Source organism: Triticum urartu, chromosome 7A (assembly GCF_056163025.1).
Source record: "Triticum urartu cultivar PI428250 chromosome 7A, HENAU_Tu73, whole genome shotgun sequence".
In the NCBI taxonomy this organism is placed as follows: domain Eukaryota; kingdom Viridiplantae; phylum Streptophyta; class Magnoliopsida; order Poales; family Poaceae; genus Triticum; species Triticum urartu.
Window position 1 is genome coordinate 166007145 of NC_141879.1, and position 72089 is coordinate 166079233.

The window sequence follows — 72089 nt, forward strand, 5'->3', positions numbered from 1 at the left end:
ATCGAATTACCACGATAGTTTATGGGTTAGGCATTAGAGACAACCATATTCACTTTAAATAGGGCACCACGTAATTCCGATGAGATGACACCATATGAACTATGGTTTAGAGAAACCTAAGCTGTCATTTCTTAAAAGGTTGGGGTTGCAACGCTTATGTGAAAAAGTTTCAGGCCGATAAGCTCGAACCCAAAGCGGATAAATGCATCTTCATAGGACACCCAAAAACCAGTTGGGTATACCTCCTGTCTCAGATCCGAAAGCAATAAGGGATTGTTTCTAGAATTGGGTCCTTTCTTGAGGAAAAGTTTCTCTCGAAAGAATTGAGTGGGAGGATGGTGGAGACTTGATGAGGTTATTGAACCGTCTCTTCAACTAGTGTGTGGCAGGGCACAGGAGTTGTTCCTGTGGCACCTACACCAATTGAAGTGGAAGCTTATGATAGTGATCATGAAACTTCAGATCAAGTCACTACCAAACCTCGTGGGATGACAAGGATGTGTACTACTTCAGAGTGGTACGTAATCCTGTCTTGGAAGTCATGTTGCTAGACAACAATGAACCTACGAGCTATGGAGAAGCGATGGTGGGCCCGGATTCCGATAAATGGCTCGAGGCCATAAAATCCGAGAGAGGATCCATGTATGAAAACAAAGTGTAGACTTTGGCAGAACGGCTCGATGGTCGTAAGGCTGTTGAGTACAGATGGATTTTTTAAAAGGAAGACGGACAATGATGGCAAGTATCACCATTAAGAAAGCTCGACTTGTCGTTAAGATGTTTCCCGACAAGTTCAAGGAGTTGACTACGATGAGACTTTCTCACTCGTAGCTGCTAAGAGTCTGTTGGAATTATACTAGCAATTACTGCATTATTTGTGAAATCTTGCAGATAGGATGCCAAAAACCATTGTTTCCTCGACAATTTTTTGGGGAAAGGTTGTATGTGATACAACCGGAAGGTTTTGTTAATCCTGAAAGATGCTAATAAGTATGCAAAGCTCCAGCAATCCTTCTAAGGACTGGAGTAAGCATCTCGGAGTTGGAATGTATGCTTTGATAAGATGATCAAAGTTTTGGGTGTATACAAAGTTTATGAGAAACTTGTATTTCCAAAGAAGTGAGTGGGAGCACTATAGAATTTCTGATAAATATATGTTGACATATTGTTGATCAGAAATGACGTAGAATTTCTGGAAAGCATAGAGGGTTATTTGGAAAGTGTTTCTCAATGGAAAGCCTGGATTAAGCTACTTGAACATTGAGCATCAAGATCTATAAGGATAGATCAAAACGCTTAATGGTACTTTCAAATGAGCACATACCTTGACATGGTCTTGAAGGTGTTCAAGATGGATCAGTCAAAGAAGGAGTTCTTGCCTGAGTTGTAAGGTATGAAGTTAAGACTTAAAGCTCGACCACAACAGAAGAAAGAGAAAGGACGAATGTCGTCCCCTATGCTTTTGTCATAGGCTCTATACGGTATGCCATGCTGAGTACCGCACCTGATGTGTGCCTTGCCACATATCTGGCAAGAGGGTACAAAGGTAATCTAGGAGTAAATCACCAGATAGCGGTCTAAATTATCCTTAGAGGAATAAGGATATGTTTCTCGGTTATGGAGGTGATAAAGAATTCAACGTAAAGAGTTACGTCGATGCAAGCTTAACACCTATCCGGATAGCTCTGAGTAGAGATACCGGATACGTATAATGGAGCAACAATTTAGAATAGCTCCAAGTAGAACAGTTATTTGAAATGGCTCCAAATATAGCGTAGTAGCTGCATCTGCAAGATGACATAGAGATTTGCGAAGTACATACGGATCTGAAAGATTCAGACCCGTTGACTATAACATCTCTCACAAGCATAACATGTTGAAACCCAGAACTCATCGAGTGTTAATCACATGGTAATGTGAACTAGATTATTGACTCTAGTAAACTCTTTGGGTGTTAGTCACATGGGGATGTGACCTTGAGTGTTAATCACATATCGATGTGAACTGGATTATTGACTCTAGTGCAAGTGGGAGACTGTTGGAAATATGCCCTAGAGGCAATAATAAATTAGTTATTATTATATTTCCTTGTTCATGATAATCGTTTATTATCCATGCTAGAATTGTATTGATAGGAAACTCAGATACATGTGTGGATACATAGACAACACCATGTCCCTAGTAAGCCTCTAGTTGACTAGCTCGTTGATCAATAGATGGTTACGGTTTCCTGACCATGGACATTGGATGTCATTGATAACGGGATCACATCATTAGGAGAATGATGTGATGGACAAAGACCCAATCCTAAGCCTAGCACAAGATCATGTAGTTCGTATGCTAAAGCTTTTCTAATGTCAAGTATCATTTCCTTAGACCATGAGATTGTGCAACTCCTGGATACCGTAGGAGTGCTTTGGGTGTGCCAAACGTCACAACGTAACTGGGTGGCTATAAAGGTACACTACAGGTATCTCCGAAAGTGTCTGTTGGGTTGGCACGAATCGAGACTGGGATTTGTCACTCCGTGTAAACGGAGAGGTATCTCTGGGCCCACTCGGCAGGACATCATCATAATGTGCACAATGTGATCAAGGAGTTGATCACGGGATGATGTGTTACAGAACGAGTAAAAGAGACTTGCCGATAACGAGATTGAACAAGGTATCGGGATACCGACGATCGAATCTCGGGCAAGTATCGTACCGCTAGACAAAGGGAATTGTATACGGGATTGATTAAGTCCTTGACATCGTGGTTCATCCGATGAGATCATCGTGGAACATGTGGGAGCCAACATGGGTATCCATATCCCGCTGTTGGTTATTGACCGGAGAGTCATCTCGGTCATGTCTGCATGTCTCCCGAACCCGTAGGGTCTACACACTTAAGGTTCGGTGACGCTAGGGTTATAGAGATATTAGTATGCGGTAACCCGAAAGTTTTTCGGAGTCCCAGATGAGATCCCGGACGTCACAAGGAGTTCCGGAATGGTCCGGAGGTAAAGATTTATATATGGGAAGTCTTGTTTTGGTTGCCGGAAAAGTTTCGCGCATTATCGGTATTGTACCGGGAGTGCCGAAAGGGGTCCGGGGGTCCACCTGCCTCGGGGGGCCACATGGGCTGTAGGGGGTGCGCCTTGGCCTATATGGGCCAAGGGCACCAGCCCCAAGAGGCCCATGCGCCAAGAGATAAAGGAAAGAAAGAATCCTAAAGGGGGAAGGCACCTCCGAGGTGCCTTGGGGAGGATGGACTCCTCCCTGGCCGCACCCTTCCTTGGAGGAAGGGCCAAGGCTGCGCCCCCCCCCCCTTTCCCTTGGCCCTATATATAGTGGGGGGAAGGGAGGGCAGCCGCACCTAAGCCCTGGCGCCTCCCTCTCCCTCCCATGACACATCTCCCTCCTCCCGCAGCGCTTGGCGAAGCCCTGTTGGAATCCCGCTACTTCCACCACCACGCCGTCGTGCTGCTGGATCTCCATCAACCTCTCCTCCCCCTTGCTGGATCACGAAGGAGGAGACGTCGCTGCTCCGTACGTGTGTTGAACGCGGAGGTGCCGTCCGTTCGGCGCTAGGATATCGGTGATTTGGATCACGACGAGTACGACTCCATCAACCCCGTTCTCTTGAACGCTTCCGCGCGCGATCTACAAGGGTATGTAGATCCACTCCTCCCTCGTTGCTAGATGACTCCATAGATAGATCTGGGTGACACGTAGGAAAATTTTGAATTTATGCTACGTTCCCCAACAGCGGGATTCTTCCAAGCCGAAGAGGGAAGCTCAACGGAGAAGCTGTTCTGGTCGCAATACCTTGTGCCAGAACATCCGGTGCCCTTTAGTGACCAGCTAAAACAACTGGTCGACCTGCATAGGGTGGCCGAACTAGCCATGAAAGATTTAATAATCCGGCTATGGCCTGTAGAAGCTATACCCGGTAGCTACTTCGGACTCGTGAAGCGGCTGGTCGATGCCTGCCCTCGGCTTGACGCCATCAAGCGGTCGGTCTGCATAGAAGGTGCGCGGATGGCCTTCGCCCGTGTCAAGATACAATGGGTGAAGATGGACGTTGTCAAGCTCGCGACCGAAGGACCGCCCGCAAGCAAGGAGCACTGCATGCCCGAGCCGTATTTTGAAGATGTTCTGAAGGGATCCTGCATTGTGGTGGAGCAATGTGCTAAGGACATTATTTTTGAATGAATACATTCATGTTATCCCATCCTGTATGATGAAAACAAGGTTGATATGTAATATAATGCTTTGCTGTTTATTATTTAAAATTTTACCTCCTGTGCGGCCGTTTTATCAAGTCTGAGAGTTGGCCAGTCATCGGCTTCAACCCCCACGTAGGTAGTACGGGGATGTTCGGGATGAATCTAAACACTCTTTATCCAAGAATTTGGTCCTTGAAGGAGGTGTTTAGCGTGACGAACCAGGCAATCAGACTATGTGGCTTTATCACCCTCACTTAGCCATAGGAGTTTGACAATAAAAATTTAGGCGCAGCCCCTAGTATCCGAACTAGTGTGTTGTAAACACCTGATCGGATAGGAACCGATTCATCGCATAATGCGGAAAAAATCGCTAAAGATTTGAAACCTCCGAAGAGCTGACCAGCTCACGCCGCATCATGACAGTCAGTTTTCGGCTTTCTCTACTGAGGTGCTCATCCGGATAAACCAGGGCACAATCACAGTAGTTCTCCCTTTACTACTCTAGCCGATATAGCGGAACGTAAGGTAGTAAGCACAGGAGCCGGGCAACCCAACTATTGACCAAAGACATGATTCGGAGCCAATGCATATAATGCTAAATTTGGGGTGCCGAACTATACTGTAAAAAGTTTTCGGACTTTGTTGCCGTATTATGGGGCGCAATGAAGCCCCTGGCGGATTAAAGCGTACCAAAGTGTACGGGTGCGATTTGATAAGATTATCAAAAGATCAAGCTAGTGCCGCAGAAGTTGGGCTGCAAATTGTTTCCATTATAGTTTGATTGATACGTCTAAGCGTATTTGTACAAGTAGTGCAATAAGCAACAGGGCTATTTAATATGCCACAACCAAGGGAGAGCTGCGTGCGGGTCCTGAAAATAGGTGGAGCGATCGTTAAAGAGACCACCTAGAAATTCCCTTATATGTCAGTGCTTTTTGCCGTCTTGGTGTATCTATCCTTTCGAAAGGACATGTGATTAGGCCGTTGGGAAGGGCCTGTAGAAAAGAAACCTGAAAAGGGGGAAAAGGAAAAGGAAAGAAAAAGCGAAAGTATGTGTGTCTAGGGGAGGTCGAGCTGTATTATGGATCACAATCTAGTTATGCCTTCGTCTATGCCCATGGTATTTTGAGTGCGTAGTTATGTATGCGTAGCATGAACGCCACCACTTGGTAGGGTCTGGGGCGGAGGCCTAATTGCTAGTCGAGCTCTTGACGAGCTGGGTTGTCTTGCTGCGGAATAGTCCGGACTCGTTTGACAGTGTCCGGGAGCTCGGTCACCGAATTGAGGTTCTTCTTGAAGAGGCCGCTTTGTACTTCTGCTGCTAAAGCAGTGGTGTGCTCCTCGGTACGGAGGGAGCGTTCCGTGTTTCTATTGACTGTTATGATGCCGCATGGTCCGGGCATCTTGAGCTTGAGATAAGGATAGTGTGGCACCGCGTTGAATCGAGCAAATGCGGTTCGTCCCAGCAGTGCGTGATAGCCATTGTGGAAAGGGACGATATCGAAGATCAACTCTTCGCTTCGGAAGTTGTCCGGGGATCCAAAGATAACCTCTAGTGCGATTGAGCCCGTACAGCGGGGCTATGCACCCGGTATGACTCCTTTAAAGGTAGTCTTTGTGGGCTTGATCCTTGAGGGATTAATGCCCATTTTGCGCATTGTATCCTGATAGAGCAGGTTCAGGCTGCTGCCACCATCCATGAGGACTCGCGTGAGATGGAATCCATCAGTGATTAGGTCAAGGACCACTGCGGCTGACCCGCCATGACGGATACTGGTCGGATGGTCCCTGCGACCGAAAGTGATCGGGCAGGAAGACCATGGGTTGAACTTTGGGGCGACTGGCTCCATCGCATAAACGTCCCTGAGCGCGCGTTTGCGCTCCCTCTTGGGGATATGGGTAGCGTATATCATGTTCACTATTTTAACTTGGGGGGGGGGGGCTTCTTCTATCCCCCTGTGTTCGGCGGACGGGACTCCTCGTCATCGTCCTCGCTTTGTGACCCCTTCTCCTTGTTCTTGGCATTTAATTTGCCGACCTGTTTAAAAACCCAACAGTCCCTATTGGTATGATTGGCTGGTTTGTCTAGGGTGCCATGGATCTGGCATGGACGATCGAGTATGCGGTCCAAGCTGGATGGGCCCGGATTGTTTCTTTTATATGGCTTGTCCCGCTGACTGGACTTGGAGCCACTGAATCCGGCGTTGACCGCCGCGTCATCGGTATTGTCACCATTGCTTCGACGCTTGTGCCTGTTGCGTCGGGGCTTCCCGTTGTTGTTTTTGGTCTCAGAGGTGCCAGCCTCGCTTGCAGTATTTTTGCTATGGGATAGCCAACTATCCTCGCCCGCGCAAAAACGGGTCATGAGTGTCGTGAGGGCTGCCATGGACTTCGGCTTTTCTTAGCCGAGGTGACGGGCGAGCCATTCATCGCGGATGCTTTGCTTAAAGGCTGCTAGGCCTTCGGCATCTGGACAGTCGACGATTTGGTTCTTTTTAGTTAGGAACATGGTCCAGAATTTCCTGGCCGACTCTCCGGGCTGTTGAACTATGTGACTTAAGTCATCAGCATCCGGACCATATTGTGACGTAGCTTGGATGGAGTCCGTCTGCGACATTCGGACCGGGCGTGATTAGGCTTGTCACATCCGAATAGATAGCCGTCATCGTGTGCCGGGGCACGTCCCCGCGATCCGTTGATCAATCTGGTATGTCCTACTCTACTGTCCAAGTCTTGCCGAAGGTCGTATGTATATGCCCGAGCTGTTTTATCCCTTCCTTTACAGCGAGGTAGTACGGGTTGGTGTTCGGCTTGGGTTGCTGCTTTGTCCCGACCACGTGGTGGTCGGTCAGCCGCATTGTGCATTGATGGTACGGGCTCCAACGCCTCGTCATCGAATTGAGGTAGTAATTTGCGCTTCGGGTAACTTTTGAGTGGTCACTCGAGGCCGTATTCCTCGGCTGCCAAGACGTTAGTCCATCTATCATTGAGTAGATCTTGAACAGCTTGAAGCTGTTGCTGCTTCTTTTCCAGGCTCCTTGCAGTGTCTATTAGCCAGCGCTTAAAGCACTCCTGCTCGAGAGGTTCCTCAGGCACGATAAAATCCTCATTGCAGAGGCTCACCTCATCCTCGGAGAGTGGAATATAATTACTGTCCTCCGAGTCTTCGTGCAGGGCCTGTTCATCAGGGCTGACTCGCCCATCTTTCCATTCATCCTGTTCAGAAGTTGACTCAACGGGATCTTCATTGTCTCCGGCATCGTCTAGAGTATTGTTTTCTCCTGTGCCGGTTTTGCTGTCTTTTTCACGGCGTGACTTAGAGCGGCGCCGCTGTCGTCGGCGCTTTGGCTGTATCTCAGGAGGTTTATCTTCCACTGGGTCTTCTTTGTCATCGTTGTTAACTTCTTTGGGTGTGTCCACCATGTATACGTCGTAGGAGGAGGTGGCCGTCCAGCGCCCGGTAAATGGTGGGTTTTGGGCCTGCTCCTCTTCGGCATCGTCGTCCATACCGTCGATGTCTACGGAGTCGTAGTCGAGCATGTCAGTTAGATCTTCGACGATGGCTATTAACTAGGAGGTGGGTGGGAAGCGAAATTCCCCGTCATCAGCCCCCAGTTCAAACCGGATATAATTCGGCTGTGAGTCCCCTGCTAAAGAGAGGGTTTTTAATGAGTTTAGCACATCGCCTAAAGGTGAGTGCCGGAGGATGTCTGCGAAACTGAATTCGACGATCGGCGCCTGGTAGGGCTTGGCGGACGCGATGCACGTAGTTCGGAACCAGTGGTCGGAGATGAATCTGGGGGTCCGGTGACGCTGACCCCGCTCGAGGTTGGATCAGTGTGCGGCTCCAACACCGCTGAGTCTGCGGCTTCCGTGGCGGGGTTAAGCTTCCCCTTCGGATGGCGCAAGCTGCTCCAGATCTAGGGCCAGAGCGTTTACAGGCGCGATCTCCTAGGTATGGTCCAATGACAGATTTAGGTCATGTTCATCGTGGTGGTAGGGAGCGGCTGCCATGGGCTCAAATCCGTCAAAGATCAAGTCTCCGTGGATATCAGCGACGTAGTTCAAGCTTCCAAACCTGACCTGACGGCCAGGGGCATAGCTGTCAATTTGCTCTAGATGGCCAAGCAAGTTGGCCCGCAGTGCGAAGTCATCGAATACGAAGATCTAGCCAGGAAGAAAGACATCCCCCCGGGCAGCATTGTTGTAGATGATAGATGGAGCCATCGAACCTTCTGATGACGACACAACGGAACTCTCAATGAAAGCACCAATGTCGGTGTCAAAACCGGCGGATCTCGGGTAGGGGGTCCCGAACTGTGCGTCTAGGGTCGATGGTAACAGGAGACAGGGGACACGATGTTTACCCAGGTTCGGGCCCTCTCTATGGAGGTAATACCCTACTTCCTGCTTGATTGATCTTGATGAATATGAGTATTACAAGAGTTGATCTACCATGAGATCGTAATGGCTAAAACCCTAGAAGTCTAGCCTATATGATTATGATTGTCTCTATCTCTACGAACTAAATCCTCCGGTTTATATAGACACCGGAGGGGACTAGGGTTTATACAAAGTCGGTTACAGAGAAAAGAATCTTCATATCCGAACGTCAAACTTGCCATCCACGCCAAGGAGAGTCCCATCCGGACACGGGTGAGAGTCTTCGGTCTTGTATCTTTATAGCCCATCAGTCCGGCCCATGTCCAACAGGACGGACGCGCGAGGGCCCCTTAGTCCATGACTCCCTCACCCTGCACTACTCTCTCGGCATCGAGGTGATCCGCCGAGCTGATGGTTTCTTTCTGCATCGGCAGAAGTACGCCCACGAGCTCCTTGAGTGTGCCGGTATGCTTAACTGGAAGCCGGCGCCCACCCCCGTCGACACGAAGGCGAAGGTCTTTGCTCTGGAGGGGTCTCTCGCGTCTGATGGAGCGTTTTATCGCTCTAGCATCGGTGCTTTACAGTACTTGACGATGACTCGCCCCGACCTGCAGTACGCTGTTCAGCAGGCGTGCCTCCATATGCATGCCCCACGTGACTCTCACTGGACTCTGGTGAAGCGTATTCTCCATTACATACGCGACACCATGTCCTTGGGACTAATCCTGACGGCCTCCGCCTCCCTCGACCTCGTGGCCTACTCGAACGCTGACATGGCTGGTTGCCCCGACACGCGATGCTCTACATCAGGCTACTGCGTCTACCTTGGGCCCTCGTTGATCTCTTGGTCATCGAAGCGGCAGCCCATGGTCTCCCGCTCCAGTGCCGAGGCAGAGTATCGCGCGTGGCTAATGTCATGGTCGAGTGCTCTTGGATACGTCAGTTGCTCCAGGAGTTGCTTTGTGATGTTCACAAAATCACAAGGCCACTCTTGTCTACTGTGATAACGTCAATGCGGTCTACCTCTCCGCCAACCCGGTACACCATCGACGGACGAAGCATATTGAACTCGATATTCACTTCGTGCACGAGCAGGTTGCCCTTGGCCATGTTCGGGCTCTCCATGTGCCGACGACGCAACAGTTTGCTGATGTGATGATTAAGGGATTGCCTACTCCCGTCTTCGAGGAGTTTCGGTCCAGTCTATGTGTTTCCGACGACGCTTCGACTACCAGGGGGAGGGGGGTGTTGAGTATATATTTTGTATTGCACGTGTATTGGAGTTGTGGCCCACCTCCTAGTCTTGTATAGTTGAGGTAGAGGCATTCTCTTGTATTATATATGCGTGCACCAGCACCCCAATCAATACATCGTATTGCAAATCATCTGTCCACACCATTGGACTAGGAAAAGTGTGCAAGAAGTGCTTCATCCCCCACTTTTATTGTGTTAGTGTTAGCGAAACCAATTAGCAATGCACGACGGCCAAACACAATCGAATTTGCACGAGCTCATTGTAAAATCCGATATTATATTAGCTGATCGACCTGGCCAGCTCGTGATTAATTGGCCAAGAGTGGCACTTAGTACTTACTATCACGAACTACATTAAGAAGGGCTTTATTGCTAACTCAAAGGCGTGGAGATATTCAGCAGAGCACTGCCAAAGTACTAGCAATAGCAATACATCATCAGCGAGGCGGTCACCGTCACAGTGAGCGGCCACCTAAGGCACCTTAGCTGCAGGGCGCGAGCGGGCGGCCGCAGAGGCACTTGTTGGGCGCGAAGTGCTTGGGGCCGAACCTGTGCGTGTACCGGCCCTGCGGGATCGGCCCGCACAGACTGTTGTAGCTCACGTCGAACGCCAGCCACTTCCTCGCCGCCGCGGCCGCCGGGATGCCGCCGTACATCATGTTGTGGTCGACGGCCAGTATGTCCAGCGCCGCCGGCAGCTCGACGCGGCCGAGGTCGAACGCGAACCGGTTGCGCGACAGCCGCACCGAGTTCACCCGCTTCCCGGCGCCGAACAGCGCCGACGCGTCGCCGGTGAGCTGGTTGTCGGCGAGGTCCACGCTGCCGAACTCCGCGCCCGCGAAGGCGGCCGGGAGCGGGCCTGCCAGGCGGTTGCCGACGACGGAGAGGTCGTGCACGGTGGCCGTCGGCGGGATGGGGCCGTCGAGCAGATTGCCGTCGAGGCGGAGGAAGGTGAGGTCCGGGAGGGCGCGCGGGCCCAGGAACGCCGGGATGCGGCCGTAGAGGCGGTTGTAGGCCAGGTTGACGGTCTGCAGGGCGGTGAGGTTGGCGATGGCGGCCGGGACCGGCGCCGAGATGTTGAGCGCGAAGACCGTGAGCTCGGTGACCCGGCCGGTGGCGGCGTCGCAGGAGATGCCCGGCCAGGCGCAGCAGGGCGCGGTGGAGTTCCAGCCGGAGAGGTCCGGGTGGTTGCCCAGGGCGGACTTGACGGCCAGGAGGACCGCCTTGTCGCAGAGGGCGCCGTCGGCCGCTGCCGCCGCCGCGAGGACAAGGACGGCGACGAGGAGCGGCATGGTGTGGCGGCACGGACTCGTGAGCTGCATGTTGGTTCGCCGGCCGCTTTGTGTTGCGTGGGAGGAAACTGGGAGTGTGTTGTGGTCCACAACTTGTGGAGGCTGAGAACCAAGGAGTCGAGCACGAGCTAGCTGTACATTGCTGACTGAGACCTGATGTGGAGCGCAGTGCCATGGAACACATGCGTATGTCGTGCGCTCTGTTGGTCGGTATGGTACCACACGTTCGGCATCCCTACCCTACGTACTGTACCAAGCATGTGGAATATCTGCCCTCGTCAATGATATCCGCCCTGCTTCATCACGGCAACGCAACACTACAGCGTGTAACACGGAGAGAACAAAAATCCCCTTCCCTGTAGGGAGGGAGGGAGAGGGGGTATGGACCCCCATCAAAGAACTATCAGAACTACAGTTACTACTACCAATCTAGTGTGTGTGTCTAGTTCCATGGTGCACTCTGTTGGTGTGACCCTGATCTCCATTATCGATCATACTAACTGCAAGGCCAGGCATGTTCATACCCGCCGCTAAACATTGAGTTCACATGCTAAAAATCAAATAATATCAGATTCAGTACCAAAAGGCTAACTCAATCCTAGCTTACACACCATTCAATCAGAGCATTACTGCAAGAAACTTTTAACGAACCATTGCACTGCACACATTGACACATATACACATATAAACTTCGCCCTAGCGCCTACGAGCGAAGGAGAGAAAAAGATGCATGTAGGTGTCAGCCTATGTGTCTGTTTCTATTACATGCAGGATGCAGCCTATGTGACCATCACGATCAAATGAAATGCAGGGTGTTATTCCTTGAAATTATTTTACTGTATCTACCTGTACATTTTTTTAACGAAATCAAATCTTGAATGTGCAGCACAAAATGTGAGCGCTCCTACATGTAACGTCACTACCCAGCTATTGCACATACATATCCATGATGCGCCGTGTTATACATGATGCTAAACGAAATGGAAAACAAAGTGGAGCATCTGATCTTCCAATGGAAGATGTAAATATCAGCACAGACCGATAGCATTAGCAATGAGTGACCAGCGTCAGAATTAGAGCCTATGAATAAGCAACAGGAGCACAGAGAGTTTGAACAAAACAGGGACATCTAATACAGTAATACCACAGAACTCCAATGCATCAGAAATTCAGAATTTGATTGTTTGCAGGGTGAAAGTGCTGTCCAATGCAGCAGAGGTTCTAAGTTCTACTCCTAGATGAACAGTTGAACTGGCAAAACATAATCAAGGAGTAACTGGCAAGGCCATGCTGGATGAACAGTTGAACGCTCACTGCAAACATGCAAAATATCTACCCTCCCCCAGTTCCTACCACTTTGCGGGCAAAACATAATCCAGAATCAGACATGAAAGTACAACAGAATAGGCCATACATGTAAACCGCATAGTGCTAGTACTAACAATCATCAGGATGCAAACTTAACCAACTGAACTCTCCAGAACGTAATGTTTTCAATTCTAATAGACTAGCTAGTACTGAAATGAAATGACTTTGTAATCATAATCTACAGAGTTGACTGGTGGTAAGGCTGTTTGAATTTTACACGAATTTGATGCACGATTGGATTAATTTTGGCATCACAAATTAAGTTAATCATCACGACAGATTACTAATTCAGAATCTCTACTTGCATGCAACTACTTAAATTAAAGCCAAGTGTTGGTGTCAAAACAACAGAAACATCCAACACAGCTCCAACTTGACAAGAATATGCATGAAAGGGTAAACATAGATGCATGGTTAACTACCAGATCATATCCATTGAGCGAAAGCGATCAACAAAACATTGCTCACTTGATGATTCAAAGCTTAAAACACTTTTAGTGAACACTTCCCAAATGCCGAGTAACTAGATGTTCATTCAGTACCTTGTCAAAACGAACATAGTACTCCATGCTAATATGCTATCAAGTAAAATTCAATGCATGTAACAATCATCGGGATGCAAACTTAATCAATTGAACTCGCCTGAACTGAATGTGTTCAATTTCAAATAGACTAGTACTGGAATGAAATCAACTTGTACGATAGTAGATCATAATCTGCATTTGACTGGTGGTAAACGCTCTCACTCTGAAAGAAAGCTGAAATAAATCTGACCAGAGTTTTACATGAATTTGATGCAAGATTGGATACTAATTTTGGCATCACAAATCAAGTTAATCATTCTGATAGATTACTAATTCAGAATTCTCTACCTGGATGCAACTACTTAAAGTAAAGCCAAGTGTTGATGCCAAAACAACAGAAACATTCAACACAACTCCAACTTGACAAGAATATGCATGAAAGGGTAACATATATAGATGCATGGTTAACTACCAGATCATATCCATTGAGCAAAAGCGATCAACAAAACATTGCTCACTTGATGATTCAACGCTTAAAACACTTTCAGTGAACACTTGCCAAATGCCGAGTAACTAGATGTTCATTCAGTACCTTGTCGAAGCGAACATAATACTCCATGCTAATATGCTATCAAGTAAAATTCAATGCATGTAACAATCGTCAGGATGCAAACTTAATCAACTGAACTCTTCGGAACTTAATGTTTTCAGTTTCTAATGGACTAGTATTGGAATGAAATCGACTTGTACTGGATTATAATCTACAATTGACTGATGGTAAATGCTCTCACTGTGAAAGAGAGCTGAAATAAATCTAACCAGAGGTTTACATGAATTTGATGCAAGATTGGATCCTAACTTTGGTATATTACAAATGAAGTTAGTCATCACGATAGATCACTAATTAAGAATTCTCTACCTGCATGCAACTACTTAAGTTAAAGCCAAGTGTTGATGCGAAAACACCGGTGCTAACTGCAAACAAGCAAAATATCTACTACCACTTTGCCGACAAATCATAATCCAGAACCAGACATGAAAGTCCAACAGAATAGGCCATATATGCAGACTGCAGAATACTAGTACTAACAATCACCAGGATGCAAACTTAATCAATTGAACTCTCCGGAACTTAATGTTTTCAATTTGTAATAGACTAGTACTGGAATGAACTCGACTTGTACTAGATCATAATCTACACTTGACTGGAGGTAAACACTCTCAGTCTGAAAGAGAGCTGAAATAAATCTGACCAGAATTTTACATGAATTTAGTGCAAGATTGGATCCTAATTTAGGCATCACAAATGAAGTTAATCATCACAATAGATTACTAATTCAGAATACTTTACCTGCATGCAATGCAAGTACTTAAATTAAAGCCAAGTGTTGATGCCAAAAAAAAAAACAGCTCCAACCTAACAGGAATATGCATGAAAGGGTAAACATAGATGGTTAACTACCAGATCATATCCATTGAACAAAAGCGACCAACAAAACATTGCTCATTTGATGATTCAAAGTTTAAAACACTTTCAGGGAACACTTGCCCAATGCCGAGTAACTAGATGTCCATTCAGTTCAGTACCTTGTCGAAACGAACATAACAATCCATGCTAATATGCTAGTATCAAGTAGAATTCAATGCACGTAAACTGGACAATGTCGCAAGATGATCAGATAATAGCAAGACTGGATCCTAATTTTGGCATCACAAATGGAGCTAATCACTACAATAGATCACTAATTCCGAATACTTGATCTGCATGCAATGCAACTACTTAAATTAAAGCCAAGTGTTGATGCCAAAACAACAAAAACATTCAACACAGCTCCAACCTGACAATAATATGCATAATGCATGAAAGATGGTTACTACCAGATCATATCCATTGAGCGAAAGTGATCAACAAAACATTTCTCACAGGTACAAGCCAAATGATCAACGTACTGATGATTCAAAGCTTAAAACGCAGAGTAACTAGATGTTCATTCAGTACCTTGTCGAAACGACATAACACTCTGTCCATGCTAATATGCTACTAGTATCAGGTAAAATTCGATGCACGTAAACTGGACAATGTCGCAAGATGATGAGATAATAGCATGATGTGAAGTTCTAAGCCGCGACTGGCAGGTAAAACAGAGGCATGCATCAGGGGACAATCTTGTCAACCTTCATCTTGTTGATCCAGGTATTGAAGGACCTCAACGTGTTCCGGAACCCGAAGAATCCATACTCCTTGCTCTTGTTCATGGTGTCGATGTTCTCCCGCTCCACGTTGACCATGGCGTCGACGCAGAACCAGTTGGTGATGTCGTTGAGCTCGGTCTCCACGAGCCCGTTGTCGTTGACGATCTCCGCCCACACGCCCTCCTTCCCGGCCATGGCCTCCTCCAGCATGAAGCGCTGGTCCTCCCCCTCGTATCCCGTCCACGCCACACCGAACTGGTTGGCGAGGATCGGCCATAGCTGCTGCCACTTGAAGAGGTCCCCGTTGCTGCAGTTGAAGGGTTCGTTCTTGCCATTGGGCTCCATGGCCGCCCAGAGTGCGTGCTCGGCGACGAGCTCCGCGTCGGAGGCGTCGCTGAAGCCCTCCCAGGCGACGCGGGATCCTGGCCAGCGCAGCACGAGGCCCTCCTTGCCGCAGATGGCAGCGTAGACGCAGAGGCTGGCGAGGACGTTTCTTGCGCTCCGCGGGGAGAAGCCGAAGATGGTGGTGGGGCGGTGCACGGACCAGGTGACGCGGTTGTTGCTGGCGAGCCCGTCGAGGAGGACGTCCTCCAGGTCGGGGTAGTCGAGGCGCGGGAGGTCCTCGGAGTAGGGGCGGAGCGCGAGGGGCACGTGGGTGAGGGGCTCGAACGGGTCGACGTAGTGCTTGCGGCCGGTCTGGAGGCAGACGTGGAGCAGGCCGGGGCAGTTGGGGACGAGCGCGGAGAGGACGTTGCGGAGCATGGCGCCGTTGGCCTCGCGGCCCTCCCCGTGCGTCGGGCGGGGGTCCCAGGCGACGTAGAAGAGGTGGGTGACGTCGGTGAGGGGCGCGAGGGTGTCGGCGACGGCGGCGGCGTCGGCGAGGTCGAGGTGGTGGTGGAAGACGTCGGGCGGGAGGGGCGCGGACCACGGCGGGAGCGGGCGGCGGGAGAGCGCGTAGACCTTCCACGGGCCCCCCGGCGTGTCGCGGAGCGGGAGGATGTCGAGGAGCGCGGCGCCGACGATGCCGGTGGAGCCGACGACGAGGGCCACGTTGTTCTGGGGCGCCTCCGCGGCGGCGCGGGCGCGGCTGCTGGCCCGGCGCTTCTTGAAGGCGCCGAACGCCCCCGCCCACCACCACCTCATCATGGTGGCGCTGGCGCTGGCGCGGCGCTGGGATGGGCCGGCGCGGTGGATCGAGGAAGGTGAGTCGGCGAGAGGAGAGGGGAGGAGCGGAGCAGGTGGGGAGCTTGGGTTCTGGGTTTTGCGTCTTGGTCTTTGTTTGCTAAAGCTGCTTTACTTTATGGCTGGCGAGCCCCTCTCTCTCTCTCTCTCTCTCTCTCTCTCTCTCGAACTCCTTCATTCTTTCTCTCTCTTTTTTTGACGGGAAAATGGAAATTCCATTAAACTTCAAGCACAGCAATATCACTGGCTTGCAGTTTTACAATGCAATTGGAGGCAGAGGCCTCCCAAAAGGAGTCATCAGACCCAGAATGAACGCTCAGCTTGACAAGCTTATGGGCTACAGAGTTACAAGTGCGTCGACTAAAAGAAAAAGCATATGAATCAAAGTTTAGAATGCATACGCTTCTAGCTTCCTTCACCAACACACCAATGGTTGCCTTGTCATATTCGTTGCTCTTCAAAGCTTGTATAAGAGTTGAGGAATCAGACTCGAAGATGATTCGATTTGCCCCAATCCTAATCGCCCTATCAATGGCAGCAAGGCAGGCTACAGATTCAGATTGCAAAGCACATTTCAGGTTCACAGGCTTGCCCGCACCAGCAGCGATGAATTCGCTAGCCTGATCACGGACCACATAGCCCCAGCCTCCTGCACATGTATTTTCATCAAAGGCACCGTCGAAATTAACCTTCACATAATGCATTGGAGGCTTGCTCCATTTGTGAATGCCCGGTGGCTTAAGAGGCTTGTTTAGCTTTCGCAAGCCCAGGGACTCAATCAGCATCTTCTCCACCCGGTGACAAACCGCTTGAGGCTTTGGAGTCACCTCACCAGCATTGGCCTTGTTGCGAACATTCCACCATTCCTACATAAAGGTCACGACCTTCAGCTGCGTGTCTTCATCACACCTTCACAGCTCCTGAAGCATGGAGTGGGCTGAATTGCAGAGCATGAGTTTTTCTCTGGTCTCTCCCAAAGCCAAAATGTTCCAGCATCCTTTAGCTTTCTTGCACTTCAGGAAGGTGTGCCCTCCATCTTCATTTAACCTATGGCAAACAGGGCATCTAGTGTTCAAGTCCACGCCCAGCTTTTGAATTTTCATGCGGTTAGCCAGACTATTGTGGGCAAGGCCCCACACAAACATCTTTACTTTGCTGGTGGCCTTCAGGGACCAGACATGCTTCCAATCAAATTTGACAGTGCTGTTAGCAAAATTTTCCTTAGAGCTTGCAGCATCTCTTCCCAGCCTTCTATCGCGCAGCATAACCCCAATCTTATAAGCAGATTTGACAAAGAAGATGCCACGTTGATCAAAGTGCTAAGCAAAATTATCCTCCATCCCTTCGCAGATGCTAATGGAGAGAATGGCCTTTGCGTCTTCTTCCTGAAAGAGATCACGGACCAACGCCTCGTCCCAGCCCCCGGTGATTGGATTGAGCAAATCTGCTACAACAGTGATTGGGGAGCGCCCAGGGAGAGATCTAGGCCTCCTTGTATCGCCCTCGGGGATCCAAGGATCCTCCCACACCTTGATGTTAGTCCCATCCCCCACTCTCCAGATAATCCCTTCCTTTAATAAGTCCACCCCTTTTAGGATGCTGCGCCAAGAGTACGATATGCCAGGGGCGGGAACAACGTCCAGAAGCTTCCCGTCAGGAAAATATTTAGCCCGCAGCACCCTCCCGCATAGAGACTCGGGGTCTCCAGCATAATTATTTCTCTCTCTTTAAACACACTCCTCTATTTTGAATTCCTTTCTCTCTCTCTCTCTCAAAACAGAGAGCAGTTTTCTGTCAAGAGAACTTTGTCGTTTCTCAAAGGCCCATAGGCCCAATCAACAACCTGCCTCAAAGGCCATCGTGGCAACTTGTTTCAAAGCCTTTCGGCCCAACCTGCGAGGGGTAGCTCAGTGGCCGAACCACTTTCACGCGCCCTGTTTTATCTTCTCTCCTGCAAACCTTTTCCATTTAGGCCAGTGATGAACTACAACATGAGCCGGTGCGTATGGGCACTGCCTGACGGTGACCTTGTTGATCAAATGACTGCAAACGATGAACATTTTGGATCAGTAAAGCTTAGCAGCATTGTCTAACAAAAATAGTCTAGTGCTAGAGAGTGACAGGCGTCCGCATCGGCCACCTCCCTCTTGAAATCTAGATTGTCTGGCCATTGCAACATAATTCTCACCTACACAATAACTTCTGTACGTTGACAACATCGGCGTGGCATTTTTTTTGGTCTGTGGAATCGTGAAGAAAAAAGTGTTATATCATTTGGAACACCCAATGTAATTTTTTTATTGTATGTACAAAAATCCCCAATGGTTGAGTAACTTCTCAAAGGTTTCGCGCCGGCCTTACAATGGAGTAACCGCCTGATAGATGTTGAGTCTGATTGTTTGGAGGTGTTTCTGTGGTGGTAAACAATGATAACAACAGATCGAGATATGTTTTTCTTATAAATAAATTAAAGAGAAGCATGAAGGAACATAGTTCTTGTATTGCACACATCAGACATACCAAAATAGGGCTAGTCATTATATGGCTAACTTTGCTAGATTGCATGGTCGAATTACTGTTTGGCTTGGTTCCAGTCCAGAGGACGTCTTCAGTATCACCTGGAGTGGTTGTAATACCTAATTTTTGAGTAACACAAGAATATTTCCCCACCAAAAAAATCCCAATAGCTATGGCAGAAATCGTTGATGAACCACATTGCGCACTGCAGTATAGAGAGCAAAGTTAGCAGCATTAGAAGAATGGTTGCAGCATGAATGCAACTTTTCAGGCATGCATTCAGAGTCATCGCAACATGTCACCCATGCTTTCGCTGCAAAACACAAATGCCATTCCGACGACCCCAGACCCATCCCCCTTTGTGGATCATCTGCCAAGGGGTTAGCACGATGACTTCGGATTTGAGCCCCACCCTACATGTCATGGCAGTGCAATGAGCTCGCGTGGGTTCTCCAACCACGACAATGGAGAAGGGTTGGGGAGAGGGGAAGCAAGGAGCAACAACGTGATGGGGCAACTGATGTTGTGTGGTCGCCTGAAGAGAAGAGCATGCAACATGCATGTGCGAAAAGGGAAGCATGCTCATGTGCGTATGATCATTTGGAGTCTAGCAGGAAGAATACATTATAACAAGAGAAACTAGACAGATTCTTGAGTTGATGGCCAATTTTAACTCCTAAAATTCACATGCAACTCTAGAAATTATTAGGTCAGAAGAAAACTTGCATGATAGTTGAGGGAGTCCTGGATTAGGGGGTGTCCGGATGGCCGGACTATACCTTCAGCTGGACTCCTGGACTATGAAGATACAAGATTGAAGACTTCGTCCCGTGTCCGGAAGGGACTTTCCTTGGCGTGGAAGGCAAGCTTGGCGATACGGATATGTAGATCTCCTACCATTGTAACCGACTTTGTGTAACCCTAACCCTCTCCGGTGTCTATATAAACCGGAGGGTTTTAGTCCGTAGGACAACATACAGAACAACAATCATACCATAGGCTAGCTTCTAGGGTTTAGCCTCTCCGATCTCGTGGTAGATCTACTCTTGTACTACCCATATCATCAATATTAATCAAGCAGGACGTAGGGTTTTACCTCCATCAAGAGGGCCCGAACCTGGGTAAAACTTCGTGTCCCTTGCCTCCTGTTACCATCCGGCCTAGATGCACAGTTCGGGACCCCCTACCCGAGATCCGCCGATTTTGACACCGACATTGGTGGTTTCATTGGGAGTTCCTCTGTGTCGTCGCCGTCAGGCTTGATGGCTCCTACGATCATCAATAGTGATGCAGTCCAGGGTGAGACCTTCCTCCCCAGACAGATCTTCGTCTTCGTCGGCTTCGCACTGCGGGCCAATTCACTTGGCCATCTGGAGCAGATCAAAAGCTATGCCCCTGGCCGTCAGGTCAGATTTGGAAGTTTAAACTACACGGCTGACATCCGCGGGGACTTGATCTTCGACGGATTCGAGCCACTGCCGAGCGTGCCGCACTGTCACGACGAGCATGATCTAGGTCTGCCGCCGAACAGTGCCCTGGAGGCCGCACCCGCATCGGCTTCGACCCTTAATTCGGAGCCAACTGCGCCGATCGAGGATGGGTGGTTGGACGCCGCCTCGGGGGCTGCGATCCCAACAGCGATCGAGCCGAACACCAGCCCCGCACTCCGCGAGACTCGTGACTCCAAGGAGCTGGACTCCTCTCCGGACTCCGAACCTTCCACGCCCCTGCCGATCGAATCCGATTGGGTGCCGATCATGGAGTTTACTGCCGCGGACATCTTTCAGCACTCGCCTTTCGGCGATATTTTGAAGACACTAAAGTCTCTCTCTTTATCAGGAGAGCCCTGGCCGGATTACGGTCAGCAAGGTTGGGATGCGGACGATGAAGAAATTCAAAGCCCACCCACCACCCACTTTGTAGCCACTGTCGACGATTTAACCGACATGCTCGACTTCGACTCCGAAGACATCGACGGTATGGACGCCGATGAAGGAGACGATGAAGAACCAGCGCCTATTGGGCCCTGGAAAGCCACCTCGTCATATGACATATACATGGTGGACACCCCAAAAGAAGGAGATGGCGATGGAACAACGGAGGATGACCCCTCCAAGAAACAGCATAAGCGCCGGCGTCAGCGGCGCCGCTCAAAATCCCGCCAAAGGAAATACGGTGATTCCAGCACGGGAGATAATAGTACTCCGGAGAGTGCCGAAGAAAACCCCCTCCAGCAAGATTCAGCACAGGAGGATGGAGAAATCAGCCCTCATGAGAGAGCGGCAGACAGAGAGGTCGAGGACGATAACTATATGCCTCCCTCCGAAGACAAGGCAAGCCTCGACGACGACGAATTCGTCGTGCCAGAGGATCCCGTCGAGTAAGAGCGTTTTCAACGCAGGCTTATGGCCACGGCAAGAAGCCTCAAGAAAAAACAGCAACACCTTAGAGCTGATCAAGATTTGCTAGTTGACAGATGGACTGAAGTCCTTGCGGCCGAAGAGCATAAACTCAAACGCCCCTCCAAGAGCTAACCAAAGCACAGGTTGCTACCCCGATTAGAGGAGGAAGCACTTAAACCTACATCACCAGCACTTGATACGGCCGACCGACCACCTCATGGCCGCGACAGAGAGGCCTCTCGGCCCTCCACTCAAGCCGCACCCTGTACCAAGGCACGGGAAAATGCGCCTGACCTGCGAGATATGTTGGAGCACAAGGCAAGGCAAACAAGATCGATCTACGGATCACGTGGGCGCCCCACGACTCGAGACGGTAACCGTCACGCCGGACACAAATCTGGCAGGGCCGAACACAGTAGACAAAGCTCATCGGAGCTACGTCGTGATATAGCCCAGTACAGAGGTGCCGCACACCCACTATGCTTCACAGACGAAGTAATGGATCATCAAATCCCCGAGGGTTTCAAACCCGTAAACATCGAATCATATGATGGCACAACAGATCCTGCGGTATGGATCGAGGATTATCTCCTTCATATCCACATGGCCCGCGGTGATGATCTCCACGCCATCAAATACCTCCCACTCAAGCTTAAAGGACCAGCTCGGCATTGGCTTAACAGCTTGCCAACAGGATCAATCAGTTGTTGGGAGGACCTGGAAGCCACATTCCTCGACAATTTTCAGGGCACTTATGTGCGACCACCAGACGCCGATGACCTAAGTCACGTAATTCAGCAGCCAGAGGAATCGGCCAGGCAATTCTGGACACGGTTCCTAACAAAGAAAAATCAAATAGTCGACTGTCCGGACGCAGAGGCCCTAGCAGCCTTCAAGCACAATATCCGTGACGAGTGGCTTGCCCGGCACCTTGGACAGGAAAAGCCGAAATCTATGGCAGCACTCACGACACTCATGACCCGCTTTTGCGCGGGAGAAGACAGCTGGCTTGCTCGTAGCAACAATATGACCAAGAACCCTGGTAATTCGGATACCAGGGACAGTAGTGGCAGGTCGCGTCGCAACAAGCAGAAGCGCCGCATTAACAGCGACAATGCTGAGGATACGACAGTTAATGCCGGATTCAGAGGCTATAAATCCGGTCAGCGGAAAAAGCCATTCAAAAGAAATCCTAGGGGCCCGTCTAGTTTGGACCGAATACTCGACCGCTTGTGCCAGATACATGGCACCCCTGAAAAGCCGGCCAATCACACCAACAGGGATTGTTGGGTGTTCAAGCAGGTAGGCAAGTTAAATGCCAAAAATACCGACAAGGGGCTACATAGCGATGACGACGAAGAGCCCCGGCCACCGAAAAACAGTGGACAGAAGGTTTTTCCCCCACAAGTGCGGACGGTGAACATGATATACGCAACCCACATCCCCAAGAGGGAGCGGAAGCGCGCGTTAAGGGACGTATACGCGGTAGAGCCAGTCGCCCCAAAGTTCAACCCATGGTCCTCCTGCCCGATCACCTTTGATTGAAGGGACCATCCCACTAGCACCCATCATGGCGGATTCGCCACATTGGTTCCAGACCCAATTATTGACGGATTTCATCTCACTAGAGTCCTTATGGACGGCGGCAGCAGCCTGAACCTGCTTTACCAGGATACAGTGTGAAAAATGGGCATAGATCCCTCGAGGATTAAGCCCACCAAAACGACCTTTAAAGGCGTAATACCAGGTGTAGAGGCCAACTGTACAGGTTCAGTCACACTTGAAGTGGTCTTCGGATCTCTGGATAATTTCCGAAGCGAGGAGTTAATCTTCGACATAGTCCCATTCCGCAGTGGCTATCACGCACTGCTCGGGCGAACCGCATTCGCCAAGTTCAATGCGGTACCACACTACGCATACCTTAAGCTCAAGATGCCAGGCCCTCGAGGAGTAATTACGGTCAATGGAAACACCGAACGCTCCCTCCGAACGGAGGAGCACACGGCGGCCCTTGCAGCGGAAGTACAAAGCAACCTCTCCAGGAAGTTCTCCAGTCCGGCCATCAAATGTCCGGACACCGTCAAGCGCGCCCGGAGTAACCTACAACAAGACCGCCTGGCATGTTCCGAGCAGGCGTAGCAACGCGGCCCCAACCCCAGCCCTCGCAAAAATGCGACGCTAGTACTTCGCGTACATAACTATACTCTAGAAATACCATGGGTACAGGGGGAGGGGCACCATCACGGCACGCCCGAAACACGGCTTAAACCGCACCAGGGGCTGCCGATTTTTTAATTTTCTCTTACTTTCAGGACTCCATTCTTCGGAAGGCCTGTTCGGCAGTTCAATTGCCGCACAAACGATGCAAGAACCAGGGAAGCAGACAAGCCATGCCACATTACAGAACTCCCAGGTGGTCTCTATCACTAGCAGTATACCTGTTTTGCATACCATTCCGCAGCCTGCACCTGGAACAGACATGTTAAATAGTCCAACCTTTTGCTTCTCACATTATTTGTGTCGTTTTGCTTTGATCGCAGCCCTTTTTAATAAACAATGCATAGCTTCTGTCTATTTTTGCATTACTTTTTTTACAAATATATGTTCCTTAACGACATGTTGCACCCGTACACTTTGGTACGGCCAAAATACGCCAGGGGCTTTAGTACCCCTCAATATGGTGTGAGAAGTCTGAACACTTTAACAAGTGCGGCACCCCGAACTTATAGAATTATATGCATCGGCTCCGAATCGTGTCTTGGGTCAATAGGTGGGTTTGCGCGGCTCCTATGTTTTGGTACCTTACGTTTCGCTATATCGGCTAAGGTAGCACTAGGAGAACTACTGCGACTGTGCCCCAATTGAGATGGGTCGAGCACCTCAGTAGAGAAAGCTAAAACTGACTGTCATGATGAAGCGAGAGCTGGTTGCTGTTCGAGAGGTTTTTCGAGTCCCTAAAGACTTATGCCGCTTAGAGCGAGGAGTCGGCTCTGTCCGGCCAAGGCATGGATAGCGCCCCGAACTCGGTCTTCCGAATACCAGGGGCTTCACCGAAATTTAAAATTATAGAATTCTATGGCTAAGTGAGAGTGTTCACGCATTATAGTCCAATTGCCTTGTTCGTTGTGCTGAGCGCCTCCCTCGAAGGACCCAAACATGGGAAAAAGAGCGCTCAGGTTTATCCCCGAACACCCCAGCACTAGCGTCATGGGGGCAGAAGCCGACGACTCGCCATCTCTCAGAATTGATAAACAGCCACACAGAAGGTAATATTTTAAATTCCAACAGCATTGCTTAGCGCATATGAACAAGTTTTCAGCGCACAGGACAAAACGAGCGAGTTTTACTAAAAAATTACTTCCCTGGAACATTCATCCGCCACAAGGCAGGCACCCTTCAGAACATCCTTATAATAATTCTTGGGCTTGCGATGCTCTTTCCCCGGCGGTGGCCCGTCCTTCACAAGCTTCTCAGCATCCAGCTTGCCCCAGTGCACCTTAGCACGGGCAAGGGCCCTACGTGCACCTTCAATGCAGACGGAGCGCTTGATGACTTCGAGCCTTGGACAAGCCCCCACCAGCCGCCGCACTAGCCTGAAATAGCTCCCAGGCAGAGCCTCTCTAGGCCACAGCCGAACAATGAGGCCTTTCATGGCCTGTTCGGCCGCCTTGTGGAGCTCGACCAGTTGCTTCAGCTGGTCGCTCAGGGGCACGGGGTGTCCGGCCTCAGCATACTGGGACTAGAACACCTTCTCTGTCGAGCTACCCTCCTCGGCTCGATAGAATGTGGTGGCATCGGACACGCTACGGGGAAGATCTGCGAATGCCCCTGGAGAGCTCCGGATTCGGGTAAGTAACAAGTAACTCACGTTTACGTGTTTGCTTTGCATAAAGAATGCCTTACCCGCCGCTATCTTTTTCACCGCATCCAACTCCTGGAGGGTCTTCTGGGATTCGGCCTTGGCAGACTTGGCATTTTCAATAGCCATCGCAAGCTCGGACGTTCGCGTCTTTGAGTCAAGCTCCAAACTCTCATGTTCCTTCATGAGAGCCTGGAGCTCTTGCCGCACCTTGCCAACCTGGGCCTCATACTTCTCCCGCTCGGTGCGCTCCGTGGCCGCCCTCTTCTCGGCCTCGACCAGCGCTTGCTTAAGGGTCGCCACCTCAGACGTGGCCCCTACAATAGCCACGATAATCCTGTCATTTTCTGCAATTGCACTTTTTATATATACTTAAACAAGGTATTTCTTACCTTCATTGTCCTCGAGCTGCTTCTTGGCACGCCCGAGCTCTTGCTCGGACTGCTCGAGGTTCTGCTTTAGTGTGTCCACTTCGCAATCAGTGCGGCGGACGCCAGCAGAGAAGCCTGCATATGCATATTGACTCCTTTTTGTTAGACTCCTGCGAATTTTACTTGATCCTCTATTCGGCTTTTCTTCCCGAACGCCAAACAGAGCATCAGGGGCTACTATCTATGCGGTAATATTATTTACACATTCTTTACTTACCTCAAAGCCTGTTAAAAGGCTAGTACAAGCTTCAGTCAGTCCGCTCTTGGCGGACTGAACCTTCTGGACCACCGCACTCATAATGGTGCGGTGCTCCTCGTCGATAGAGGCGCCTTTGAGCACCTCCAACAGATTATCCGGCACCTCCGGTTGGACGGGGGTCACTGGCACGGTGGGCTTGCTCCTCTTGGAAGGAGGTCCCCCGCCGGACTCTGGAACCTTTGAAGGTTCCGGAGCGGTGTCCGGCCTAGAGCCGGACTTGGAGCCTTGGGGGTTTTTATCCCCTTTACTCCTGGAGTCCGGGAGGTCGCCTTGCGGCGCCTCCAGGACCACCTCCTCCTGGCTTGGAACCTGTTGGGACAACACTTCGGCGTCGTCTGTAGGGCGGGGGGAGGAGGCCATCGGAAGCGAATTCACACCCGACGAGTCCAGTGAACCGCTCGATGTCGCGTCGAGCCGGTCTTTGGGTGGGATGCATAATCATATTCGACATAAGGGAAAGTTGTGCAATAAAGGAATACTATGAATTACTCTGGTATCCGGATACTTACGATTTCGCCAGGGGCTTGGCCCTGAGCGGCCACTCCTCTCCGCCGTCGTCGGCATTGGTGGAGTAGTCCGGGGGAAGGGTTCTCCCCTTCTTGGACCCTTCGGCCTCCCCAGTGAGGGCGGCCTTCCTTTTCTTCTCTCCTCCCGCTTGGGGGGAGAGGTCTCTTCTTCCTCCTCCTCGTCTTCACGGGAGGAGTGCGCCTTGGAGTCGTCGGATGATGAACCCGACACCTCCTGGCGCCGGGCACTCTTTCGAGTCCCCGTGGCCTTCTTCATGGCCTTCTTCTCCGGCACCACATGGGGTGCCAGAACCAGCAGCTTCGCCAAGCGGGCATCGGCTGGGTCTTCGGGCAAAGGAGCCGGACAGTCGATCTGTCCAGACTTCGCCTGCCAAACCTGTCAAAGGTAAGGGAGCTTAGATCCCGCATAGAGTTAAACTATGAAAAACTAATACCCTGTAAAAGGTACAAACAACTTACCGCGCTAGCGTGACGCTACGCGCTGAATCCACGATCCTCGGTAGCGGATGCGGGAGCCTCGGCGCCCTTGAAAAGCACCTTCCAGGCATCCTCGTACGTCGTGTCGAAGAGCCTGCTCAGAGTTCGGTGTTGCGCCGGGTTGAACTCCCACAGATTGAAGGCTCGTTGTTGACACGGGAGGATCCGACGGATGAGCATAACTTGGACTACATTGACAAGCTTGAGCTGCTTGTCCACCAGGGTTTGGATGCATGTTTGCAGTCCAGTCACCTCTCCTTTGCTGCCCCACGACAGGCCCGTCTCTTTCCAGGACGTGAGCCGCGTTGGGGGTCCGGACCAGAACTCGGGGGCTGCGACCCACTCAGGGTCGCGCGGCTCGGTGATGTAAAACCACCCCGATTGCCACCCCTTCAGGGTCTCCACATAGGAGCCCTCGAGCCATAAGACATTGGTCATCTTGCCTACCATGGCGCCTCCGCACTCCGCCTGGTTGCCACGCATCACCTTCGGCTTGACATTGAAAGTCTTGAGCCATAGGCCGGAATGGGGGCGGATGCAGAGGAAAGCCTCGCACACGACGATAAACGCCGAGATGTTGAGGATGAAGTTCGGGGCCAGATCATGGAAATCCAGGCCGTAGTAGAACATGAGTCCTCGGACGAATGGGTGGATAGGAAAGCCTAGTCCGCGGAGGAAGTGGGGAAGGAACACTACCCTCTCATGGGGCCTTGGGGTGGGGAGGAGCTGCCCCTCTTCGGGAAGCCGGTACGCGATGTCGTTAGACAAGTATCCGGCCTTCCTCAATTTTTTGATGTGTCCCTCCGTGACGGAGGAGACCATCCACTTGCCTCCCGCTCCGGACATGGCTGGAGAAGGTTGAGGTGGGGAGTGCGGACTTGGGTGCTGGAGCTCGAGTGTGCGAAAATGGATAGGCAAAGGAGGAAGAAGGCGTAGGTGAAAAGGTGGATCCTTATCCCCTTATATGGGTGGACGCAACTACGTGTCCCCACCAGCCTGGTAAAACTCGCTTATCTCCAAGCGTCGTAATCAATGGCGCGGTTGGGTTACCCACGCCCGTATTGATGAGAATCCCAGAATAAGGGGACACGATCTCTGCTTTAACAAGACGTGCCAAGGAAACCGCCTCGCATGACATGCTGAGGTGGGATAATAAAATGATTCGGATAAAGGCTTGGCCGTGGTGTGTCACACTACGGAATACGTCAACAGATTAGATTTGTGTAAATATTATTCTCTCTATGGCAATATGTGGAAACTTATTTTGCAGAGCCGGACACTATCTTTGTGTTCAAAATCTTCTATGAAGTACTTGGAGGAGGAACCCGCCTTGCAATGCCGAAGACAATCTGCGCGCCGGACTCGTTGTCATTGAAGCCTGGTTCAGGGGCTACTGAGGGAGTCCTGGATTAGGGGGTGTCCGGATGGCCGGACTATACCTTCAGCCGGACTCCTGGACTATGAAGATACAAGATTGAAGACTTCGTCCCATGTCCGAAAGGGACTTTCCTTGGCGTGGAAGGCAAGCTTGGCGATACGGATATGTAGATCTCCTACCATTGTAACCGACTTTGTGTAACCCTAACCCTCTCCGGTGTCTATATAAACCGGAGGGTTTTAGTCCGTAGGACAACATACAGAACAACAATCATGCCATAGGCTAGCTTCTAGGGTTTAGCCTCTCCGATCTCGTGGTAGATCTACTCTTGTACTACCCATATCATCAATATTAATCAAGCAGGACGTAGGGTTTTACCTCCATCAAGAGGGCCCGAAACTGGGTAAAACTTCGTGTCCCTTGCCTCCTGTTACCATCCGGCCTAGACGCACAGTTCGGGACCCCCTACCCGAGATCCGCCGGTTTTGACACCGACAACAGTGAATAGAGAAGGATTCATCCGAAGTTTTAGATAGTTGGCGCAATCGCGCTCCATGTTAGTGGAGGTTCGGATGTTGTAGACGATGAGTGAAATTATCTAAGGCAAACATCGTATCAATGGACCCTACTTGGCACGGGTACATGCCATAGCACCCGAGGAGAAGCGCCACCGACCATGAAGGACACTTTCCATATTTCACGCAACAAACAAGGGAACCCCGAAGCTCAGGTAGGAAGAACTGAACATGCCGGGTACAAAAACAAGTCTCAAATCCTACCGCTATACTCCTAACATACAACCATGGAGTTCTATGTAACGGTGATATATAAGGGCAACACAGACAATGTAGAAGGGGCCTCCACCTTTCGCATAGTTAGGAATTTGCACCATGTAGAGATTACGATGCTTCCCATAAAAGTCTACCACAACTAACCAGATACCCCTTGATATTGGAATCCAATATATTCTTCACATATATGAAAAAGAACATGGTAGGAAGTAGGTATTTTACCCATGTTAGGGGCCTGAACCTGGGTATATCATGTGCCCCCATTTTCTCGGGTTCTAGATCCACTAGTACCCTAACGTGATGTTCACGTGATTACAAATTCACGTAGTCATTCTAGTAAGGATGCTAGGACCTGGCAAAAATTCCCCGATAGGGACAACATCATAAGACACAAAATCTGTGCCAAATGAACCACAAAGGTCTAGGTCAAAAATTTATTGGCGCCTGCTTGTTGCTCCAATTATCACACATGGAAGCACATGATATACCTAGGTTCGAGCCCCTAATTTTTTGGGGGGGGGGGGCAGGTGAAAGATTTGAAGTAAGTGGCGAGTTTCCCCGCAGTGAGAAATGAGGGTATCAATCCGTTGAATCAACTTGCCCAAGTTCAAGGATCAGCCCTCCAACACAATTAGAAACTTGTGCCCAACAATTCTTACTAGGTTGTCAGTCTCACTAGCTTTATTAGTTGCAACAAGTTATCGGTGTATTGTATGTCTAAAAATGTTTTTGTGTTTCTGAAATAATTAATTGTATAAAATAGAAGTGCATTTAAAAGTAAAGTGGTGGTTGTTTTTAGGAGTAAAAGATAGGGGTTCATAGGTTCACTAGTTGAAAGTGAAATTGTGCCCTTAATATTCTTTTGATATTGATGCGACACATTTATAAAGCACGAATATGTTTGCCAAGTGATTCTACATTATTTAGTTCCCTTTGTGTTGTTATATTGTGGACCATCAACCCACCAAAATGACTAGGGTCAAGCCGTGTGCGACAACCAAAGATAAAGAGTAGCTTTTTTTCTTGAGTGATAGGGATCGCACACTATTACAAGGGGATCAAAGGGTTGTGAAGATTTTGTTGAGTTCATCTTCACATATTTCAATGCCTATTCTTTGTTTATTCCACAACAAAAATTCCACGAGAAAAACCTAGGTCAACATGATCAATGGGGGAAAAGACAGTCAACCGGATTGTCTACGACATTTGTGGCCAGACTGTCCATGTCATGGTGGCTAGCTTGGCTCGGGGTGCTGCTAAGATGGACAATACCCAAAATGACCTGGCGCTCTCGGCCTTAGGGTGATTCCTATTCCGACTGGGAGGTATAACCTAGTTGTGGGAATCGTCGCACTACACTAGCTTCTTCACTCCTTCTACTACTCTGCTATTTGGTGAGTTTGATTGTTACCCGCCATGTTCATATTGTTTGTTGGTGCAATGAATTGCCCCCTTGGGTTTTGGAGATTGTTGTCAGCAATAGTAAGGTACTGATTTGTTTGCCAGTGAACATAGAGTGATATAGTCCTTGACGTATCGAGAAGAACATTACATTCTAACAAGAAGTTTGAAGAACGTCACCGAGAAACATCTGCATTGTAGAGAATAGAGATATATATTTAAAGTAGAATCTATACTGAGAAGATTGTGTGGAGGAATCGAGCCCTTAAAATATTGATGATGCAAAGCAATTTTCAATCGGTGCATCCGAAAAAGAATTACCGCAGTCGAGAAGTTTGGAGGCAAAGTGAAGATGTGGTATTTGTTTCGTTGTTCTTCTTTCTATTATTTGAGTCATAGGGACACCGTACTATTAAGAGGGGTATAGCTATTCGAGACTTAAGTCTGTTGTGATGCTTAGCCGAAACCTATGCAAGACCGAGTGAAATCTCTCCGAGCTCCGAAAAAATTCTACTTATCAGTCAGAGACGTTGTTCTTATGGACTACGAGAGATATCTTCCTGACCGAGGATTCATCTTTAGTTGTTCCTCAAGTAAAATTGTGATGTGCTCAAAATTCTAACCATTGGAAAACATGTCATTTGGCCATTGGCTGGACTGTGTGTCCTAAATGATCATTTCCTATCAGGGAAGGTTGCGGCTATAAATAGCCACCCCACTCCAACTTTTTTCATTGGCTACTCTGCTTGAGATTTTGAGAAGATTGATTGAGCGCCCCTCTCGAGAGATTCGAGTTTAAGATATGCTGAGAGAAAATCAGGAGACAAAACTTAGTGATTAACATCATAGTAGATCTGAGTTGAGAGTTCTTGTACCTATTACTCTTGAGAGTTGCACACTCTCTAGATAGATAGGTGTCGGCTTGAGTGTCGAAGAGTAATTATCTTCACCAAGTAAAGTCTTCGGCAATCAAGAGTAATTATGGTTCGTGAAGAAGTGTGTTGAAGGTTTGGAGATCACCGATAAGCATCTACCCGAGCGAATTCGACGGAAGTCTGATCAGCTCCGCGTTGAAGGAGAATAGGACGGAAGAGTGAGTTGGTCTACCAAATCATCTGTCGCCATTGAGCACCACCGGTTCATTCTACTCAACTACAATACTTTTAGTAGTTTATCTTCGGTGCTTTGTGCCATTTATCTGTACCATTTATTATCTGTTGCTTGGCTATATTGTTTAGTGTATTTCAGTTTGTCGTGCTCAAAGTTGTTTGCTTGTATGCTCATCTGATAATCCTTTGGTTTTACTTTGTCATCCAAATGAGTTGTGCTCTAATGAACATATCTCAATAACATGTATGTAGTTCTTTTTTAGTCTTCATTCGTGATCTTTCATCCATGTTGTTCGCATTGTCCTCATTGTATGCTACCATTTGTTATCGTGAAGTTTCTCTGTTAATATACTAGGAGGATTATCACCACTTTCATTGAAAGTTATGCTTAGTCCTTCTCATCTAAATTGTTTTTCCTTCAGGTAGCCGTGACAATTTAGTTTTAGTTTTCATGTCTAGTTTTACTTCCGCCTTTTCACCTCGAGAGATTTGAAGTTTCGAAGGAAATTTTAAATCTCCCATTCACCCCCCCCCCTCCCCTCTGGTCGATATACTCCCGATCCTAACAGTGTTCATGGGTGCGATCGTGTAGCATAATTATTTTGTTGCGTAGCACGTTCCCCTTCAATGGCATCATGAGCAAATATATGAGTACATGCATGTACGATTAGTGTATATGGTGTTATTTAGCATTGCTCTTATGTGCGAAGTGATTAAACATCTCTAATTACAGGACATTCATGTTGTAACCCTTCTAATTGCGAAATTTTGACCTCAAAAGTATGGAAGAACTTTGTTACAAAAGTCTGGATTTCTGAGGTGTTTTTATGATGCTCCTCAGTATGTTGATCGCTAACCAAAGTTATGCTTAAGATTATTTGGGTTCAACCATAGTTGAGAGAGATAAATTTTGGGATGAAGAAGGTTAGTAGATTTGATAAATACGGGGGTCACGCGTAAAGACAAAGTTTGGTCTTGGATATATCCTAAGACACCCCTCATGTTGAAACAACAATGTGAACTGTCATGCTTAATGGTTTAGTAGGAAATTAAATTTTTGCCAACTTAACCATAGCAGCCATGGTAATTAGGAAAAGTGATTAGAGGTGTCTAACCTTTTATTTGTTTATACGTGTCAACCTCAGGGCAAGCTTTTTGCAAAAACTACACGAAGACGACGTAGACTACTCCTGTATGTCTTCTTTTTGCGGGTAGGGTTGTACCATGTCTTCTTTTTGCGGGTAAGGTTATACCATGTCACTAAGTTATTAGGTGCCTATGATGTTAATCCATTGTTATGCAACTTATTTGATGTGCAGTAGACATGTTTTTTAGGGTGATCTCTCGCTTAAAAATATCAAGTTGATAGTGTTCATCCAACTATAGTACTCTCTCTGTCCTATAATGTAAGACGTTTTTTGACACTAGTTTAGTGTCAAAAGACGTCTTACATTATGGGATGGAGGGAGTACCTTCTAAAAATACATGTTCCTTTAAATACACCATGTCCCATGGTATTATAGATGTGTAGTGTATAAGACGGGCATGGACGGTTCATGTTGCAAGCACACCTGGTTATCTTGACGAGAGAGTAAGAACGTTTTGATCTCCGAACACACACATCGAAAGATGAACAAGAGTCATATGAAGATACGATTGGTATGTTGACCTACCAGTCTCGTTGCTACTCTATCGGTGATGTCACTCAATGGTGTAATAATTGAGTCGTGGATCTTGAATCAATAGTAATCAATTATGGGAGATGTTGATTTTAGTAGAAGCACACTTTAATTTGTTAATATGATTTGCATTAATTATGAACGATGTCTATGTCACAAAATGAATCGTGATAGCGCACGGAGAAAAATGTGATTAATTGTGAAGCATATCTTAGTGTTGGAATTTGGAAAGGAAGCATCGCGTGTACACAGAAATATTTGTGATTGTAGGAACTTCATATATGGAACCAACGTGAATGGAGGAAGTTTGTTTGGAAAATTACGAGAGATGGAAACAGCTGTGAATAAAAGAAACTCGTTTCAACTGCCCAGGGGATGTGGACGCTGTTTCAAGAATGCATCCAACGCTCAAGAACTTTTTGATCGAACACTCATCTTTTTTTTTTTTGAGGGGTCGAATGCTCATCTACTGGTCTGATGGCAAAGATGATTCCCTCACATTTGCGAGGGCCACTGTGCTAGTTAAGGCAACATCAGGAAGACAATGGTCATTTTTTCTGCACGGCAAGAGATCTGATTGATAGAAGCATTTTTATCAATACGTCAACCTCCATAATCAACCCACTTTGATTAAGTTGTTTGGGTTCAATCTTTGTATGTGAATCCAACTAAACTCTGTCAAAAATGCCAACTATTTCGAAATTATCCAACAACCAGTTCTCATGACAGCAAGAAGAAGATAAAAGAGGCCTAAATCATTGATACTTTTTTGTGTAGAATCATTCATAAGGGCAACCAAGACCATCTCGTAGCTGTTGGTAGCAATGGGGGAAATATCCCAGATTCCCAATGCAAAACAGACAGAACCATGGCCTGGAGCGGCAGAGATAGTACTGGTTATTTATGCATCAGAAGCAGGTCAAATTTAGGTTACTTACACATCTCAATTGAGTGGAAAAAGAATGATCCTCGGAATATCTTATGTACATAGCCGTTTTATTTTCAGTGTAGAAACACATGCATGGCTTGATTTACACTGCTATTTACCTTTCTATGTACCATGAGAACAAGCATTTTACACAGCTGTGTTACCTACATTCTAAGAAGATAGCACAAACAAGACATCATATATTACACATCTTGCCTACAAACAGGGCACGAACCATGGCCAATGAGCCATTTGTCCACACAGGGCTGATGGAAGGTGTGACAACACTTCGGCAGCCTCCTCGCCATCTCTCCCGTCACGATATCCTAGGACAAGAACAGAGTGTCAGGGCATAAGAAACAAAGTTCAAATACGGACTGTCTGTCCAGATACATGGGTGATATTAAGGGTGTATTTTGATTGGTTAAAACAAATTTCACTGGATTCATATATAAAGTACTTACAATTGTGATTCCGACATTTCGTACCACATAAACTACATATTAAAGGAGTAATTGTTGATTAAAACCTTGTTTTAACCAATTAAAATACACCCTACATATCCAGACAGTTCAAATATCGAGGTTGTGTCATCATATATAAATGACAGTACATATTAAACTCCCATGCATTCATAAACTAACTCACAATTTCAAAGAAAGCAGAGCCAAAATTTGCTTACTTACACTGAAAAGACATATCAATTTGGAAAATAACATATAACGTGAGGGTGACAACTCATGCTACTAACTAATTTGCTCCTGAGAGCTGGTCAACAAATTTGCTAAATATTCAGAAATAGCACATAGGTCTGGGTAAAACAAAAATTAAGCAAGGAATAGACACTCCAGGTACAAATTCGACCAAGTATTGTGTGGTTATCTACTAAGTTTTAAATTTTGAGAATTCCAATGATTACCCACCTTCAAAAAGCACATTATCACATAAGATTATTTCAAATAGTCCAACTCCAAACAGATAAGATGTTACCACCACATATTTTAGACAATAAATAATTCCAGCTTCTGAACAGTGAAATCCGTATGGAGTTACTTAGATTAAGGAAATTAAAAATAAGATGGTTTGGAAATAATTTCCATAATTCTCACCTCCATTATACCAATCAAAAGTAAGATGATTTCGAACCGTTCAGCCAGACAACATATACATCTACCAGACTATCAATTAAGGCAGCATAAATTACAGATTGGATGGTGAAGTTATTTCCCTGCTAGGTAAAATCCAATAAAACATATATGTAACTGTTACACTTGTACCTGTAGGCAAATAGGGCAAGACAAGTTTTCACCAGCTGGCTCTTGTTTCTGATCAATCACCACATGGTATGGCAACTTCTTCAAGTTATCCTGTGAGAGCCCATCGGATGAAACTTCTCCAGTGATATCATACGGATCATCATTGCCAAACTCTGCAATACCAACCTGTTGAATGTCTTAACTTCAGTACGAAAAATTATGTGTGCAGCAAAGGGTAGAAACTTCACTATAACAATTATATTTTGTTTTAGCTGACCTCACCATACAATTTACATAAAACACACTATGAAATGGATTAGTATACAGGTAAAAAACATGGTCACAAAAATGAGCAACTGCAAGAACCCTCCAATTAATAGGAAGCATGAAGAGAATAACTTTCATTTGGGCACACTTCCTTGCAGAGGATACCGCATTAGCACTGTTAGGGGTATAGAACAACTGACCTGCCAACGATATGACATATACACTGATGGCTCATACTGCTCTCCCACGAACCGAGCATGAAGGAGCTGATCCACGAAATCCCCCTGGAAATCGAACACACATTTTCTGTAAGCAAATCCTCAGTGGATGGATCAATAACGTGTCATCCACTGACTGAAGTATATAATATATTTAACGAACGTACTTTACTTTATAAACAATGAAGAACACTCTCTATAATCGAGGCAAAAAAATGCAAGCAGCTGTTCGAATTTAAAGACCAATCAAAATGACGAGCTGCGGCAGGAATGTTACTATCCAATCGCATTTATTTGGCAAAAATAAAAACGTTATATTCTGCCAAATTTTGTAGACTGATTTGCTGAAGAATCTTACGGTACGGACCATGGATGATGTACTCTGCGGTGTTGACCTGTCGGCGCACCAATAGGCGCGGGAAGCCTCCAGGACCTCAATGGACAGGACAGCGCCAGCAAATGCCCCCAGTCCGGCTCCCCGGAGAACGCCGCTGTCCGAAGCTCTCCCAGCCAACGCGCCGGTGACTGCCCCCGTCAGGCCTCCAGCTTCGGACAATCACAAATCGACATCAAAATACGATCACACGAACCAAAAGATCGGCTGCTAAGTCAATAAACTTTGCTATCGCTACGATTTTTTTGGCCTTGAAGGGTTTGTTGGACCAAGAAATGGCCAAGAGACCCAATCCCTTCTCCACCAACCAATAGAGAGCTCGAAATCACCGACAAACGCGTCACAACCAAACACAGGAGCCAGGGCGCGTACCGACCGCGAAGAGGCCGGTGAGCACACCGGAGAGAACGCCGGCAACGAGCCTGGGGAGGTACGGCGGGGCGGGGCGCTCCTGCTCCGCCGCCGCCGAAGCCGGGTGTCGCGGCGGGATCGCCTCTCCTGTCGCCGCCTCCATCACGATCCACGGCCACGAGGCCTCCGCGCCGAAGCTTAGCACGGCGTCGGCTGTGGCGTGCGCGCTGGCTGGGGCATAGAGGAGGAGGGTGGCTCGCCGGCAAGGGAGGGGGTGGGGGGATGAGGCGTGACGCAACCCGGAAACAAGTCGCCGCTTGGCTGCTGCTTGCTGGTGCCTGTTGCTTAAAGATTTTCTGGGTTCTGTTCCATTTTCTACGTTAGTACAAATCTGTATTCCTGGACTTTTTAACACGCTATATAATCGCAGATACCCACATACACACATCTTATCTCTACAAGCACGGCATTGGGGCCAACCAAGCCATGGCCCGTCAGCCCGGTGCCGGATCCTCTGACATTGTGGAGAGATGTCACAGCTTGACATCCCTTCAGAAAAATGGACGTGTTGTACTGAAAAAAACTTGCTCGTCCAAATCGAAAAAGAAAAAATGAAAGAGGCTCGTTGTTCCCGTCGAACTCCACCGCCGCCTCGCTCGCGTTGCCGTGATCCGCCGACCTCGCGCCAAATCACCGCCGCGATTGGACGGCCTACGACCTCGCGCTTAGTCGTTGTCGGTTCGCCGCCACGGAGCTTGCGCCTCTTTGTCGCTGCCGATTCGTTGACCTGTTGTGTGTCTGCTCGCGCCGCCGACGATTCATGGACCTCACCCGCACCTCCGTCCGCGCCTCCGGTGGCTCGTCTCCATCATCATCCCAGTCTGCGTCTCCATCCCCCCCGCTGAAGAAACTTCCTTGCTCCATCACCTCCCGAAAGGTAATAACAAGCTTCTGAGTTTTTGAAATAAGTGTAAAAACTGTTTCTCTTGCTGCATATGTATGAATAGTTACGATTGCAATTTTAGTGTTTAGTTTTTTTGTTGCCTCTGAAAGAGGAATGCATCTGACAACAACAAAATTAAATCTTGAATTGAACCAATTGGCACTGATTTATCGTGTGATTGGTGAGTATGAAAGAATAGACATTGCGACACATTGCTAATCATAAATGAAAGAAATATGCCCTAGAGGCAATAATAAAGTTATTATTTATTTCCTTATATCATGATAAATGTTTATTATTCATGCTAGAATTGTATTAACCGGAAACATAATACATGTGTGAATACATAGACAAATAGAGTGTCACTAGTATGCCTCTACTTGACTAGCTCGTTGATCGAAGATGGTTATGTTTCCTAACCATAGACATGAGTTGTCATTTGATTAACGGGATCACATCATTAGAAGAATGATGTGATTGACTTGACCCATTTCGTTAGCTTAGCACTTGATCGTTTAGTTTGTTGCTATTGCTTTCTTCATAACTTATACATGTTCCTATGACTATGAGATTATGCAACTCCCGTTTACCGGAGGAACACTTTGTGTGCTACCAAACGTCACAACGTAACTGGGTGATTATAAAGGTGCTCTACAGGTGTCTCGGAAGGTACTTGTTGGGTTGGCGTATTTCGAGATTAGGATTTGTCACTCCGATTGTCGGAGAGGTATCTTTGGGCCCTCTCGGTAATGCACATCACTCAAGCCTTGCAAGCATTGCAACTAATAAGTTAGTTGCAGGATGATGTATTACGGAACGAGTAAAGAGACTTGCCGGTAACGAGATTGAACTAGGTATTAAGATACCGACGATCGAATCTCGGGCAAGTAACATACCGATGACAAAGGGAACAACGTATGTTGTTATGCGGTCTGACCGATAAAGATCTTCGTAGAATATGTAGGAGCCAATATGAGCATCCAGGTTCCGCTATTGGTTATTGACCGGAGACGTGTCTCGGTCATGTCTACATAGTTCTCGAACCCGTAGGGTCCGCATGCTTAAACTTCGGTGACGATCGTAATTAGGATTTTTGTGTTTTGATGTACCGAAGGTTGTTCGGAGTCCCGGATGTGATCACGGACATCACGAGGAGTCTCGAAATGGTCGAGACATAAAGATTGATATATTGGAAGCCTATATTTGGATATCTGAAAGGTTCCGGGTGAAATCAGGATTTTACCGGAGTACCGGGGGGTTACCGGAACCCCCCGGGGGTTATTGGGCCTACATGGGCCATAAGGGAGAAGAGGAGGGCCGGCCAGGGCAGGCCGCGCACCCCCTCCCCCCTAGTCCAAATAGGACAAGGAAGGGGGGGGGGCGCCCCCCTTTCCTCTTTCTCCCTTCCCCCTTCGTTTTCCAACAAGGCAAGAGGGGGGAGTCCTACTCCCGGTGGGAGTAGGACTCTTCCAGGCGCACCCCTAGGGCCGGCCGCACCTCCCCCTCTCCCTCCTTTATATACGGGGGCAAGGGGGCACCCCATGACACACAAGTTGATCTTCGTGATCGTTCCTTAGCCGTGTGTGGTGCCCCCTTCCACCATATTCCACCTCTGTCATATCGTAGTGGTGCTTAGGCGAAGCCCTGCGTCGGTAGAACATCATCACCGTCATCACGCCGTCGTGCTGACGAAACTCTCCCTCAACGTTTTGCTGGATCGGAGCTCGAGGGACGTCACCGAGTTGAACGTGTGCAGAACTCGGAGGTGCCGTACGTTCGGTACTTGGATCGGTCGGATCGGGAAGACTTACGACTACTTCCTCTACGTTGTGTCAACGCTTCCGTTGCCGGTCTACGAGGGTATGTAGACAACACTCTCCCCTCTCGTTGCTATGCATCACCATGATTTTGCGTGTGCGTAGGAATTTTTTTGAAATTACTACATTCCCCAACAGTGGCATCCGAGCCTAGGTTTTATGCGTTGATGTTATTTGCACGAGTAGAACACAAGTGAGTTGTAGGCGATATAAGTCATACTGCTTACCAGCATGTCATACTTTGGTTCGGCGGTATTGTTGGATGAAGCGGCCCGGACCGACATTACGCGTACGCTTACGCGAGACTGGTTCTACCGACGTGCTTTGCACACAGGTGGCTGGCGGGTGTCAGTTTCTCCAACTTTAGTTGAACCGAGTGTGGCTACGCCCGGTCCTTGCGAAGGTTAAAACAACACCAACTTGACAAACTATCGTTGTGGTTTTGATGCATAGGTAAGAACGGTTCTTGCTAAGCCCGTAGCAGCCACGTAAAACTTGCAACAACAAAGTATAGGACGTCTAACTTGTTTTTGCAGGGCATGTTGTGATGTGATATGGTCAAGACATGATGCTAAATTTTATTGTATGAGATGATCATGTTTTGTAACCAAGTTATCGGCAACTGGCAGGAGCCATATGGTTGTCGCTTTATTGTATGCAATGCAATTGCGTTGTAATGCTTTACTTTATCACTAAGCGGTAGCGATAGTCGTGGAAGCATAAGATTGGCGAGACGACAACAATGCTATGATGGTGATCAAGGTGTCACGCCGGTGACGATGGTGATCATGACGGTGCTTCGGAGATGGAGATCACAAGCACAAGATGATGATGGCCATATCATATCACTTATATTGATTGCATGTGATGTTTATCTTTTATGCATCTTATCTTGCTTTGATTGACGGTAGCATTATAAGATGATCTCTCACTAAATTTTAAGATAAAAGTGTTCTCCCTGAGTATGCACCATTGCCAAAGTTCGTCGTGCCCAGACACTACGTGATGATCGGGTGTGATAAGCTCTACGTCCATCTACAACGGGTGCAAGCCAGTTTTGCACACGCAGAATACTCAGGTTAAACTTGACGAGCCTAGCATATGCAGATATGGCCTCGGAACATTGAGACCGAAAGGTCGAGCGTGAATCATATAGCAGATATGATCAACATATTGATGTTCACCATTGAAAGCTACTCCATTTCACGTGATGATCGGTTATGGTTTAGTTGATTTGGATCACGTGATCACTTAGAAGATTAGAGGGATGTCTTTCTAAGTGGGAGTTCTTAAGTAATATGATTAATTGAACTTAAATTTATCATGAACTTAGTACCTGATAGTATCTTGCTTGTCTATGTTTATTTGTAGATAGATGGCCCGTGCTGTTGTTCCGTTGAATTTTAATGCGTTCCTTGAGAAAGCAAACTTGAAAGATGATGGTAGCAATTACACGGACTGGGTCTGTAACTTGAGGATTATCCTCATTGCTGCACAAAAGAATTACGTCCTGAAAGCACCGCTAGGTGCCAGGCCTGCTGCTGGAGCAACACCAGATGTTATGAACGTCTGGTAGAGAAAAGCTGATGACTACTCGATAGTTCAGTGTGCCATGCTTTACGACTTAGAATCGGGACTTCAACGACGTTTTGAACGTCATGGAGCATATGAGATGTTCCAGGAGTTGAAGTTAATATTTCAAGCAAATGCCCGGATTGAGAGATATGAAGTCTCTAATAAATTCTATAGCTGCAAGATGGAGGAGAATAGTTCTGTCAGTGAACATATACTCAAAATGTCTGGGTATCATAATCACTTGACTCAACTGGGGGTTAATCTTCCTATTGATAGTGTCATTGACAGAGTTATTTAATCAGTGCCACCAAGCTACAAGAGCTTCATGATGAACTATAACATGTAAGGGATGGATAAGACAATTCCCTAGCTCTTCGCAATGCTAAAGGCTGCGGAGGTAGAAATCAAGAAGGAGCATCAAGTGTTGATGGTCAACAAGACCGCTAGTTTCAAGAAAAATGGCAAAGGGAAGAAGAAGGGGAACTTCAAGAAGAACAGTAAGCAAGTTGCTGCTCAGGAGAAGAAACCGAAATCTGGACCTAAGCCTGAAACTGAGTGCTTCTACTGCAAGCAGACTGGACACTGGAAGCGGAACTGCCCCAAGTATTTGGCGGATAAGAAGGATGGCAAAGTGAACAAAGGTATATGTGATATACATGTTATTGATGTGTACCTTACTAGAGCTCGCAGTAGCACTTGGGTATTTGATACTGGTTCTGTTGCTAACATTTGCAACTCGAAACAGGGACTACGGATTAAGCGAACACTGGCAAAGGACGAGGTGACGATGCGCGTGAGAAATGGTTCCAAAGTCGATGTGATCGCAGTCGGCACGCTACCTCTACATCTACCTTTGGGATTAGTTTTAGACCTAAATAATTGTTATTTGGTGCCAACGTTGAGCATGAACATTATATCTGGATCTTGTTTGATGACAGACGGTTATTCATTTAAATCAGAGAATAATGGTTGTTCTATTTATACGAGTAATATCTTTTATGGTCATGCACCCTTGAAGAGTGGTCTATTTTTGATGAATCTCGATAATAATGATACACATATTCATAATGTTTAACCAAAAGATGCAGAGTTGATAATGATAGTGCAACTTATTTGTGGCACTGCCGTTTAGGTCATATCGGTATAAAGCACATGAAGAAACTCCATACTGATGGACTTTTGGAATCATTTGATTATGAATCACTTGGTACTTGCGAACCGTGCCTCATGGGCAAGATGACTAAAACGCCGTTCTCCGGTACTATGGAGAGAGCATCGGATTTGTTGGAAATCATACATACAGATGTATGTGGTCGATGAATATTGAGGCTCGTGGCGGATATCATTATTTTCTCACCTTCACATATGATTTAAGCAGATATGGGTATATCTACTTAATGAAACATAAGTCTGAAACATTTGAAAAGTTCAAAGAATTTCAGAGTGAAGTTGAAAATCATCGTAACAAGAAAATAAAGTTTCTATGATCTGATCGTGGAGGAGAATATTTGAGTTACGAGTTTGGTCTACATTTGAAACAATGCGGAATAGTTTCGCAACTCACGCCACCTAGAACACCACAGCGTAATGGTGTGTCCGAACGTCAAAATCGTACTTTACTAGATATGGTGTGATCTATGATGTCTCTTACAGATTTACCGCTATCGTTTTGGGGTTATGCTTTAGAGACGGTTGCATTCACGTTAAATAGGGCACCATCGAAATCCGTTGAGACGACACCTTATGAACTGTGGTTTGGCAAGAAACCAAAGTTGTCGTTTCTAAAAGTTTGGGGCTGCGATGCTTATGTGAAAAAGCTTCAACCTGATAAGCTCGAACCCAAATCAGAGAAATGTGTATTCATAGGATACCCAAAGGAAACTATTGGGTACACCGTCTATCACAGATCCGAAGGCAAGACTTTCGTTGCTAAGAATGGATCCTTTATAGAGAAGGAGTTTCTCTCAAAAGAAGTGAGTGGGAGAAAAGTAGAACTTGATGAGGTAACTGTACCTGCTCCCTTATTGGAAAGTACTACATCACAGAAACCGGTTTCTGTGACACCTACACCAATTAGTGAGGAAGCTAATGATAATGATCATGAAACTTCAGATCAAGTTACTACCGAACCTCGTAGATCAACCAGAGTAAGATCCGCACCAGAGTGGTACGGTAATCCTGTTCTGGAAGTCATGCTACTAGATCATGATGAACCTACGAACTATGAAGAAGCGATGGTGAGCCCAGATTCCGCAAAGTGGCTAGAAGCCATGAAATCTGAGATAGGATCCATGTATGAGAACAAAGTGTGGACTTTGGTTGACTTGCCCGTTGATTGGCAAGCAATTGAGAATAAATGGATCTTCAAGAAGAAGACTGACGCTGACAGTAATGTTACTGTCTACAAAGCTCGACTTGTTGCGAAAGGTTTTCGACAAGTTCAAGGGATTGACTACGATGAGACCTTCTCACCCGTAGCGATTCTTAAGTCTTTCCGAATCATGTTAGCAATTGCCGCATTTTATGATTATGAAATTTGGCAAATGGATGTCAAAACTGCATTCCCGAATGGATTTCTGGAAGAAGAGTTGTATATGATGCAACCAGAAGGTTTTGTCGATCCAAAGGGAGCTAACAAAGTGTGCAAGCTCCAGTGATCCATTTATGGACTGGTGCAAGCCTCTCGGAGTTGGAATAAACGCTTTGATAGTGTGATCAAAGTATTTGGTTTTGTACAGACTTTTGGAGAAGCCTGTATTTACAAGAAAGTGAGTGGGAGGTCTGTAGCATTTCTGATATTATATGTGGATGACATATTATTGATTGGAAATGATATAGAATTTCTGGATAGCATAAAGGGATACTTGAATAAGAGTTTTTCAATGAAAGACCTCGGTGAAGCTGCTTACATATTGAGCATTAAGATCTATAGAGATAGATCAAGACGCTTAATTGGACTTTCACAAAGCACATACCTTGACAAAGTTTTGAAGAAGTTCAAAATGGATCAAGCAAAGAAAGGGTTCTTGCCTGTGTTGCAAGGTGTGAAGTTGAGTAAGACTCAATGTCCGACCACCGCAAAAGATAGAGAGAAACTGAAAGATGTTCCCTATGCTTCAGCCATAGGCTCTATCATGTATGCAATGCTGTGTACCATACCTGATGTGTGCCTTGCTATAAGTCTAGCAGGGAGGTAACAAAGTAATCCAGGAGTGGATCACTGGACAACGGTCAAGAACATCCTGAAATACCTGAAAAGGACTAAGGATATGTTTCTCGTATATGGAGGTGACAAAGAGCTCATCGTAAATGGTTACGTTGATGCAAGCTTTGACACTGATCCGGACGATTCTAAATCGCAAACCGGATACGTGTTTATACTGAACGGTGGAGCTATCAGTTGGTGCAGTTCTAAACAAAGCATCATGGCGGGATCTACATGTGAAGCGGAGTACATAGCTGCTTCGGAAGTAGCAAATGAAGGAGTCTGGATGAAGGAGTTCATATCCGATCTAGGTGTCATACCTAGTGCATCGGGTCCAATGAAAATCTTTTATGACAATACTGGTGCAATTGCCTTGGCGAAGGAATCCAGATTTCACAAGAGAACCAAGCACATCAAGAGACGCTTCAATTCCATTCGGGATTTAGTCCAAGTGGGATACATAGAAATTTGCAAGATACATACGGATCTGAATGTTGCAGACCCGCTGACTAAGCCTCTTCCACGAGCAAAACATGATCAACACCAAGGCTCCATGGGTGTTAGAATCATTACTGTGTAATCTAGATTATTGACTCTAGTGCAAGTGGGAGACTGAAGGAAATATGCCCTAGAGGCAATAATAAAGTTATTATTTATTTCCTTATATCATGATAAATGTTTATTATTCACGCTAGAATTGTATTAACCGGAAACATAATACATGTGTGAATACATAGACAAACAGAGTGTCACTAGTATGCCTCTACTTGACTAGCTCGTTGATCGAAGATGGTTATGTTTCCTAACCATAGACATGAGTTGTCATTTTATTAACGGGATCACATCATTAGGAGAATGATGTGATTGACTTGACCCATTCCGTTAGCTTAGCACTTGATCGTTTAGTTTGTTGCTATTGCTTTCTTCATAACTTATACATGTTCCTATGACTATGAGATTATGCAACTCCCGTTTACCGGAGGAACACTTTGTGTGCTACCAAACGTCACAAAGTAACTGGGTTATTATAAAGGTGCTCTACAGGTGTCTCCGAAGGTACTTGTTGGGTTGGCATATTTCGAGATTAGGATTTGTCACTCCGATTGTCGGAGAGGTATCTCTGGGCCCTCTCGGTAATGCACATCACTCAAGCCTTGCAAGCATTGCAACTAATAAGTTAGTTGCGGATGATGTATTACGAACCGAGTAAAGAGACTTGCCGGTAACGAGATTGAACTAGGTATTAAGATACCGACGATCGAATCTCGGGCAAGTAACATACCGATGACAAAGGGAACAACGTATGTTGTTATGCGGTCTGACCGATAAAGATCTTCGTAGAATATGTAGGAGCCAATATGAGCATCCAGGTTCTGCTATTGGTTATTGACCGGAGACGTGTCTCGGTCATGTCTACATAGTTCTTGAACCCGTAGGGTCCGCATGCTTAAAGTTCGGTGACGATCGTAATTAGGGTTTTTGTGTTTTGATGTACCGAAGGTTGTTCGGAGTCCCGTATGTGATCACGGACATGACGATGAGTCTCAAAATGGTTGAGACATAAAGATTGATATATTGGAAGCCTATATTTGGATATCGGAAACATTCCGGGTGAAATCGGGATTTTACCGGAGTACCAGGGGGTTGCCGGAACCCCCCCGGGGGTTATTGGGCCTACATGGGCCATAAGGGAGAAGAGGAGGGCCGGCCAGGGCAGGCCGCGCGCCCCCTCCCCCCTAGTCCGAATAGGACAAGGAAGGGGGGGGGCGCCCCCCTTTCCTCTTTCTCCCTTCCCCCTTCCTTTTCCAACAAGGCAAGAGGGGGGAGTCCTACTCCTGGTGGGAGTAGGAGTCCTCCAGGCGCACCCCTAGGGCCGGCCGCACCTCCCCCTCTCCCTCCTTTATATACGGGGGCAAGGGGGCACCCCATGACACACAAGTTGATCTTCGTGATCGTTCCTTAGCCGTGTGCGGTGCCCCCTTCCACCATATTCCACCTCGGTCATATCGTAGCGGTGCTTAGGCGAAGCCCGGCATCGGTAGAACATCATCACCGTCATCACGCCGTCGTGCTGACGAAACTCCCCCTCAACATTGGTGGATTGGAGCTCGAGGGACGTCACCGAGTTGAATGTGTGCAGAACTCGGAGGTGCCGTACGTTCGGTACTTGGATCGGTCGGATCGGGAAGACGCACGACTACTTCCTCTACGTTGTGTCAACGCTTCCGTTGCCGGTCTACGAGGGTATGTAGACAACACTCTCCCCTCTCGTTGCTATGCATCACCATGATCTTGCGTGTGCGTAGGATTTATTTTTAAAATTACTACGTTCCCCAACAATAAAGTCCCACCAAGTGGCAACATAAGAAAATAAAAATCCTTGCAATGCCGAACAAAAGGAACTCCTACCTTACTAGCTACCTATACTCTACCATTCTGAACATTTTCAGAGTACAAACTATAGCATCCAAAATAATTTCGACTGCAACCAAAATGGGTCAGCATCTATGTCTTCAACAATGGGAGTTGTCAACAGATCAATGAAACACTCCATGAACTCATATTTTCCAGAGCTTGCTTCATTCAGTAGTGGTATGGCCCATTATGCTGATTTTTTTGAGACAACCTTCTTTACCGAACTAGTCTGTGATATTATGGTCTCCTTTTCTTCCTGCTGGCTAATGGGAAAATCTTCTCTTTCTTTTCTCGCTGCGGTGGCAGATGGCTTTTCCTTGTTCTCTTGTGTTGCCTCTCAAGGAAACTTTTTTTTTTACTTTTAGAGTCTTTCTTCTCAACCTATTTTTATTGAGACATGCATCACTCAACAATTCATTTGATGTTTGAGTCACCTGTGCAACACTCGACATTTCATTTGATGTTTGACTCAATGTTTGAGTCACCTGGACATGGCATCTTTCTTCAACACTAGTTTTGCATGCACCCAATAGTTCTTTCACTTGCTTAGTAGCACTGACAAGTGCATTCTCGATGACAATACAACATTCCTCAGAGTTGGCTGCTAGAGTTGCCAACTCACAACACATGTGTATAAGAAAATTGTATCGGTGATGGGATCCAACTTTGGTTTTTTCAACTACAGTTCATCCACAACAATCTTTGATGGAACCTGATTGTGCTTCTCTTGTCCATCACTTCAAAATGTGGTGTGACAGGAACAACTTGATATTCATTAATTCAAGAACTTCCAAAGCATGAGCACACAAAATTCCTACTCTCTCAAACTTCCCACAACTACATGAAGTCGTTTGTTGGTGATTGTCTCCAACAACTTTGTATTGTTGTTCAAATGTTGCATGTTGCCCATCAACAAGCCTTCTAATCTTGACCATGTATTCGTTGTCTCCAGGTAGCATATGAGTACATGCTGCCATTGCCCTCCCATATTCTGTTTGAAAAGCTTGAAATACAGTAGGAGTATAAAGATTATTAACTCGTTGCGACATTAGTGTGGGGATCTTGATTCTAGGTAGACTCTTCCTAGACTCGTACTCCAAATTTATCTCAGTGTCTCTTTTCACTTTCATGGCTCTTTCAAAAATGATGGAAAAAGCGGTTGATATCCAAATCTGACTTGGGATGGTTCTTTAGGTCATTATTCAAACTTTCACTTAGTTGTGTGCTTCGCATTCTCAAAGTGAAAGCATCTCTCATAAAACATTCTGCCCACTTCTTTACCTTATAAATACTATCCATCCATTTGCTTTTTCACCTTGCTTCTCATAACATTAAAAGCATCTTCAAATGTTTGTAGGTCTTCATATTCATATATACAAGCACTGGAATCTTTGAGGAGAGATGATTCATTTTCCTCATTCTCTCCCACATTCACATTGTCTTTGTTGTCTTCACTGTTCTCTTTGCTGGATAGGTACTTGATAGCATTTTGCATAATGTGGAAAGTGCACAGTCCATGTATTGATTCTAAAAAAACATGCCCAATTGCCTTCCCCATAGCACTATCTTGGTCAGTAAACATGGTGTGTGGCTGCTTCTGGTTATGTACCGATAAGAAGGCACAAAAAAGCCATTTGAAAGATTCAAATGTCTCATCACGGAGAAGTGAAGCACCAAATACCAATGTTTCTCTGAAATGGTTGAATCCAATAGACACACCAAATGGCATGTACTCTTTATTTGTCCCAAAAGTAGTGTCAAAGGTCATAACATAACCAAAATGAGCATAATCTATGATCATTTTAGCATCAGCCTAGTCATTTGTTCCTCGCTGTCCGAATGTATAAAAAATTGAAAGGAAGGATTCTCAACGGCTTTGTCTTCAAAATACTTCAACATACTTCCACCCTCACCATACTTCAATTCTCTTTGGCGCTTTGTTCGCAAGTGGTTCTTGTGATCTACGCGTGTGTAAGTTAGACCACCTGTTACACCAAAATGTCCACTAGCAAATTCATTAGCATTTTCTGGTGCAATACCTGAGTCATCAACAATTTCAAAAGCTTGCACTTTAGAGATCCTTCTTTGTGATGGCAACAAGTGGCATGCTTCTAGGAGCTAAAGCATGTGATTATGTTCAAGATAAATATCATATATTTCGTAATTTTCAACTTCGCGGTCTATTGTAAGAGACATGTGACTTGACAATCAATTCTAATTTTAGCTCGCCTATCTTAGTTAGGTTATCTATTTTATCTGCAGACTTCTTCCCCTCTTTGAAACATACATATCTGCATGAAGTCACTACACTCCGATTTGTAAACCTCTTTATAACACCGAATCCCATCCTTCCTCCATGGTACCTCCAAATGCGTCATGCCTCATCCAAATTATCAAATTTCATGCCAAGTTGAGGTTTCCAGCTAGGTGTGACATTCGCCCTACAAAATAAAAAATTAAATATTATTCTAAATAATCCATACAAAATAAAGAGGAGAGGTGTAGATTTGTTTCATGATATCATTACTACATGGTGAAACCAACAAGAAGTGGTTTAACATGTGCAACTCCTACTGAAAAGATCCATAAAAAGCAAAACTTACTTGTTTGGATCTTGATCTCCATTGATCAACCTCTAAATTCTAATATTTAATGTTGTATTTGATCAAGCCAGGTACTGGTTGTGCAGATGCTCCAAAAGAGAGGAGGAAAAGAGCATTTTTTATGTGTTGGTGCTCCAAAACGGAAGAGGGAAAAAAGCATTATTGTTGTGCTGGGAGTGGCAGATGCTCCAAAAGAGAAGATAAAAATAGAAAAAGTGAGGTGCAATACAAGCAGTGGAGGGGAAGCTGGAGAAGAAGTGGAGGGAAGCATCTCACGAGTGTTGTTTAGCGCAAAGCTGGGGGGCTTTTCCCTCCAAAGGAGAAGCAAGAGAAAGAGTAGGTCACGTGCATGGGAAGGGAGAGGTGGCTATGTCTGTTTTTCTGAAGGGATGTCAAGCCATGACATTTCTCCATAATGTTAGAGGATCCGGCTCCCCCAACCCACGAGGAAGTATTGCATGAAAAGCATGCCTAGCTAGCTGGCCGAATTTGTTTTTCCGCTCTCCTTTGGCATGGCCCGCCCAAACTTCTCACTGTAGCTCCGCCCATGATTGGTACCTGATACGTCTCCATTGTATCTACTTTTCCAAACACTTTTGACCTTGTTTTGGGCTCTAATTTACATGATTTGAATGGAACTAACCCGGACTGACGCTGTTTTCAGCAGAATTTCCATGGTGTTATTTTTGTGCAGAAATAAAAGTTCTCGGATTGACCTGAAACTTCACAAAGAATATTTTTGGAATATATAAAAAATACTGGCGAAAGAATCAACACCAGGGGGCCCACACCCTGTCCACGAGGGTGTGGGCGCCCACCCCCTGGGGTGTGCCTGAAGGAAATATGCCCTAGAGGCAATAATAAAGTTATTATTTATTTCCTTATATCATGATAAATGTTTATTATTCATGCTAGAATTGTATTATCTGGAAACATAATACATGTGTGAATATATAGACAAACAGAGTGTCACTAGTATGCCTTTACTTGACTAGCTCATTAATCGAAGATGGTTATGTTTCCTAACCATATACATGAGTTGTCATTTGATTAACGGGATCACATCATTAGGATAATGATGTGATTGACATGACCCATTCCGTTAGCTTAGCACACGATCGTTTAGTATTCTGCTATTGCTTTCTTCATGACTTATACATGTTCCTGTGACTATGAGATTATGCAACTCCCGTTTACCGGAGGAACACTTTGTGTGCTACCAAACGTCACAAACGTAACTGGGTGATTATAAAGGTGCTCTACAGGTGTCTCCAAAGGTACTTGTTGGGTTGGCGTATTTCGAGATTAGGATTTATCACTCCGATTGTCGCAGAGGTATCTCTGGTCCCTCTCGGTAATGCACATCACTTAAGCCTTGCAAGCATTGCAACTAATGAGTTAGTTGCGGGATGATGTATGACGGAACGAGTAAAGAGACTTGCCGGTAACGAGATTGAACTAGGTACCGATGATCGAATCTCGGGCAAGTAACATACCGATGACAAAGGGAACAACGTATGTTGTTATGCGGTTTGACCGATAAAAATCTTCATAGAATATGTGGGAGCCAATATGAGCATCCAGGTTCCGCAATTGGCTATTGACCGAAGATGTGTCTCGGTCATGTCTACATAGTTCTCGAACCCGTAGGGTCCGCACGCTTAACGTTACGATGACGGTTATATTATGAGTTTATATGTTTTGATGTACCGAAGGTTGTTCGGAGTCCCGGATGTGATCAAGGACATGACGAGGAGTCTCGAAATGGTCGAGACATGAAGATTGATATATTGGAAGCCTATGTTTGGATGTCGAAAGTGTTCCGGGTGAAATAGTGATTTTACCGGAGTACCGGAGGGGTTACCGGAACCCCCCGGAGGCTATTGGGCCTTATGGGCCCAAGTGGAGGAAGAGGAGAGGCGGCCAAGGGGCAGCCACATGCCCCTCCCCCAAGTCCGAATTGGACAAGGAAGGGGGCGACGCCCCCCTTTCCTTTCCCCTCTCTCCTCCTTCCCCCCAAGTACTAATCCAACTAGGAAAAAGGAGGGAAGTCCTACTCCCAGTGGGATTAGGACTCCTCCGCCGAGCCTCCTCCTATGGCTGGCCGCACCCCCCTTTCTCCTTTATATACGGGGACAGGGGGCACCCCAGAGACACAACAATTGATCATTGATCTCTTAGCCGTGTGCGGTGCCCCCCTCCACCATAGTACACCTCGATAATACTGTAGCGGTGCTTAGGCGAAGCCCTGCGTCGGTAGAACATCAACATCGTCACCACGCCGTCATGCTGACGAAACTCTCCCTCAACACTTGGCTGGATCGGAGTTCGAGGGACGTCATCGAGCTGAACGTGTGCTGAACTCGGAGGTGCCGTATGTTCGGTACTTGATCGGTCGGATCATGAAGACGTACGACTACATCAACCGCGCTGTGCTAACGCTTCCGATTTCAGTCTATGAGGGTACGTGGACAACACTCTCCCCTCTCGTTGCTATGCATCACCATGATCTTGCGTGTGCGTAGGATTTTTTTTGAAATTACTATGTTTCCCAACAGTGGCATCCGAGCGTGGTTTTATGACAGTACTCTTTGGGTATTAATCACATAGCAATGTGAACTAGATTATTGACTCTAGTAAACCCTTTGGGTGTTGGTCACATGACGATGTGAACTATGGGTGTTAATCACATGGTGATGTGAACAATTGATGTTAAATCACATAGCGATGTGAACTAGATTATTAACTCTAGTGCAAGTGGGAGACTGAAGGAAATATGCCCTAGAGGCAATAATAAAGTTATTATTTATTTCATTATATCATGATAAATGTTTATTATTCATGCTAGAATTGTATTAACCGGAAACATAATACATGTGTGAATATATAGACAAACAGAGTGTCACTAGTATGCCTCTACTTGACTAGCTCGTTAATCGAAGATGGTTATGTTTCCTAACCATATACATGAGTTGTCATTTGATTAACGGGATCACATCATTAGGAGAATGTTGTGATTGACATGACCCATTCCGTTAGCTTAGCACACGATCGTTTAGTATTCTGCTATTGCTTTCTTCATGACTTATACATGTTCCTATGACTATGAGATTGTGCAACTCCTGTTTATCGGAGGAACACTTTGTGTGCTACCAAACGTCACAACATAACTGGGTGATTATAAAGGTTCTCTACAGGTGTCTCCAAAGGTACTTGTTGGGTTGGCGTATTTCAAGATTAGGATTTGTCACTCCGATTGTCGGAGAGGTATCTCTGGGCCCTCTCGGTAATGCACATCACTTAAGCCTTGCAAGCATTGCAACTAATGAGTTAGTTGCGGGATGATGTATTACGGAATGAGTAAAGAGACTTGCCGGTAACGCGATTGAACTAGGTACCGACGATTGAATCTCAGGCAAGTAACATACCAATGACAAAGGGAACAACGTATGTTGTTATGCGGTTTGACCGATAAAAATCTTCGTAGAATATGTGGGAGCCAATATGAGCATCCAGGTTCCGTTATTGGTTATTGACCGGAGACGTGTCTTGGTCATGTCTACATAGTTCTCGAACCCGTAGGGTCCGCACGCTTAATGTTACGATGACGGTTATATTATGAGTTTATATGTTTTGATGTACCGAAGGTTGTTCGGAGTCCCGGATGTGATCAAGGACATGACGAGGAGTCTCGAAATGGTTGAGACATGAAGATTGATATATTGGAAGCCTATGTTTGTATGTCGGAAGTGTTCCGGGGTGAAATAGTGATTTTACCGGAGTACCGGAGGGGTTACCAGAACCCCCCGGAGGCCATTGGGCCTTATGGGCCCAAGTGGAGGAAGAGGAGAGGCGGCCAAGGGGCAGCCGCGCGGCCCTCACCCCAAGTCCAAATTGGACAAGGAAGGGGGCGGCGCCCCCCTTTCCTTTCCCCTCTCTCCTCCTCCCCCCCAAGTCCTAATCCAACTAGGAAAAAGGAGGGGAGTCCTACTCCCGGTGGGACTATGACTCCTCCGGCGTGCCTCCTCCTATGGCCGGCCGCACCCCCGCTTGCTCCTTTATATACGGGGGCAGGGGGCACCCCAGAGACACAACAATTGATCATTGATCTCTTAGCCGTGTGCGTGCCCCCTCCACCATATTACACCTCGATAATACTGTAGCGGTGCTTAGGCGAAGCTCTACGTCGATAGAACATCAACATCGTCACCACGCCGTCGTGCTGACGAAACTCTCCCTCAACACTCGGCTGGATCGGAGTTCGAGGGACATCATCGAGCTGAACGTGTGCTGAACTCAGAGGTGGCGTACGTTCGGTACTTGATCGGTCGGATCGTGAAGACGTACGACTACATCAACCACGTTGTGCTAATGCTCCTGCTTTCAGTCTACGAGGGTACGTGGACAACACTCTCCCCTCTCGTTGCTATGCATCACCATGATCTTGCGTGTGCGTAGGATTTTTTTTGAAATTACTACGTTTCCCAACAGCGCCCCCTGTCTCGTGGGCCCCCTGAGGCTCCACCGACCTCAACTCCGACTCTATATATTCATGTTTCGGGAGAACAAAATTAAGGAGAAGGATTCATCGCGTTTTACGATATGGAGCCGCTGGCAATCCCTAATCTCTCTCGGGTGGGCTGATCTGGAGTCCGTTCGGGGCTCCGGAGAGGGGAATCCGTCGCCATCCTCATCATCAACCTTCCTCCATCACCAATTTCATGATGCTCACCGCCGTGCGTGAGTAATTCCATCGTAGGCTTGCTGGACGGTGATGGGTTGGATGAGATTTATCATGTAATCGAGTTAGTTTTGTTAGGGTTTGATCCCTAGTATCCATTATGTTCTGAGATTGATGTTTCTATGACTTTGCGATGCTTAATGCTTGTCACTAGGGCCCAAATGCCATGATTTCAGATTTGAACCTATTATGTTTCCAGGAATATATGTGAGTTCTTGATCCTATCTTGCAAGTCAATAGTCACCTACTATGTGTTATGATCCGGTAACCCCGAAGTGACAATAATCGGGACCACTCCCGGTGATGACTATAGTTTGAGGAGTTCATGTATTCACTAAGTGTTAATGCTTTGTTCCGGTACTCTATTAAAAGGAGGCCTTAATATCCCTTAGTTTTTGATAGGACCCCGCTGCCACGGGAGGGTAGGACAAAACATGTCATGCACGTTTTTTTCCATAAGCACGTATGAATATATTCGGAATACATGCCTACATTACATTAATGAACTGGAGCTAGTTCTGTGTCACCCTATGTTATAACTGTTGCATGAGGAATCACATCCGACATAATTATCCATCACTGATCCAATGCCTACGAGCTTTTCACATATTGATATTTGCTTAGTTACTTTTCCGTTGCTACTGTTACAATCACTACAAAAACAATACTATTACTTTTGCCACAGTTACCGCTGCTTCCATATTACTTTGCTGCAGATATTAAGTCTTTCAGGTGCGGTTGAATTGACAACTCAACTGTTAATACTTGAGAATATTCTTTGGATCCCCTTGTGTCTAGAGTTATGCTTATATGATTGAACACTTGAGTGATTATATGTCTAGAGTTAAAGTGAACTTAAACTTATTAGTAAACATGCTTCTATGGTTACCACTCAAGTAGAACAAGTGCTTAAAGCTCAGAATGATTTGGTCAATGAATTAGATAATAAGAAAAATGAAAATGTTGTTAGAGTTGTGACTAGAGGGGGTAAAATGACTCAGGAACCTTTGTATCCTGAGGGCCACCCTAAGAGAATTGAGCAAGATTCTCAGAGAACTAATGTTGATGCACCTAGTTCTTCTAAGAAGAAGATAAAGAAAAATGATAGGACTTTGCATGCTTCTAGTGAACCTGTTGTTGTCACACCTGAGAAGCCCAATGATATTTCTATTTCTGATGCTGAAACACAATCTGGTAATGAACATGAACCTAGTGATAATAATGATGATGTTCATGTTGATCTTCAACCTAGCAATAACAATGACGTAGAGATTGAACCTGGAGTTGATCTTGATAACCCACAATCAAAGAATCAATGTTATGATAAGAGAGACTTTGTTGCTAGGAAGCACGGTAAATTAAGAGAACCATGGGTTCAGAAACCCATGCCTTTTCCTCCTAAATCATCCAAGAAAAAGGATGATGAGGATTTTGAGCGTTTTGCTAAAATGATTAGACCTATCTTTTTGCGTATGCGTTTGACTGATATGCTTAAAATGAATCCTTATGCTAAGTACATGACAGATATTGTTACAAATAAAAGAAAGATACCGGAAGCTGAAATTTCCATCATGCTTGCTAATTACACTTTTAAGGGTGGAATAGCAAAGAAACTTGGAGATCCAGGAGTACCAACTATACCATGCTCCATTAAAAGAAACTATGTTAAAACTACCTTATGTGATCTCGGAGCCGGTGTTAGTGGTATGCCTCTCTCTTTATATCGTAGACTTGATTTGAATAAGTTGACACCTACTGAAATATCTTTGCAAATGGCTGATAAATCAACTGCTATACATGTCGGTATTTGTGAGGATGTGCCTGTTGTGGTTGCAAACGTTACTATTTTCACGGACTTTGTTATTCTTGATATTCCCGAGGATGATAGTATGTCTATTATTCTTGGTAGACCCTTTTTGAATACTGCAGGGGATGTTATTGATTGCAACAAAGGCAATGCCACTTTTCATGTTAATGGTAATGAGCATACGTTACACTTTCCGAGGAAACAACCTCAAGTCCACAGTATCAATTCTATTGGAAAAATTCCAACGGTTGGAGGTTTTGAATTCCCTCTTCCTACCGTTATGAAGAAATATGATATTCTTATTGTTGGGGATGTGCATATCCTTGTTGAGGTAACTTAGTGTTATTTGAAAAATCTCCGGTTTCATGTTATTCGGAAAGAGTTTGTTAACAAGACTTGATCAACCTTGTTAGTGGATTCCTTTTGATGAGCACGAGATGGATGAAGTTAGAAAGCACAACTCTCTGTATCCTCCTTTTACTTTCTGTTATTTAGATCAAATAAAGCAAAAATAGTATTTTCTGTCTGTTTTATAAATTACCCTTGCAATAAAAATACCCCAAAAAGAAAAGTTCTCCAAATGCCCTGAAAATTTTATATGATTTTTCTAGAATATTTAAGAATTATTGGCTCTGAGAACACATCTGGGGGCCACTCCACCTGGCCATGACGGTCCAGGACGCGCCCACCCCCCTGGGGTGCGCCCCTTGCCTCGTGGACCCCACGTGGGCCCCTCCACTTATGCTTGCACCCACACCTTCGTCTTCCTCCAGAAAAAATCATCCACCATCCCAAACCCAAGTTCTAGCTCATCTTGCTGCCATTTTCGACCTCCTTTCTCAAAGCTCCATTCACAAAACTGCTTTGGGGGATTGTTCTTCGGTATGTGACTCCTCCAATGGTCCAATTAGTTTTTGTTCTAGTGCTTTATTTATTGCAAAATTTTGCTTCTTAGGTGACCCTGTTCTTGAGCTTGCATGTCAAGTTTATGTGGTCAAAAGTAGTTTTAATGCATGATATGGCCTCTAGGCACCTGTGGGAGTAGTTGTTATCAATCTTGTTGAGTTTGATTCACTTTTATTTCAAGTCACTAAAAATTTCCGAAATTTTTCAGAGGAAATGATGAAGAGATTGTTGAGGGGCTCATCTAGCCGAAGCTCAAAGGATAAGCAAAGTGAAGAGAATAAGAAGCCCAAATATAATCTCCCTCGCACTACGGAGGTTCGGCCGTGCGAACGGCCTTGTGATGAGTTCTTGAGAGCAGCCGGGATTTATGAAGACTTTTATTATTTGGCTGAGAATGCAGGCCTCATCGACTTCCTTTGCGACCAGCGCGAACAGTATCTCCTGCTCACTAATATTTTCGTGCAATTTTTTTTACTTTCATGCTAAGAAATCGCCACCTTCAGTGGAATTTCACTTATATGATGAGGTTAAGGAGATGTCACTATATGATTTTGTCGGGTCTGTAAGATACCCTTTGCAGGCAGCATAGAGGAACCACATCGTAATGATGTGGAGGGGTTTATTGATATGATTGCTGTAGGGGAAACGAGGAAAGTTTCTGATGCAAGAATTACTAGCATACCTTTTTCTGTTCTACATTACTTGGCAACATTTTCTAGTAGATGCTTAATTGGTCGCGGGAACAGTGGAAATCTCAGTGCCACTGATATTGTTATTTTACGCCATGCTTTGTTTCGTGATACCACTTTCAGTTTAGGCGCTATTGTTGCTAAACGATTAAATGTGAACCGTACAAAGGGTCCCATCTTCGTAGGCATCTTTGCTTTGCGCCTTGCTGCACACTTTAGGATACCTATTAGGCATTATGAGAAAGAGTAAAAGTTGTTGCCTCCTATTTTTCTAGATTATAAGAGTATGGTAGCACATGATTTTATTGTTAAGGATACGAAGAAGATGCTTAAGTATAGGTTGATATTTGATAAAAACTATTATGAGATTATTACCTTGCCTGCTCCCTCCTTGTTTAACATATTTTCAGGCACGTACCTCATGTTGCCGGAGGCCGTTCATGCATACTTGAGCCTGGCATCAGCTCCAGAGCCTGAGCCGGAGCCACCCCTAGACCCTTATCGGCAGTCTGTTTATCAGTGGGATCCAGAGGAGATCGGCAACCAGTGGCACCCAGAGGACACTCCTCCGTACACCGGAGAGGGCAACTTTGAGTCGTGGCCCTAGACCAACTTAGGCCAAAAGCCTAAGCTTGGGGGAGTACGTATTTCTCACCGACATTACATTCATGTTCACACACTCATTCCAGTTGTCGGTGCTCATACTTTTTCATTGTACTATCCATGCTAGTTTACTTTCTTTTTTAAGCCTTCTTCTTGTGTGTTTGAAAAACCTTAATAAAAACCAAAAAAATTAGTTATAGCTTTTAGCTAGTTTACTTTCCATGCTTGTAGTAGTAGTAATTAAAAGAAAACCCAAAAATATTTCTCGTTCTTCTTTTGCTTGTTGGGAGCTTTCCCATGTAAATAGTTTTGTTTATTTTATTTTCTTTGGGGGTCAAGAGGAGAAAACCATGCTGAAAATGTTGAGTGGCTCTCATATGCATTATTGTTGATCTAACAAAGAGCCCATATTACCTTGTCTTCTCCCTTGTATTGAATGCTTGTAGATTCCAGCTTAGTCCAATGCACATGCACTATTATTTTTATCCACACCATTCGGTCGTGCAAGTGAAAGGAAATAATGACGATATATGATGAACTGATTGAGATGAGAAAAGCTGGTATGAACTCGACCTATCTTGTTTTGTAAATATGATTAGTTCATCGTTCCTGATTCAGCCTATTATGAATGAAACATGTTTGCAATTACAATTAGAGATTATAGTAGCTCATGCCATGCTTAATTAGCTAGGAGTTTATAATGGTTTACCTTGCGTGCCAACATGCTATTAAAATGGTTGTGATGTGGTATGATAGGGTGGTATCCTCCTTTAAACGATTCGAGTGGCTTGACTTGGCACATGTTCACACATGTAGTTGAAACAAAATCAACATATCCTCCACGATATTTTATGTTCATGGTGAATTATATCCTACTCATGCTTGCACTCAGTGTTGATTAATTTTAGTGCATGTTCATGACTGTTGTCGCTCTCTAGCTGGTCGCTTCCCAGTCTCTTTCTAGCCTTCACTTGTACTAAACGGGAATACTTCTTGTGCATCCACTTCCATAAACCCCAAAAGTTATTCCATATGAATCCACCATACCTTCCTATATGCGGTATCTACCTGCCGTTCCAAGTGATTTTGTATGTGCCAAACTCTAAACCTTCAAATGAAATTATGTTTTGTATGCTCAAATAGCTCATGTATCAACTAGGGCTGTCTATATCTTCCATGCTAGGTGGATTATTCTCACAAGGAGTGGACTCCGCTCCTCATTCACGAGAAAATGGTTGGTAACCGGGATGCCTAGTCCCATGCTTAAATTAAAATAATTGCAAACAAAACTCCCCCAGGATTGTTGTTAGTTGGAGGCACCCATTGTTTCGGACAAGCCATGGATTGATGTTTGTTGGTGGTAGGGGGAGTATAAACTTTACCATTCTTCTTGGGAACCGCCTATAATGTGTGTAGCATGGAAGATATCGAGATCTCTCAGTTGTTATGTTGGTAATGAAATTACACCACTCAAAATATTATTCATCTCTATTTCAAAATCGACCTCTGGCACCTCTACAAATCCCCGCTTCCCTCTGAGAAGGGCCTATCTATTTACTTTTATGTTGAGTCATCATCCTCTTATTAAAAAGCACCAGTTGGAGAGCACCGCTGTCATTTGCATGTATTACTATTAGTTTACATTGAGTATGACTAGATCTCTTTTACCCTGAATTACAATGTTTAGTCAATCCTTGATCTTCAGAGGTGCTATGCATTTATGTTTTGCGGTCTCAGAAAGGGCTAGCGAAATACCATCTTGTTATATCATATTATGATTGTTTTGAGAAAGTGCTGTCATCTGAGATTTACCATTATTGCTCGCTAGTTGATTATGCCATTGATATGAGTAAACATAAGACCTAAATGTTATTGTGAATATGGTTAGTTCATAATCTTTGCTGAAAACTTGAATGTTGGCTTTACATATTTACAACAACAAGATCAAACAGAGTTTGTAAAAGTTTTTCTTTATCACTTTCAGTTTGTCAACTGAATTGCTTGAGGACAAGCAAAGGTTTAAGCTTGGGGGAGTTGATACGTCTCCATCGTATCTACTTTTCCAAACACTTTTGACCTTGTTTTGGACTCTAACTTGCATGATTTGAAGGGAACTAACCCGGACTGACGTTGTTTTCAGCAGAATTGCCATGGTGTTATTTTTGTGCAGAAATAAAAGTTCTCGGAATGACCTGAAACTTCACGGAGAATATTTTTGGAATATATAAAAATACTGGCGAAAGAATCAACACCAGGGGACCCACATCCTGTCCACGATGGTGGGGGGTGCGCCCCCCTATCTCGTGGGCCCCCTGAGGCTTCACCGACCTCAACTCCGACTCTATACATTCACGTTTGGGGAGAAAAAAAAAATCAAGGAGAAGGATTCATTGTGTTTTACGATACGGAGCCGCCGCCAAGCCCTAATCTCTCTCGGGAGGGCTGATGTGGAGTCCGTCCGTGGCTCCGGAGAGGGGAATCCATCGCCATCGTCATCATCAACCTTCCTCCATCACCAATTTCATGATGTGCACCACCGTTCGTGAGTAATTCCATCGTAGGCTTGCTGGACGGTGATGGGTTGGATGAGATTTATCATGTAATCGAGTTAGTTTTGTTAGGGTTTGATCCCTAGTATCCATTATGTTCTGAGATTGATGTTGCTATGACTTTGCTATGCTTAATGCTTGTCACTAGGGCCCGAGTGCCATGATTTCAGATCTGAACCTATTATGTTTCCATGAATATATGTGAGTTCTCGATCCTATATTGCAAATCAATAGTCACCTACTATGTGTTATGATCCGGTAACCCCGAAGTGACAATAATCGGGACCACACCCGGTGATGACTATAGTTTGAGGAGTTCATGTATTCACTAAGTGTTAATGCTTTGTTCCGGTACTCTATTAAAAGGAGGCCTTAATATCCCTTAGTTTCTGATAGTACCCCACTGCCGCGGGAGGGTAGGACAAAAGATGTCATGCAAGTTCTTTTCCATAAGCACGTACGAATATATTTAGAATACATGCCTACATTACATTGATGAACTAGAGCTAGTTCTGTGTCACCCTATGTTATAACTGTTGCATGAGGAATCACATCCGACATAATTATCCATCGCTGATCCAATGCCTACGAGCTTTTCACATATTGATCTTTGCTTTGTTACTTTTCCGTTGCTACTGTTACAATCACTACAAAACCAATACTATTACTTTTTCCACCGTTACTGCTGCTTCCATATTACTTTGCTACTAAATACTTTGCTACATATATTAAGTCTTTCATGTGCGGTTGAATTCACAACTCAACTGTTAATACTTGAGAATATTCTTTGGCTCCCCTTGTGTCGAATCAATAAATTTGGGTTGAATAATCTACCCTCGAAAATTGTTGTGATCCCCTATACTTGTGGGTTATCAGTACCTCCTGGAAACATCTCCTCACACTGAGCGAACATCGTCGAAAGTCTAAAACAAATCCAGGAAAATGAGATCACCACTGTCAAATCTAGTACTTGAACCATGGTGGCTTGTTCTAACATAAGGAACCTAACCACCTAAGCTACGCTCAGTTTTTTGTATTCATGGATTCAATCCTCATGGAAATGCAGGCATGAATCTACAAACACATACTCCCTCCTTTTTTGGTGGATTTATCTCAAGAATTTCAAATTTGTATTAATCCAACTTTTTAGTTAAAATGTCTTGAGTCTAACAATACATTTAATGTCGAAACGAGAGAGGAAATTGGAGGTTAAGCAAGCACTCTTATTACACATGCACCATACAGATCCAATTAGAGGCAGGGAGATGCACTTAGGGGGTGTTTGGTTGCCCATGAAACACACATGCAAGCTCTGGGGCGGGGCGGTAAATCTAGGTTGTTTGATTACCTAGGTTGCATGGTGAAAATGACCGGCACCCGTCAGTCTGGCTTGGGAGGAATGCCCAAATCAGATGTTTTTGACGAGCCAGACCCAAGCGAGCGCAAAAATGGTTTCAGGTTCCTCAGCTATGGCTTTAAGGATCCAACTTCCACTTAGCCTTTGCATTGGTCTGTTCTCAACACCTTATTTAATCTCTTTCACCTAATCCTTTCTAATATGCATAACAGTGTTTTGATTCGAGATAAACTTATCACATTAGTTCTAGAGCTTTTTAGATGAAATTTGTCAAATTCGCCGCTCATAGTCGAACATTTGAAATTTTCTTTGACCACTAGCTTCATCTTGATGTTCCACACAACTATATGTTAAGTTTCAATTTTGGCGCTCATAGATGAATAGATCTACATTTCATGATCAAATTGGGACTTATTTTTGAGTAATTTTGTCAAACTCGTCGCACATGGTCCATCTTTAAAACAATCTTTGACCACTAGCTTCATATTGTTGCTCCCCACAACTCATGTTGTGATATTTTCATTTCGATGATTATAGGCGCAATTGTTTCAGGTGTGATGATGTGTGGTAAGTTCATCATGCGGACAAGAGGTGAGAGTAGTCATCAGTACACGCGTAACTAAACAATCCAACGTTGCATCTAGGGAGCACAAAGATGCAAACAAACTTCATGCTTGTGTTCTACTCTCATGCAGCCTAGAGCTTTGTGGTGTAACGCCCCTAGACAAGTTATCGGGTATAAGGCCGCTACATCTAGCTACCACATGGGATCTAGACTGGTCCCACAGACTGAAGGAAATATGCCCTAGAGGCAATAATAAAGTTGTAATTTTATTTCCTTATTCATGATAAATGTTTATTATTCATGCTAGAATTGTATTGATTGGAAACTTAAATACATGTATGAATACATAAACAAATACTATGTCCCTAGTAAGCCTCTACTAGACTAGCTCGTTGATCAAAGATGGTTAAGGTTTCCTAATCATAGACATGTGTTGTCATTTGATAACGGGATCACATCATTAGGAGAATGATGTGATGGATAAGACCCATCCGTTAGCTTAGCATATTGATCGTTCAATTTATTGTTGTTGCTTTCTTCATGTCAAATACATATTCCTTCAACTATGAGATTATGCAAATCCCGGATACCGGAGGAATACCTTGTGTGCTATCAAATGTCACAACGTAACTGGGCGATCATAAAGATGCTCTACAAGTATCTCCTAAGGTATTTGTTGAGTTGGCATCGATCGAGATTAGGATTTCTCACTCCGAGTATCAGAGAGGTATCTCTAGGCCCTCTCGGTAATGCACATCATAAACTTGCAAGCAAGTGACTAAGGAGTTTAGTCACGAGGTGTGATGTATTATGGAACCAGCAAAGAGACTTGCCGGCAATGAGGTTGAACTAGGCATGAAGATACCGACGACCGAATCTCGGGCAAGTAACATACCGATGGACAAAGGGAATTACGTATGTTATCATAAGGTTTGACCAATAAAGATCTTCGTAGAATATGTAGGAGCCAATATGGGCATCCAGGTTCTGCTATTTTTTATTGACCGGAGAGGTGTCTCGGTCATGTCTACATAGTTCTCGAACCCGTAGGGTCCGCAAGCTTAATGTTCATTGACGATATAGTGTTATATGATTTGCTGACTGAATGTTGTTCGGAGTCCCGGATGAGATCACGACCATGACGAGGAGTCTCTAAATGGTTGAGAGGTAAAGATTGATATATAGGACAATGGTATTCGGACACCGGAAGTGTTTCAGAGGGTACCGGGTACTTACCGGTCAGCGGAAGGAGTTTTGGGCATCCCCGACAAAGATATGGGCCTTATGGGCCAAGTGAGGGAACACACCAGCCCACAAGGGGCTGGTGCACCCTCTATAGGGCCGGCCCTATGGAGAGGGAAAGGAAAGGGGAGGAGGAAAGGAAAGTGTGGAGTTGGACTACCACTTCCTTCCCTCTCCCCCCTCTTTCCTTCCCCCCTTGTTCATACAAGGAAAGGGGCGCAGGAGGGCAAGAACCCTAGGGCCGGCGGCCAGCCCCTAGGGGCACGCCCTAGCTGCCCTGGCAGCCTCCCTCTCCCCTCCCACTTATATATACATGGGAGGGGGCACCACACAAATACACAACATTGTCTTAGCCGTGTGCGGCACCCCCGTCCACTGTTTACTCCCTCGGTCATATTTTCGTAGTGCTTAAGCGAAGCCCTACGAAGATCAGTTCACCATCACCGTCACCACACCGTCGTGCTGTTGTAACTCATCTAATACCTCTCCGTCTTGTTGGATCAAGAAGGCAGAGGACATCACCGAGCTGAACGTGTGCAGAACATGGAGGTGTCGTGCGTTCGATACTAGATCGGTTGGAGCGCGAAGGAAGTTCGACTACATCAACTGCGTTGTGAAATGCTTCCGCTTACGGTCTATGATGGTATGTAGACACACTCTCCCCCTTCGTTGCTATGCATCTCCGTGGATAGATCATTGCGTGAGCGTAGAATTTTTTTTGTTTTCCATGCAACGTTTCCCAACGTGGCATCCGAGCCAGGTCTATGTGTAGATGATATGCACGAGTAGAACACAAAGAGTTGTGGGCAGTGATAGTCATACTGCTTACCACCAACGTCTTATTTTGATTCAGCGGTATTGTGGGATGAAGCAGCCCAGACAAACCTTACATGTCCACGCACATGAGACCGGTTCCACCGAGAGACATGCAACTAGTTTTGCATAAAGGTGGCTGGTGGGTGTCTGTTTCTCCTACTTTAGTTGAATCGAATTTGACTACGGCCAGTCCTTGAAGAATGTTAAAACAACAAACTTGATGAAACACCATTGTGGTTTTTGTGTAGGTAAGAAACGGTTCTTGCTAGAAGCCCGTAGCAGCCACGTAAAACTTGCAACAACAAAGTAGAGGACGTCTAACTTGTTTTTGCAGGGCATGTTGTGTTGTGATATGGTCAAGATATGATGTGATATATATTGATGTATGAGATGATCATGTTTCTTAATATCGACAACCGGCAGGAGCCTTAGGGTTGTCTCTTTATTGTATGAAGTGCAAGCGCCATGTAATTGCTTTACTTTATCACTATGCGTTAGCGATAGTTGTAGAAGCAAAAGTTGGCGTGACAAACTCGACGCAACGACGCTACGATGGAGATCAAGGTGCCAAGCCGGTAAAGATGGAGATCATGACGTTGCTTTGGAGATGGAGATCAAAAGCACAAGATGATGATGGCCATATCATGTCACATATTTTGATTGCATGTGATGTTTATCTTTTATGCATCTTATTTTGCTTAGAACGACGGTAGCATTATAAGATGATCCCTTCACTTAATTTCAAGATAAAAGTGTTCTCCCTGAGTATGCACCGTTGCTACAGTTAGTCGTTTCGAGACACCGCGTGATGATCAGGTGTGATAGACTCTATGTTCACACACAACGGGTGTAAGACACTTTTGCACATGCAGAATAGTTGGGTTAAATTTGATGAGCCTAGCATGTACAAACATGGTCTCGGAACACTGGAGACTGAAAGGTCGAACGTGAGTCATATAGTAAATATGATCGACATAGAGATGTTCACCATTGATGATTACCCCATCTCACGTGATGATCGGACATGGGTTAGTTGATTTGGATCATGTATCAGTTAGATAACTTGAGGGATGTTTATTTCAGTGGGAGTTCATTAGTAATTTGATCAATTGAACTTAATTTATCATGAACTTAGTCTTATAGTTTTGCATATCTATGTTGTAGATCAATGGCCCAAGCTACCATTCCCCTAAATTTTAATGTGTTCCTAGAGAAAGCTAAGTTGAAAGATGATGGTAGCAACTACACGGACTGGGTCCGTAACTTGAGGATTATCCTCATTGCTGCACAGAAGAACTATGTCCTTGATGCACCGCTAGGTGAAAGGCCTGCTACAGGAGCTGAAGCTGATGTTATGAACATCTGGCAAGCTCGATCTGATGACTACTCTATAGTTCAGTGTGCCATGCTTTATGGCTTAGAACCAGGACTTCAAAGACATTTTGAACATCATGGAGCATATGAGATGTTCCAAGAGTTGAAGTTAATATTTCAAGCAAATGCCCGGGTTGAGAGATATGAAGTCTCCAACAAGTTCTGTAGCTTCAAGATGGAGGAGAACAATTCTGTCAGTGAACACATACTCAAAATGTCTAGGTATTATAATCACTTGACTCAGCTAGGAGTTGATCTTCCAGTTGATTGTTTATTGACAGAGTTCTTCAATCACTGCCACCCAGCTACAAAGGCTCCATGATGAACTATAATATGCAAGGGATGAACAAAACAATTCCCGAGCTCTTCGCAATGCTTAAGGCCGCGGAGGTTTACATGATCCTTGTCCACCGTGGATCGTAGGGTGGTTAGTTCTTCGGCCGCAGAGGCTTCAGGTAGTGACTCAAGAGCCAAGGATGCGGTTTTGTTTTCGGCGCAGAGTGCCTTATCTGGATCTCTCGTAACTGTGATTATTCCATTAGGCCCTAGCATTTTAAGCTTCATGTACCCGTAACGGGGTATTGCTTGGAAGCGTGAGAAAGAGTCCCGCCCTAGAAGGGCGTGTTATCCGCTATTGAAGGGAACAACGTGAAAGAGCAACTCTTTTGACCTGTAATTATCAGGCGTGTCGAATACTACATCAAGTTTAATTCTCCCCGAACATCGTGCTTCTTGACTAGGGATGATTCCTCGAAAGGTGGTATTACTTTGCTTGATGCGCGTTCTATCAATCTGCATTTTGTCGAGTGTGTCCTCGTAAATGAGGTTTAGCCCACTACCTTCGTCCATGAGCAGTTTGGTAAGTCGAAAGCCGTCCACGATAGGGTTTAGTACTAAAGCGGCAGGTGCTCGCACTGATCGGGCCCTTTGTTCGTCGTCAACGGTAAAGGTTACTGCAACGTCGCTCCATGGGCTCGCTGCGGCTACTTGGTGGACTTTGGCGAGATTGCGAAGTGCACTCTTATGCCGATTGTTTGAAGAGAAAGTCTCAAAGACCATAAGGACGTTAAAATCACCATCTTCCGGAGGGTGTTCCTCTGGAGTGGAGGTGGTGAGGATCGCCTCCCCACTTTTAGCTACTTGCCGGAGTATCCAACATGCTCGAAGGCTGTGAGTTGAGTCTGTACTTGGCGTCGCATGTATCGGACATGGCTTGTCGAGGAGTTCGTCAAGAATGGACCTGTATCCAGAAAAGGTTTGTTTTTCATGCCGATGGGCTTATGGTCGGATGCCTCGTGAGGATGTATCCGTTTTGCCCAGGCAGTATACTGCTTAAAGGTAGCAGGTTCCAATTGGGTTTTCTGGGCCTTCCATGTGCTTTCCATCGTGCAGTACTTCTGTACTACGTGCGATAGTTCCATGAAACTCTGTATGCGACGATGGTCGAAGGCATTCCGAATTCCCTTGTCGGTACAATTACGATGAAAAACCTTGACTGCATCGTCGTTGCAACAATCTTTAATCTTGTTTTTGACAAGTAGGAACCTGGCCCAAAAGTGATGGACTGTTTCCTGAGGTTGCTGCTACACATACATCAGGTCATATATGTCTGGAGGGCCTAAATTTCTTGGAGAGTATTGATTGTGGTGGGTGGGTGGGCTAAGACTCGAATCCCAACCCAAAATTGTGTCAGGAGCTTGTAAAATCTCCGAGGTCACCAGTTCGGGTCTGGGAAGATCCAAGTGCTCCCCGGACTCTATGTCCGACCTTGAGTTCGGGGGGTGCGGAGTCCCCCCCAAAGGAAGGGTATTTGTCTCAAGGGATTCGGACGTCCGAACATAGCTGGTCTTCAATTCAGGAGAAGATGTGTTTTCGGCTCGTTCCTCGATGACCGCTACCAGCTGAGTGATCGGTGAGAGATTGATTTCCCTCTGGCCAGGTTTAAGCCCGATCCGATCATAGGTCGTTGAAAGCCCCAGGGCGGCGATGCAATCTAGCAGCTCATTTAAGGACGAGGAGTCCGTGGGATCCATCTTTTCGGAGTATTCGAGACCGATGCGGGCACCCATGGTAAAAACCCCGAGCTGGAGGACCTGTCCTGAAGTTAGGTGATGGCCTAGAAATATAGGGGATGTATCATAGTCCTTTCGATAATTAAGAGTGTCGAACCCAACGAGGAGTAGAAGGAAATGACAAGTGGTTTTCAGCAAGGTATTCTCTGCAAGCACTGAAAATATCGGTGACAAATAGTTTTGTGATAAGATAAATCGTAACGGGTAGCAAGTAATAAAAGTAACTAAGGTGCACCAAGGTGGCCCAATCCTTTTTGTAGCAAAGGACAAGCCACTGGTACAACGACATCCTAAACAAACGGTTTAAAACCCCTTTCCGTGACGACATTTGGAACCGTCGCCAAGTGAGTGTGTGCGATAGGGTGTCCTTCCCACACGACCCAGAAATCGTCGGGGATAGGCCCTCCTGGGACCCAGGCTGGGGCCGTGTGAGATCGGGCGAGGCATCGAAACCCAATCATTTCCGTAGGTATGTACATCCACACGGTGAATCCTAGAAATCATTTTCGTAGGTATGTACATCCCACACGGTGAATCCCAAAAATCATTTCCGTAGGTATGTACATCCCACACGGTGAATCCCAGAAATCATTTCTGTAGGTATGTACATCCCACACGGTGAATCCCAGAAAATCATTTCCGTAGGTATGTACATCCCACACAGTTCTTTGTGTGGAAACATTTGTGCAAAGTGGCCTAACGCAAACAGTTCGCTACCGGAAGCCATGTGTGATTGTTAGTTGATCGAACACGCCTACTTTCTAGAAACCGTGCGGGTTGTTTGAGTTCATTGCCCACGGTGTTGTCTGAGTAACCGTTTGCAATAGAAAACCCCAATAAGCAGGGAATTAGCATATTATTGATAATCCATGTACTAATCAAACTGATATTTCTTATAAAACACGTCAGATATTTCATATCCGTATAAAAGTAACCAGGATTTCATAATCGAATTACATCAGATAGCTTCGGCACTCAGTTATGCCATTACACAACAGCACCAAGTTTCACATGCAGCATCAAAACCTTTGGAAAGTTGCATCATACATGGTAAATAGACAGATGAATCTCATCTGGGAAACTGCAGAAGCGGAAGGCAAATATTGAGCCTTCAGTGATGTTGAATGTCCTTGCAACTTTAGGCCAGTGGCTATGGATAATTGCCCGCCCAACCTTCTTCCTCTTCATAAAGACTTCAATATTGTACCGTGGGTGTTGAATGAATACCTTCCTCGCCTAGTGACCATGCAGGTGGTTTGAGAGGTAATCATCGGTGAACTGCTTTGAAAAGTACTGAAAACAAAGCTATGCATAAATCGCTGTTGTAAATTTTGAAATGGCGCAAGGGGTAAAAACAAGGTAAAAGAGTTGGTACCATCCTATAGTTGACTAATGTCTTCTTCATTGTGCAAACAAAGATCTTGCTGTTATTCTTCGCAAGTTTTTCTTCATCCTAACAATCTTTCCGAGTTTGTTGACTTGACTGATATTCATGGACATCTCATTTCCCCATATGCAAAATGGGTCGAACAGTGGGTCTAAGCCTCTGATAGCAGGACCTACATGTGCAAGACCAAATTGTAAGAAACCTAAATATTAGAATGATTCCTGCAACTGCACAATAATGTGCTATTAGCCAAAGGACCCCGCTTGAACAAACCTCGATGGTAAACCGCAGTGTCTCCCATTGTTTCCCTACAACACACATAAGGAAGATCTTGATCAGGTTAACTGAGAGTTGCCATACAATCAGTAGAATATGTATTGAGTACAACCAAATTCTATTGGTGTCACATGCATAACAATACAAAATTGTACCCACAGCAAATGAAAATCAAATTGCAGGACTGAACCAAATAGTTAAATGGACAGCAGACCAAATGAACCAAAATAGTGAACTGAGCATGATATTGCAGAATAGAAACATGTACTAGAAGATAAGACAGTTAACAAAACAAAGAATGCTTGAGAACAGTACTACGAAATGTAGCAATTGTTGTACCAAAGTGTTAACTGAACATTACATTTCAGAGGACCAAACTGTTAACTGAACATCAGATTGCATATTAACATTACAGAGGACAAATCACTAGAAGGCACTGGTGGTGGCCTCGAGAAAACATCACGAACTGTATTTTAATGTAGACAACCGCGCGGCGGTGTCGACGGTGGCCTCGAAGACGAGGTGCTCCTCCAAGATCTGGCGGTCAACACGCATGTCAGCCATAGCGACCTCGTTCGCACGTGCGACCGCATGCTACTCAGCTCCACGTTATACTGCGTGTAAAATGGCTGTGGGCGGCACTTAATTGGAGGAGGGGGCAGTGATTTCGGTGGAAGGTGCCACTCCATCAGTCGGGGCATGTGGGACGGGAAATGAGGAGGATGGCGTGGGTGGGGTGTGGATTACCTGACCATATCGATGAGGCCGCACAACAAGAAGAAGGGTCAGTGGTGAGGAGGCCGCGCAACAATAAGAAGGGTCGGCGGCAAGGAGGCGGCGCTGCAAGAAGAAGGGTCGTCGGCGAGGAGGCGGCGCTGCAAGAAGAAGGGTAGCCGGCGAGGAGGCGGCGCTGCAAGAAGAAGGGTCGCCGACAAGGAGGATGAGCTGCCAATAAGCAGCAGTGAAGGCTTGAACTTGGAAAGCAAGGAGGAACAGTGAAAATGTGGCTTTTGGTAGGAGGGAGGGGGCGGGGAGATAGATATTTCCGCCGTGGCAAAAAATTTTTGCTCGGTGCCGCGAGAAACTGGCGCGCAAGTGTGGTTCAAGCGGGGGGCGGTGGACTGTAGACGACGAAGCTTCCTGCGTAAGCCAGACAAGATGGTGCGCCAAGATATTTTATATTGCATCCCACACGATTCTTTCTAGTAAACTGTTTGTGGTATACCTGATTTTTTCATTATGTTATGAAAGAAAAAATGGTGTTACAGAGCGAAAGGATGGTGTTTGAATTGCTAGAACATTTACGTAGAGTGAACATGCAAATTGTACATGAGTGTCATGTTTAAATTTGGAATTATTCCGGGTTTCTTTGGCATTTTTATGCATTAATTGAGTTTCTGGGCATTTAATGTGCATAATTCAAATTTGAACCACAAGCACATGCTCCAATGCACCAAAGTTTGCTGAAAAATCACATGTGTGTCTTTGGGTGAATTTATAGGTCCCATGCAAGAAATGGGAATAAAATTCAAACATCTGGGTGTCGTGGCTCGGCCGGAATGATTGAGAAACCTGGTTTTTTAATTCCTATAAATCCAAAACACGACTGAAAATCATGGAACTTGGCATGGTGTCATGACATGGGACCAACATGATGCAGTAAATTTTTTGGCCGAATTGGGACAAGCTTTGATGCAAGCTTCTTGCAAACCGGAGCTTCCCTCAAGAAGGGTCCTGGTTCCGAGAGGGAACGTGTCACCTCCATGTGCGAAACGACATACGTACACTGCCTTCTCCTGCCTTAAATTTTTTACACAGGCATATTAGACCAAATAGAAGTATCGTGCTAAATTTTGGAATTATTTCGTGCTTGTTTGGCTTTTTTATACATTAATTGAGTTTCTGGGCATTTAATGTCCATAATTCAAATTTGAACTACAAGCACATGCTCCAGTGCACCAAAGTTGTTTGAAAAATCACATGTGTGTCCTTGGGTGAATTTTTAGGTCCCATGCAAGAGATGGGAGTGAAATTCAAATAGCTGGGCATCGTGGCTAGGCCGCAAAGATTGAGAAACTTGGTTGTTTAATTCCTGTAATTCCAAAACACGCCTGAAAATCATGAAACTTGGCATGGTGTCATGACATGGCACCAACATGCTGCAGTAGTTTTTTTTGGCCGAACTGGGACAAGCTTTTGTGTAAGCTTCTTGCAAACCAGAGCTTCCCTCAAGAAGGCTCGTGGTTCTGAGAGGGAAGGTGTCACCTCCATGTGCGAAACGACATGCGTACACTGCCTTCTCCCGCCTTATTTTTTTACACAGCTTGATTAGACCAAATAGAAGTACCATGCTAAATTTTGGAATTATTCTGTGTTCGCTTGGTCTTTTTATACATTAAGTGAGTTTCTGGGCATTTAATGTGCATAATTCAAATTTGAACTACAAGCACATGCTCCAGTGCACCAAAGTTGTTTGAAAAATCACATGTGTGTCCTT

At 45.8% G+C, this 72089-nt stretch overlaps 2 protein-coding genes and 2 pseudogenes across 3 annotated transcripts; all 4 read right to left on the bottom strand.

The window, feature by feature from the left end:
• Window positions 1-10197: 10197 nt before the first annotated feature.
• LOC125520661 (polygalacturonase inhibitor-like) lies at window positions 10198-11285 on the bottom strand. Its single transcript, XM_048685625.2, has one exon. It carries the CDS (start codon window positions 11167-11169, stop codon window positions 10330-10332), a length of 840 nt encoding a protein of 279 aa, XP_048541582.1. The 5' UTR covers window positions 11170-11285; the 3' UTR covers window positions 10198-10329.
• Window positions 11286-14933: 3648 nt separating this feature from the next.
• Window positions 14934-16503, bottom strand: LOC125522107 ((S)-8-oxocitronellyl enol synthase ISY1 pseudogene; annotated as a pseudogene).
• Window positions 16504-34112: 17609 nt separating this feature from the next.
• Window positions 34113-37004, bottom strand: LOC125521020 (NEP1-interacting protein-like 2). Of its 2 annotated transcripts, none has more exons than XM_048686070.2 (5): window positions 36672-37004; window positions 36264-36451; window positions 35888-35971; window positions 35442-35606; window positions 34113-34490 (listed from the first exon to the last, which is right to left on the bottom strand). In XM_048686070.2, exons 1-5 carry the CDS (start codon window positions 36811-36813, stop codon window positions 34368-34370), a joined length of 702 nt encoding a protein of 233 aa, XP_048542027.1. In that variant the 5' UTR covers window positions 36814-37004; the 3' UTR covers window positions 34113-34367. The 2 variants fall into 2 exon arrangements, with proteins under 2 accessions (XP_048542027.1, XP_048542028.1); XM_048686071.2 differs by having other exon boundaries at window positions 36273-36451; window positions 36672-36998.
• A 9644-nt stretch (window positions 37005-46648) lies between these two features.
• LOC147958785 (protein FAR1-RELATED SEQUENCE 5-like) lies at window positions 46649-47735 on the bottom strand (annotated as a pseudogene).
• Between the last annotated feature and the right edge of the window lie 24354 nt (window positions 47736-72089).

What these genes read in the sequence shown, in the direction of transcription:
- LOC125520661 (XM_048685625.2), bottom strand. Translation starts at nt 11,169, where the DNA reads ATGCAGCTCACGAGTCCGTGCCGCCACACCATGCCGCTCCTCGTCGCC.
- LOC125521020 (XM_048686070.2), bottom strand. Translation starts at nt 36,813, where the DNA reads ATGGAGGCGGCGACAGGAGAGGCGATCCCGCCGCGACACCCGGCTTCG. An exon ending in CACCGGCCTCTTCGCGGTCG is followed by an intron (nt 36,452 to 36,671) that starts GTACGCGCCCTG and finishes GATTGTCCGAAG; the next exon opens with CTGGAGGCCTGACGGGGGCA. An exon ending in CATCATCCATGGTCCGTACC is followed by an intron (nt 35,972 to 36,263) that starts GTAAGATTCTTC and finishes TTCGATTTCCAG; the next exon opens with GGGGATTTCGTGGATCAGCT.